Genomic DNA, 60948 nt, shown 5'->3' with positions numbered 1-60948 from the left:
ATCTCGTCTCTTGTCTTGATTGAGAGGTCCTATGAACTTTGTTTTGACCCTACACTCCGTTGATTGGCCACTGGCTTTGTGTGCATGTCAAGTTTAGTTCATAAGTTAAACAATCACCTGACTTATGTCACCACTCCCCAACCCAGAGTTCCTTGCGGCCGACTGGTAGTGCCACAGGTCTGCGCCATGTGACGATTCGTCACATCTTAGTCATTTCACTCGTCAATCGAGACTATTCGTTTCGCAAGAATATTTTTTTGCAAGTTGATTTTGTATATAATCAAATCCAAATGTATGATAAAGAATTTTCATGACCCTAACTACTTTTTGAGACTTTCCTTTGTACTTATTTTTTAATTTTGCAATCGCGGAACTACTTTTTAAGTCGCAATTACAAGGGGTGGTAAAATGTACCTGCATGTTAGGTAGGGGGAATGAACGTTTCAAGGTTTTACATTGTATTGTAATAGAAATTCCGGTAGAAAACTACACAGAAAGAATATATAAGTAACTATATATATATATATATATATATATATATATATATATATATATATATATATATATATATATATATATGATATTCCTTGTGTCGAGTGAAATATCATATTTCTCATTTCGTGACGGGGTAAAGGAGATATTTTCATGCTACGCCACTCGTGAAAATATTTACTTTCATGATATTTCACTCGACACATGAAATATCCTCTATACATTGTCATGCGCCTCGCTGTCGCAGTTGTAGTAGCATATCTATATTATTATTCAAAACGATATGTAAAGAGCACCGAAAGGTTTGCATTAGGTCAGTATGTTCTGATTTCAGAATAAGCGCGCTTGTTCACAAGCAAGAGAAATGTCCGGTCACGTGATATGCAAATTAGCCAGTGGCAGTGCTGTTATGCTGAGTCACCACTGCACCGAAGTGTGTCACGCTATGTATTCCTGCACCTGGACTGTTTTTGGTTAAAGTATTGAAGACGATACATGGTTTCGTTGTCGAAATCAATTAGCAGATTCTTACAAATGTTTGCACATCGGTTTTTCGATTCACACCTTAATGAACCGAACAAAATCCACAGTCAATCTTTAAATAGAAGAGACGCACTTGGGGCTGTGATTGATTATATCAGCTTAAGCGTTAGAAGTAGACAGTGCTAACGTTGCGAGTGATAATTTAAGATATTTGGTAATACAATAATGATCTATTTTGTGTCTGAGAGGTTATAATAAGGGTCTGCGCCGATCTGTATTAAGACTATTTAACTTTTTCCAATAGGTGTATTTATCAAATTAAAGTGATTCGATCTAACTCTCCATTTAAAAAAGGAAGGGTGTTTGTGGGCATTATTCTGCGTTAGGCACACATATAAACGACCGCACCAAATTCACATTTTTGAGGCAACAATTTTGTATAAAAAATGATTCACAGCATTTACAATATTGTAATCACACATGGATTAAAGCTTCGCCTATAAAAAAACATTTTCTATATGCCAGTGTGCTAAATATTGAGCAAATGGATTAAAACATGCGCAAATACGTAATTCCCTCCATTTCTAACGTGCAGGAATAATGACACCGATGACGTCACAAAACGTGGTTACATTACATTTACGTCATAACCCTGGATTCCGAGTATTCTTTCCGTCGCACATTTTTGTAAGTTCTGAAAGTCGCGCGGTACAGGGTCTACCCCTTACTACAACATTTCACTGAAAAGAAGAATATTAAATTTCCTATCTGAGGGTGTGAAATTAATTGTAAACATTATTGATTTGTTTGACAAATAGATACTGCAAAGTGTTGTTGGTTGGTTCGTTGGTTGCTTGTTTAACGCCGCACTCAGCAATATTCCAGCTATATGACGGCGGTCTGTAAAGAATCGAGTCTGGATCAAACGATCCAATGATTAATATCATGAGCATCAAGCCACGCAATTTGGATCGATGACATGCATCAACCAAGTTAGCGAATCTGACCACCTGATCCCGTTAGTCGCCTCTTACGACAAGCATAGTCGACTTTTACAGCAAGCATGGGTTGCTGAAGACATATTCTACCCCGGATCTGAATTTTGGTGTCATAGCCCATTTCTCCACTTTTAATTAACAGGTAAATGCTCTGTGTCACGAATTATTAATTTTGACCGCTTTCGGTAAACTGTAATATACTGCCTAATGTCTGGACCACACGATGATGCAGCAAATGAATTTGTAACCTCGTGTATATTCGATACTTAACATAACTTATCATTAATGACGGAAATCAACTTTTCACTTTGAGGTCAAAGACGACAGAGAGGTAGGTATATACGCGGGCAAAGAATAGAATACGGCTTCAGTAACCCATGCTTGCCGTAAGAGGCGACTATGCTTTTTGTAAGAGGCAACTAACGGGATCGGGTGGTTTCGATGCGTTGATCGATGCTCATGAAGTCAATCACTCGAATATTTACAGACCGCCGTCATATAAGCTGGAATATTGCTGGGTGCGGCGTTAAACAATAAATAAACAACATTAATTGCTCCAGCCTAGTTTTCACCAACGTTTGAGGTACATGTTCTTTCTGTGAAGATTTCAAAGCGTGTCATACGACTGTTGCTGTAAAGCTGATTGATCAGAGCTACAACTTTAAGGCCTTAGTACACCTTTTAAAATGTGAAGATTCCGGGGTAGAATAGATCTTCAGCAACCCATGCTTGCCGTAAAAGGTGACTATGCTTGTCGTAAAAGGCGACTAACGGGATCGGGTGGTCAGGCTCGCTGACTTGGTTGATACATGTACATGTCATCGATCCAAATTGCGTGGATCGATGCTTATGATATCAATCACTGGATTGTCTGGTCCAGACTCGTTTATTTACAGACCGCCGTCATATAGCTGGAATATTGCTGAGTGCGGCGTTAAACAACAAACCAAAACAAAACAAAATAATATGAAATAAAATGTTTCATGCCAATAGTTGACTGGACTTTGCTTGTGTTTGTACTGGTGGTGCAGGAGACACTCGCCTTTTCGCGAACACCTGGCATCATCACTGTTTGACACATGATTCAAAACACATGTATATGACATAGTCGGAACGGTACAATAGACTCTGCTTACAGCAGATATTTCTTATGATCTTGGACAAGGCATATCCTTTATCTTTAAACAGTATTGCAGTCATATATAACGGTGAGTACAATCGTCTCGGCGCTGAGACCACCATTGTGGAATGAGTTCAAAATGGCCAAATATTTTCTATATCGATCTGCTAAACAGAACTTTACACGTGGACAGCTTAAGTGGAATGAAGCCAAAGTAGGCAAATATTTTTTCAAATCGATCTGTTACACGCCATTAATCGTTTACAACTGTATTACGAAATGTATTCACCTGACGGAGTAACTATATTCTCCGAAACGTTCTTTTTCCTCATAATAAAGTTGACATCCATAAATTCTCCTACTTATATATTTAGGACTGTTTCTTTGTGAAGCCACGCAGATCAAATAAGTAAGAACAAAGCTGAGGGCAATGTAAACCCTTGATGTATTTAATCGAAGCCGCATTGACAGGGAAGTGTTGTTGAGTGTGCGAAGACAACTGATGGCAACTTGTACAAGGACAATCGAAACGGACACTTTTTCATTATGCAAACCGCTTAATCTAGAGTACGTTGATAATGGCCCTGTCACACTTCAACGTTTAAGAGCAACTTGCACCTAGCGTGTAAAAGACAGTTAGTACGCTGTCATACGTCGAGCTTTCATCGAAAAAAACATGATTTTGGCGTATCCATAGCGTATCCATAGCGTATCCATTAAGAGAGTTTACCGTATATGTAACGCATGTCTAACGTTTTCGTTTGTTGTTTAACGCCGCACTCCGCAATATTCCAGCTATATGGCGGCGGTTCTAACGTATTAGTATCACTGACTTATAAATAACTTATGACAGCGTATAAAAGCGTATTGCCAGCGTGTGTCTGGCGTGTTCAACGTATGGCCAGCGTATGCCCAGCGTACGAGTTACGTATGACTAGCGTGCTCAGCGTAGGGGAAAGGTGCCTGAAACGGGCGGTATGGGAACGTATATCTAGCGTGTGTAAACGTATGTATAGCGTACCTCTAACGTATGCCTAACGTATAATTCATACGTTCATACGTTCTCATACGCCGAAAATGTTTTGCATGCTCAAAAATGTTTTTAAGCCTCGGCGCACTACAACGTATACCAGCGTGTTCGTAACGTATACAATTTACACCTAACTTATCCATACTTTTTAGCGTGTTTCAGCGTTGCCGGCGTTTTGGCAAAAAGTGTCATAAGTCGCTATACGTTACTGCTATACGTTGTAGGGTGACATGGTCATAACAGGTTATTCCAGGAACATGTCAGTGCATTTCACATACTTGTATAACTGCACGGTAATTTTATACAACATGTATCTCTTTGAAATTTCCTTATTACACGATGGGTTCGAACCGCGATTATGTTTCCAGAATGGTCAGCACATTACCCTTGCTCGTGGGTTTCACCAATGTAGTAAACGTATGAGACCTGCATCACTTCGGGCTTTTCTCCCACATTAAACTGTCACGCCGTGATATAACAGGAATACTGTTAAAAGAGGCAAACCCAACTCATTCACTTATACCTCATAAAATTGACATAAAAGACGTCATAAATTAACTAAAACTTCGAGTGTTTTCGGGAGACAGCTATGCATCGATACCTCTAGATGATATACTCTTAAAAAAATAAGAAATGCATAGCTGAAAAAATCAACCATTAATGGGTTTATTTTAAAGCATGATAGAGAATGAACAGGTGTTCTGTAAAAGATGAAATTTCAATTGGAGCAACAAACTTTGTCTGTATGATGTTCGGGATTTCAGAACACATGGATGTCGAGCAGATGGTCGGTGGTGAGTGAGTGAGTGAGTGATTATGGTTTTACGCCGCTTTTAGCAATATTCCAGCAATATCACGGCGGGGTACAACAGAAATGGGCTTCACACATTGTACCCATGTCGGGAATCGAACCCGGGTCTTTGGCGTGACGAGTGAACGCTTTAACCACTAGGCTACCCGACCGCCCCTGGTCAGTGGTGACGTCAAGTTGAATGTGTGTTATGACCACGTGATAACCGCTCGACAACGTCGAGGCATTGACTGTATTAGTCTTTGAATACTGGCCTGGGGAATTCTCCATTCCTCCTGCAGTGTTCGACCCAGTTCATGTGGTTGACGCTGTCGTAGACGTCGGCCGAGTTCATCCCAATGATGCTCATTGGGATTCAAATCTTGCGATCTGGAGTCCATTGGAGTTATTGGCTACAACGGATACCGTGATGCCAGTCTTGTGATTCCGGTTCTGAACGTTAGTACACCAATGAACGTGCTGAAGGCGGTGTTGACGTCGTTAGACGTAGCCAAAGTGAGGTCTCCTGGCTCTCAATCCAATCTGGCGAATACTATTCCGTACAGTCTGGGCGGATGTCCTTCGTAGTCCTAGCGTATACCACACACATATTTTGAACCAGTGAATGAGTGAGTTGGGTTTAACGCCGCTTTTAACAGTATTCCAGTTATATCACGGCGTGTCAGCTTAATGTGGGAGGAAAGCCCGAAGTGATGCAGGTATTAGACGTTTACCACTTCGGTGAAACCCACGAGCACGGCTATGGTGCTGACAAACCTAGAAACCTAATCGGGGCGAACCGGGATTCGAACCCACAATCATAGGTTTCTGGCGTGCCTAAGGGACGCAACTCTGCACAGCGAATCGCGGCGCCTTAGACGACTGGGCCACCCTTGCCCCCTATTTTGAACCAAGTATACAACAGTATATATAGCTGTATACCGATACCTCTAGATATTACCGTCCATAAATTTTGAAACCAAGTACACTCTGAGAATCCGAGAATGTCTACTTTATGATCATGAAACACTGAGAGTTGAAAGTATGTGTGGTTTGATGGTTGCGCCTCGTCCAATAAAAGAAGTGTCGTAAAATACCTTTATGTGTTTTGTTTCATTATTGTCTCTACTGCAAAATTTTGCAATGTTTCATATTTCGAATCTGGTTGAGATACGTGAACGTTTCAAATATAAAAGGAGGAATAATCGTCAAGATATTATTCTCATACTGACAGTTTGATAATACTAGGATATCACAGTGAGATTAATGTTTGAAAATTATTAGTTTAAGTAAGTGGTACAGTTGTCAATACCAGGACTGAACTGTTTCGGAACAATGGGAATCTTAGTCGAGATGTGGAGATAGGGGATCGGTGGGTTTTCAAAGCCCAGAGTTTAAAGCCATACTCACCCGAAATGAGGAGGACATCGCGATCGACGAGGAATTTGTTTAACGAATAGAGATATGCAGTGTATTCCTTGTGGCTTCCTATGTGAGTACAATCATGTGTAAACAGGTGAGGTGAGGTGAAATGGGGTTTAACGTCGCGTCCAAGATTATTGCACTTATATAGCGACGTGCATGCACGTGTATGTGTGTGTGTGTGGCTGCTTGTACTAGTTCGGACTGATGCCGATTTATAGAGCTAGAACCCATGAGATACCATGCCGCAGTTTAACATGAATACTCCACTCAGACACAGTATACTGACCCCGAGTCGACCAGCCCTTGTTTTAGCCCCTTAATGCCGAGCGCCAGACAGGTAACAACAAGTACCATATTTTAACGTCTTTTGGTATGACGCGGCCGGGGATCGAACCCCGGACCTTGCGCTCTACGGGCGGACGCTCTACCATTAGATCACGGAGGCGGTCTGTGTAAACAGATAAACTCATTGGATTTTGTACATCGATGCAATGAGCAGTTTTGTACACACGCCAAAACAATTAATGACAGTCCTGGAATACTGATGTGCCTGGTACAAAGGGACTCGGTCGGGCCTCAGTGAAGTTTGATAAAATCTCCCAGATCACTTATGGATATTGGAATATTGAAAGTCTTTTCGACAAACTGAAGAACGATAATTTTATGGACTATCATATTGTACTGAATTCACAATCTACACACAGTGTGCTATACAAATTTCATCATGCGACTAAACGGGTCGTTATGCAGGTGGGATGACAGTACGTGTGAGGAAATGCATAAGTAAACAGGTAAGCTTATTACTATCTTCCCATGCAGGTATGTTTCTGATTTGTTATGTGCATGCGTGTATATACCCCCGCAATATACAAGAATAATGAAGGCAAAATCATTTACAAGCTAATAATCATTTAACCCGCTTAAAAACTTTTTGCCGGACTTTTGGGGAATTTTAATGCTAGAACCGGTAACTTACCCGATTTGACTGAATATGCACAGGAAGGATTTAATGACATCAGGGAAATTGAAATGAAGAAAGCAAAAGACAGTATTGTAAGCAAATCGCAAGATCACATGTTGAATTCTGCTCGACACTTGTAAATGGGCGTTCTGGAAAAGATGCAAAACAAGGTTCTATGACATTGTTTAGTAGTATAGGCGCTAGTTTGATAGATTTCTTCAAGCTGTCTCTAGTAACCAGAGAATACATGCATGATAACATTGAAATGGGATCGGAATCTTGCTAGTATCTACCCCTATCACTGGTTTATAACACAAGTATAGCTAAAGATGTAAATAATTATTTTTACGGGTTTGGGATGTTGACAAGAAAAATGATTACAGTAAAGTACGTTTATAACGAAAATGCTTACAACGAACTGATGGATATAACGAACTGATTTTTTTTGTCTATTTGGTGTAGTTATGCTTATAACGAACTTCGGTTATAACAAACTAAAGTAAGTGGTCCCTTTGAGTTCGTTATAACCGTAGTTTACTGTATATATCAAACCTTTCTTCAAACGACACTACCAGAACGTTTGACCATGCAGAAAATATGATTAATGAGAAAGTCCATTAATAAATAGATATATTTACGATTGCCATAAATGAAGCTGGATCTTGCTTTCCCATACTATTTTAATAGTAACAGAACTGGCAAAAGACTTAAGGGAAAATGGTTTGGCATTGATGGTAGACAGCGTAGACGGGAAGAAAGACAGGCATTGAGAAGACTTAGAAAAAATGGATCACATGACAACTATCAAAGCATATGCAATAGATATTAATGTCTGAGAAGAACAATACAAAGTGAATACAGAAACAAAACAGATTGGGGTTTACATGATTTATTAAAAAGAGATTTAACAAGCTACTGGCGCTGTTTTAGAAATTTTCACCAAAGCAACTATACAACATGCAAAATTAGTTGGGAACAGAGGTATGCTTTTTTCCCAACTTCATATCTTGAACACGAGAAGGCGAATTTTGACGTAGATTTCACAGTATAACACGAAGACCTTGGTGATACTACGGAATACTTGAATGTGTATACATACGGGCAGAAGTTAGGTGGTTGGTTGGTTTGTTGTTTAAAGCCGCACTCAGCAATATTCCAGCTATATGACGGCGGTCTGTAAATAATCGAGTCTGGACCAGACAATGCAGTGACTGACATCATGAATATCGATCCAAGCAGTTGCGATTGATGACCTACATTAAACAAGTCAGCGAGCCTGACCACCCGATCCCGATAACTCAAGAACAAGCAGGTTTTCGTGGATATTCTGGAAGGGTATTCTACAACAGAAAGTATTTGCGTTCTAAATGCATAAATACAGAAACAGTTATCAAAATGTTTAATGCTATTATTAAATAATGTTGTTCTTTCTGGACATATTTAAACGCATGTCTAGCAATATATGAAATTAAAAATGTAAAGTTATATGCTGACTCCTTCTCTGAAATATACGAGTCATCTACAGAACTACATGTGTACGTCAGGGCTGCATTCTTAGCCCACTGCTTTTCTCGCTGTACATAAATGAAATAGTGACTTCCCTTGAATGTAGTGGAAATAGAGGAAACCCGTTGTTCCCTGGTTTTATTATTTGCAGACATCATACTTTTTTTCCGATAACATAATTGAACCTTAAAATGAAAATTGCATGTGAACTTGAAATTGCAAGAAAAACAATTATTATTGTTTTCAGGAAAAAGGGTCCATGGAAAAAATGCGAATCATAGAAGTTTGGGAATGAGAACACTGAAATAGTCTCTCAATATAAATGTCTTGGGGTCATGTTTAACTTATCTAAACATGCAGAAACATTTCAGAATACGAACTATATGAACTTCTGCGTTCAAACAATTCTGTTGGCATCCTTACCTTCGACCTGTTCTTTAAGATACTTGACACGAAGATTAAACCGATTATTTTGTGTGGATCGAAACCATGGTGTGCACAGACCTTTGACATTATAGCACGAAATCAAACAACGCCATACAAAAGATTTTAGGAATACCGAATTATACACCAATTTACACCCATTGTTTATTGAATCCTATTTAAGATGCATCAAATACTGGCTGTCCCTAAAACATATGACAAATCATCGGCTCCCAAAGACATTGTACAATATGTTATACTGCCTAGATGCACAGAAAAGATGTATTTGTATATCAATCACTAGAAAGTTACTCTTTACATTTGGTCTTAGGTATGAAGGGGTCTGTCAAGAAGTCGGAAATACCGATTTGTTTTAAACGAAGTCATATAAAAAAATATATGATAAATATTCCAGTTATAAACATCATTTATATCCTGAAGCTTATGTAACAAAGAATAAAGTATTAAATATTGGACGCAGTCAAAATATCCCAAAAGAAAACCGAATCTGTCAGTTTTGTATTTTGAATATGGTTGGAGATGAGTTTCACACTATTTTTCACTTCACGTCCATTGTATGATATTGAAGAATTTTTTTGTAAAATAGCTATTTTGATCCGAAAAACCTTCTTGATAACGTCATATACACTGGTCACATACATCCACTACTCATCTTAACCTTAACATTATGTAACACACACACACACACACACACACACACACACACACACACACATATATATATATATATATATATGCGACTTTTGCATATCTACCATAAACCGGGGGCACGGGTGGCCCAGTCGTCTAAGGCGCCGCGATTCGCTGTGCAGAGTTGCGTCCCTTGGGCAAGCCACAAACCTATGATTGTGGGTTCGAATCCCGGTTCGCCCCGATTAGGTTTCTAGGTTTGTCAGCACCATTCCCATGCTCGTGGGTTTCACCGAAGTGGTAAACGTCTGAGACCTGCATCTCTTCGGGCTTTCCTCCCACATTAAGCTGACACGCCGCGATATAACTGGAATACTGTTAAAAGCGGCGTTAAACTAAACTCACTCACTCACTCTACCATAAACCATTGTGTCAGGTGTTTGTTATGGTTGCTGTCGATGGGACAGGACATGTTCACCTTTTCGCTAACATCTGTTTTCATGACTGTTTGATAGTGATTCATAAACACATGCTCATGATACAGTTGAAGTCGTACAATCAACTTTTAAAGAGATTTCTTGTGGCTATGGAAAGGGTTTTGTCGCTTGTATTTACGATTCTTACTGAAGTGACAATCGACGTGTCATATTTAGTAAATTTTCCTGAATGTCCACCCTGAAATTTGTTGAATGATTACCAAGCCTCAATTACAATTGAATGATATGCACATGCTATGAAACACCTGCAAGTAAACTACTGCAAAATGTAGACGTCACAACCTGGAAGTGATGGTATATTGCTCAAGAAAAAGGGGAAATTCACTATTGGAAAATAAAGTCATCCTTTTTACAGTTACAGTTTGGAACAGACGTTGCCAACATTTTGATTTTCTATGCACAGGACACTGGAATTTCTCAATCGTTTCTCAGATGAATATATAAAGTGAATATACTCATTTGTCTTGGCATTGTTGAAAAGAAAAAGGGCATCTATTCATCTGTAGCTGAGGATGGTCCATTCTTTGATTCAACTAAATTAGTACAAAAATCCAAATTTTTGTGCAAGGAGAAACATATCAGTTAGGAGAGGGGAACAATTAGAACCATGGCGAGACAACGAGCCCCGAACGGACGAGTAGATTTTTCTTAGAATCAAGCTTCGAGTGACTTCTCCGACTTAAACCACGTTATAGTTGATATATCTTCTCTATAAATTTACATACTGACCTATAGTTGCGTCAGTTTTTACTTGTTTAAATCTTGTTCGGATTCGCCTTTGAATTCCTGGCTCAGAATCAACTGCAAGAGTGGTATTAGGTCGTCATGTAGCTGTACTATTGATGAGTGCGACGTTAAACAACAAACAAAGCGAATTGGAACAGAATCGTCGAGAATAGCAATCCTTTTAGAGATGTTTTTAGAAACAGAACATGCTTCTAAAACATTTAGACCTTAAGATTTTCTTCCACAATGAAAGATGGTGGGTCATCACACATCACACATCACATTAACTATCTAGATGTTTGATGATTATTCCCTCATATTAAACATGAAAGTGCTGATAGATTCTATCAATCACAGCATTATCGATTTACACGCATGAGTTTCACGTGATTACTGGCTGAAGTCTGCATGCTGTCGATGGTGAATTCAATATTTCAGTGATTGTATCGTAGTTAAGGGGATGTTTGGTCGTTAACCAGATACCACATGAAGGGAAGCAATATAACACCCTTACTAACAAAGGTTGATTTGCCATCGACCATATCAAAGAGTTCTTCCAATATCATATTAAAAAAAGGCAATCTACATGATCCACATAATATGGTGCATTTAGGTCGATTCTGATTGATCTTTGGGAACATTAGTGAATTGATGAGAACCGACCGTACATTGGTTCAACTGGAGGTGTTTGCAAGTACTTGCAAAGACAGAAGCAGCCCCGTCTCCGACTTTTTCCAAAGCTTAAAATCGTAATGTGCGCCCCTGTACTTACAGTCCAAAATAATTACTTGCGACCTTGAAAATCAAGACAACTTCTTAAGATCCAACAATTGCCCAAGTCTCAGGATTGAACAGATAAAAGACTTTGTGCAACAGATACTGGTAATAAATGATACGCCAATGTTTCACAATAACCTTAGAGATAAGCTTAGAGATTCGTAAAGATATATGCAGATATGAGGATGTCTGCTTGTGTAGAAGTAGCCATGCCTCAGAAACTGAGGAGGAGCAGAGATGAAGGAGGGAATCCAGGATTGTAGAGACACGGTGTAGAGGATGGAATCATGGAGTAGACATGCATACCACTGAGGAGGGAATTTTTCCATGTTTTACAAAAATGATGTACCTCAAGCGGTGCCTTTGGTTGACGCAAAGTATATCAAAGCAGTGATACATGCCAGAGAAGGTGTACGCGGAGTTTAATGCATTAATACTTTTTGAGAAAGTGTAACCACGCACAAGCTTTTGAGCATTGAGCCCTTTGGGCCCCTGACCATTGACAATCTCAGTGCATTTGCCAAAAGTATTTCCCAGCTATGCGGGAAGAGACCATTTTAGGAAATCCTCAATAGTATTTGCGCCATATTCACCTGTTGTATATTTCCACCTTGTCCTTTGCCCTTTTCATGACATGTGCCAAGAGATTTCCCGAGGATCATTTGGAAGAAGTCCATTGAAGAATAATCCTCCTGTAATAGTCATTTAAAACATTACCGGTAGGGGCGGCGGTCATATTCCAACAAATACGTTTCAGGGCTAATAACGTGTAACATATGTGTACTTATAACGACACCTTTGGTTTAGGATTGACGTCAATGTGTCAAATGTACGAAGATTAAGAAATGTGTTCATTCCATTTTTATAAGAAATCTCAGAGACGATTGTACGATTCCGCCTACATCATGAGCATGTGTTTATCCATCACTCTCAAAAAGGTGAGCGTGTCCTGCCCCATCAGGTGGTACCCGTCACAAACAAATATGAATGCAAGTGAAGGTCATGTTAACCTGAAAAAGGGAAAATATGGTACAAGTCACAATAGAGAATTGCAAAAGACTGATTTTTGTGACTGATGCATCAAATGTGGAAATATCCTTCACAAGTCCACCATAAAAGTTTCTGAAAGCTGTACAGAAGCCTTGGATACTGCACTCTTGATCAAACAACGTTAGCGTATGAGTCTTAACATCTCATCGTGTCCCTTCATTTAGGAGGTGTAGATGTGTTCTCCATCGGTCGACGCTAACGAAAATGCGGGTACGTTGATGACAAAACACGATCATATTCAGAATAAATGTGGGATTCGAACCCGAACTATCGTATCATGGCAACTAAGGAGAGAATAACTGGACTCGTTAAGAAGCCACAATAATTTATTAACAGAAATGAAGCTTAGTATCTTTCTGTAGTTCTCATGATCAGATTCATATGTTCACGATTTCTAAAGTCAGCATATGGTGAAATCCATTGGGTAAGCAGAATTGTAACAGCCTAGGAACATTGTGTTGAGTATTTCTTTAAATCTACATCATTCAAGGAAGGTAATTGTTCGAAACATTCCATCTATACTAAACTCTGGGTCTCTTTGCCAATAGAACTAGATTTGACTATTTTTAAAGGTTGATCAGTTTAGTTCAGAGATTTGTGAGTGACTTGGGTTTTACGTCGCATTTAGCCATATTTCACCAACGTTACGGCGGGGAACACCAGAAATGGGTTCACACACGGTCCCTTTGTTGGGCCGTCAGTGTGACGAGCTAACGCTTCAATCCCAACAGCACGTTCTGCAACGTTGATATTGAAGTTGATATGGACGTACTTTGATAGGACAGAGATGATATACAACAGCGCACCCAACGTAAGGTAATAAATATCTAAGGGTTGTTTTCTATACAAAATTGATCATTATGAAATTGACTCAATCATATTCAGATGGACTATTTTTTAATATGACTATTCCAACTTCAACTATCTGTGACTACTCAAGCAGACACGTCTGTGAAGACCGTGATATCAGCATTCAGATGATTGATGGATAATCTTTACTTGCCAAACTGAGTGTCAGAATAAATGAAAGAAGATGTTTGTATAATTCATTTCATTGTTATGTTTATTTTTACGTGAATGAGAACACTGCAAAACTTAATAATCAATAATACAGTTCTTTATCACGTAAAACATGCTTTAATCGATAATGGGTCTACTTGATTACGATGTTTACAAATAAGGAAGTTAGCTTGTTGATATTAAAATAGTAAAAGCGGCGATTGTAAGTACATGAAGATAACATTTAGAAGAAGCTGCTACTGATCATGATTGTCCACATCTGTCACTATATTTCAATATTAGTCTTGAGTCCTTATTTTGTGCAGGACGCACATGCAACCTTTAGCTGTCCACTTGACCCACTAATTGCAGTTTCTTTCATTCAGGTGTGCAGCACAGAGCCTGAAATCTAAAAAGAACATATTAAGGCATATATGTGTAGCATAATCCGAAAACCTTAGTATAATGATGCAAAAAAAAGGTCGCTGAGCAGGAAATATCTTAACGCGATGCCTTCTTTCTCAAAACAACTGACAAACGTTTCCAATATAGATGGGTTTTCCCATGTGTCGCTAAAACATGGCGTCAAACATGGCTACAAGTCATTTGGGAGGTTCACGATACAGTTCTTAAATATCCATTATTTCAAGAATGACATTATGTGATAAAGAACTTATTACCCTTGTACCACCATTTTTTTAATTCCTAATATAAGATATTTACAATACGGAAACACACTCGGCTAATAATATATATATATATATATATACTTTACCTTAATAGGGTAAGGCATATCCGTACATTAACGTTATATATTGCTTAATAATTGTCTGAACTAGAAACAGAAGAGACCAGCCTCATCTGTTTTATGTTTAGATCCATGCATAAAGAGCGACAAAATACTATCCTCTAGACTGTATGACAAGAGGGTAATTTTCAATGGTCAACTTTCCCCTTATATTGAGCAATATTTCAGCAAGGTTTCCAATTTGACGCATCAGTGACGAAAATGATGCCCGATGCAATTCCCTATTTTGACATAAATAGTTACATAATATGTTCCCATCTATCTTTATGAACAATTGAGTTTCCTTTGAACGTGTTTGTGATGTATGCCACTGAGGGGACCGGATAGGCTCACCTTGGTATCAGGTGACGGCATTTATTGCGCATGGCCGTCATAGACGAAACATCAAAGACAAAAGCAATTAAAGCTTTCTATTTGTTTGAGTTCATATTTCCAAGTTCTCTAAAACATTTCTCACATCTGAAACCCAATTATTTTTACCATTATCATCAATTACCTTTAACACTTGTAACACTGATATGTGTATCTATTAGGAATCATTCCAAGGGACATAATCGAATACTTAATTACCCTGAATTGGCTTGCTACAAAATTGTTAATACCGCCTGTTTCACCAAGGATGGCCTTGTTTGAGGGCAAACTTACCAACACCTAGAAAACATTTCAAATATGAAGTGTGAACTTTTTCAATTACTGCACAATACTTTGAAACAAGACACACAACTTATTTTCCTGAATAAATGACAATCTAGAGGAAAACATAAGACTTAAATATTTATAGTAAGTTACTACAATCAAAGCAGACGAGTGAGAGTGAGTTGGGTTTAACGCCGCTTTTAACATTAATCCAGTTATATCGCGGCGTGTCAGCATAATGTCGAAGGAAAGCCCGAAGTGATGCAGGTCTCAGACGTTTACCACTTCGGTGAAACCCACGGATATGGTGCTGACAAACCTAGAAACATAATCGGGGCGAACCGGGATTCGAATCCACAATCATAGGTTTCTGACATGCCCAAGGGACCCAACTTTGCACAGCGAATAGCGGCGCCTTAGACGACTGGGCCACCCTTGCCCCCTCAAAGCAGACGAACCAAGAAACCATGTTTCATGTTTTGTAATAATGCCATCATTTCTGTTTATGATGTATTCGGGATCGTACAAAGGACACTGCTTTTAGCAGAGTTTTTTTGTGAATATGAACAGGGTTTTATCGCTTTTATTTACAGTGTTTTCAATTTCGAGGCGATTGGATGTTCTCAATGACCTAACTCGTGTATCCTAACAATTACATCAAACTGCTGATAACGTTCTTCAAATGATGTCTTCGTGTATCCTGTTTGTACCATGACAAAATGAATGTTCTCTCCTTGATGGTTGTGATGTCAATAAGAGATGCTCTGTATGGTTTTACGTTGAAGCATAGCATCTGACTGCCAAAACCCAGACCATGGCTTCCAGAATGCTTTACTTGCAAGGGTGAAAGTAATTCCCACACGCTTTGTTAGAGTCCGTGGAAATGTAAAAAGAAATAATTATTGTATTTCCGATCGAAAGATACTGTCTGTCTGTCGGGCGAGAAGGTACTCTAAAACTAAAAATACCTTTAATGATCTTCGTCAAACATGTTTTACGCATTATGTGTATCCTTCCAGGATAACTGTTTTCTTAGATGTAATTAACTTGAAGCGCCCGATTGAATTCATAAACACCGCAGTCAATATGAAATTCATTGTCATTAGAGCACAGACATTATTTCGTGAAGGATTTGATCAATATCAGATGTGTTTTGCTGTGTAGGTTGATAATGTGAAAAATATACATTCGTAAAAGTCATTCGAGTTGAACGCAAAGTCCAACCAGCGAACATTCACAAATGTACTTGTCTTGCAAGAGATTGCGTACATTCAAGAATTGCCTTTCATTTTGTGTGAGTTCATTGGAGTATGAACCATAATAGATTGAGGGCCAAACGGATGAACGTCGGAGCTTCCGACATCCTGTGTTGTTGGGATTGACGGAAATGCCTCGTAGATACTATTTCTGTCTTGATTGAGTGTTCACAGTTTAGTAGTACATGTTTGATAAAGTTTTGTAAATATTTGTCACATATGGCTCACTGTCTGTCAAAGATCGTCATGCTAGCTATTTTAACAACAGATGCTCGCTATACTTGGAATTGGTGATGAACATAGCCTATATTCCATAATATTTGAGAAGTTTATACTTGATGGATAAGAGAGCAGTCAAACAGTTCACTTATTGTAGTCAGAGCAGATCGGAACGTATCCACATTTATTTTGCTAAAGGATCTGCAAGAGTCAGTGGATCTTTTTCAGCACTGTTGCCATTTTGAAAAATCTGTGTCGAAGCTTGTATTTCATTGACAACGACAAAACAAAAGGAAGATCGCATCAGATCATTTAAAATAAAATAAGAGAATCGCATCGGACATAATTTTTGTCACTGTTGCGTCAAGTTTGGAAATGTCCTCAACATGTCTACCTTAAAACTTCTTATATGCTTTACTTGAATATTGTCCCCTTGAAGTATTTGTCACTGGATGTCAAGACATGAATACAACTACCCTCAGACATAAATACAGGCAAGGCTCTTATTCAAATACCAGACACTTTTGAAAATGATAAATGGTTAAACAACGTTCGAAAAGTACAGGTCAGAAATCTTTTCGCCACAGAAGTTCCCTATTTTAAATAAATTGATCGTTCCTAGAGTACTGGTCGGAAAACATCTTTTCGCCACACACGTTCCATACTTTAAATAAACTTATAAACATTGTTTACAATTATCATGGCCAGAGATACAAGCAGATTAAAGCGGTTAGAAATAACACCTCGATTTTGACAGCTCATACACTTAATCTCAAACTTTAATCACCATTCAGAAATATATAAATTAAAATTAAACAATACAAGTTGAATTAAGCAGCCTTAGACAGGACCAATAAGCTCACCTTATCGTACTTAATGTTAAATGTATCGGATCCACTTTGCCCACGACGACTGTCGAGCCGACACTGTGATAGCTGTGTTGAATAGGTGAGGTGTGTGCAGGAGTCAGACTTAGAACAGCGTCGACTGCATCTAAATAGAATTCGAAATCCCATCACTGAACGACCTGATGCTTGATCCGTCGAAGTGTCCTGACGAAATATTGTTACTCGAGGCGTTGAACATTTCAAAGTAAGGAAAAGGATGCACCAAAACAATGCATATCCGTGAAGTGAGACCGTTGATGACATTGCTATTGTTTCTATGGTACGAAGAACATGAGAGGACTTTCCGACCATGTGTTGAATCTTCAGACCATGTGAGGACTTTTCAGAACATCTAAGGACTCTTCAGATCATGTGAGGACCATTCAGAAAATGTGCTGACTCATCGGACCATGAGAGACTCTTCAGACTATGTGGTGACTCTTCAAATCATGTGAGGACTATTCAGAATATGTGCTGACTCTTCAGATCATGTGAGGACTATTCAGAATATGTGCGGACTCTTCGGACCGTGTGAGGACTATTCAGACCATGAGAGACTCTTCAGATCATGTGAGGACTCTGAAGAACATGTGAGGACTCTTCAGATCATATGAGGACAAGTCGGATCATGTGAGGACAAGTCAGATCATGAGGGACTCTTAAGAACATGTGAGGACTATTCAGCAAGGCATGACACTATATAGTGTTCAAGGCTTGATCGATTCCTTGCAACTCGCGTACAATGAAACTCGTTAGCGCAACTAAATACAAAGACTATTGTCCCCTCTAGTTTTATTAGTAAATATGTGAACCTATTTCACATAGGTGAAAGACAGATAGTATTAATTCAACATTAACAGTTGAAGAAAAATAAATGGATTTTCTTTGTAAATATAGTGATTATCGCAATAACTGCGATGTAAAATTGTCCATGAATCTCATATTATAGTATAGGCCTAATCAATACACACAATCTAACTGCATGTCATCTGCTGTGAGACAATCATTGGTGCAATGTCGCCTGTGATACCCGTATCAAATACATAACCATCAAATAACCATGTCATATCTGTTTTAATTGTAGCCATCGTCAGTCATACGGGTATAGACTATTTTGCCAGGCAGTTTACAATTCCGTCTGTCAACATGGCGGTATTTATTGTGCATGACCGCCATAGGCGAAACATCAATGACAACCCTTTCTATTTGTTTGATTTCATATTTTCAAGCTCTCTAGATTGTTTGATTACGAATCGAAAGCAAACTTAAACTTATGAGAGCACGTGCACATAATCGTTAACAATAATTCATTTCCATTTTTAACAATTATTCGTTTCCAAACAATGTTAACTTCGATTGTGATTGTGATTGTGATTGTCAAGTAATTTGGGTTTTAGAATTCCAATAACGGAAAAAACTGTGCTTCATATAAAATTTTATAGAAATATATTTAATATTCTGAAATGAAAAGGTGCATCTTTCAAAACATATTCCATGTATGTCATTATTGTTCCACTCAGGTAAAATGTTCGTTTAAGAAGCGAAAAGCACCATAGCCTTAGGGGTATTAATCGTGGTGGTCTTCATGTCCAAACCATACCTACAAGCACGAACCAATGTTATCATGTCCTGCCTTTGGCAATATTTTTGTTGTTTCATTGATTACAGATTTTTGCTAACCGCGTGATCGTTTAGAGTCGGTTTATGGGAAACATAACTTGAATGATAATACTCTTTAAAGTGGAGCATATGACGTAAGTCTACACTAACATATTAATATAAAACGTAAGAAAATAACCAGTCTCGATTATCCGCCGAAACTTTCCTTTGGCGTGAAAGGCAAAATTGTGGTGGAACTTCAAAGAAGGTTTTGTTCTCAGTTTCCAGAGACAACATTAGTTATCATTTAAACCGTTAAAGAAGTAATTCTGCGTGATAGTATAGCAGTTGCAATTTTATCTTGTTGTGTTACTTATCCATCAAAGAAAAAGCTATCCCGCAAATGAAAAAAATTCAAACCATTATTTTCTGATTGTGATAGATTCTGCAAACCCAAAACTACCTAAAGGCACTCTGTCACATGATTCATGCATATGCAAAGTAACACAGATATTCATCCCGAGTGTTTTATATGGGATACATAAATCGAAACTTTGGCGATGGAAATACAGAGTAACGGGACAAGGTTGATAGTTTCCTATATTAAAAAACACGAGTGATGAAATCTATTTATAATTTTCACCTTAAAATATTCCCTATTTAGAAACAAATACACAACATTGTTGAAATCTTACAGTACATTATTCGTAGAGATACATATTGTCCTTGCAATGTGAAGCAAATCAAATAACCCTATAACCTCTTTTGGGAAAATACATTCGCCGAGAAATTAATTCCTGCAACTACATTGCATTCATTTAACAAAATTATTAATGGATGTATTGAGCATATTTAAAACTGTATGACCTGAATAAGAACAATAATGATTCATCTCTTGTATTTGACAATATCTGAGGCGTAATGTAACAGCTTTACTCATTAAAGCCAAGCCACCCGATCACTTGTGGAACATCACACAGGCGGAAAGGTTACTTTCGATGCAAATCCGATGTTTTCACTAGAACTGGCCATGGAGTTATAACAAGATTAATCGTTATGTTTTAGGCACTTACATAAGCAGCAAAGAGAGTGCTGAGGCCACCCGAAAAATGGAGAAATTGATATTGTTGGATACTGTCTTCTGTCCACATGAACATTACGCATGTTAATTTGGATGTGTGTTTGTGCTGGTCAGGATTTATGTGGCAGTAATTAATTTGTAGAAATGTTGTTCTTGTTACCAGTTGTCTGCATGTTTTGATCTAGTTATTTAGCATTGTCGTCGTTCATTTTTTGTAACAAGGTGGCTTTTCATATAATTTGCCTTATTTCATCGCAGGTAATATTATTCAAATATTCGACAAGTTAAAGAAACTATATCACCGGTAAGCGAAGTGGATACGCCATCTTGCTTGACTGTAAGGACAGAACGATGACAACAAGGGTACGTTAGATCACGGGGAACAGCGGCATGACGTCAGCCCAGTATGACGTAACTCAAAAAGTTTACTTTATCGAAGGGTAAAGTACAATCGGTGCATTTGATTTTTTGAGCATCTTAGAAATAAGCATATGTTGTACTTTCATTCCACACATTAACATTTACTTCAACTGCATGTAGTTCTTTACCTGGATACAAGTCTAGCTACCTTCTTCAAATGATGATGACTGGACATTGGTGTACACAATCCCTAATTCACAAATGAACGGACTATTGCTACATTGGAATAACCTCATTTGAAGGTTTTGTCACCGAAAAATTGCATCAGGAAGTTAAACTGTTTCGATCTACCTCACCTTGTTGTCGGACTTGTTCACTTCAGAATTTCTTAATTCCAAAGACGCATTGTGTTAACTCTAACATCATGCCGTGGGCGTTTTTTAAAGGCACCCGTAACCAAAGGTGTATAGACGCTATTATTTGTCCTTATCCAAGTTAATGTGTTATATTAATTCCAATTCTCATTCTGATTACACATTATCGTGACTAGCTTTGTGTGTTTGCAATACCGATCATGAAATACGAGTTTGTAACCTTTAAGTCTTACAATTGGATTTCTTCCTTGATTAGAAATACATTATTAATTGATTTACACATTGACTGTGAATTTTTCTCTATACCATGCCAATCAGTTCATCAAAAATTATAATGGTTACCAATCGTTCATCCATAGAAATCGTCTTACTTTAGTTACCAATAAAGCCTCTCCATTAAGATTTCATGAACATCTTGAACATTAAAGACGTCCCTTAACAATTGACTATTGCTCTGATTGATATTCTTCGATTCCCAGGACGACGATGCACTATTTGTATGATTTGATGTCTTGGTGGATTGATGAGATTGATGAGTATCAGATGTAGACTGGAGTTGAGTGACTGTGCCAGCAATATGTCCCTCGCTACTGCGTTCACGTTAATTGTTGGTATCTTAATGTTAAACGCACATCTCTCGTTTGGGACAACTGCCAAAGTGTTTACCCCTTCTGTTAAATTATCTCCAGCGGGTCGAGATTTTATTCTTGACTGTTTGAAACAATGTGCTTCGTCTGATACTTGTGCGGCCACCATCTTGTCAGTGGAGAACGGTACTTGTAGCCTCATAAAGATGTCCGGGTTACAAGACATGGTCATCACAGATGTCTCCTTCAGAAAGGTTGGTCAGCTATATTTGATTATATAAGGTAGCTAAGCGAGAAATCGCAAAAGCGAAGTGTGGTTTATTTCACGTTAAAAAAATTGCTCTATCAAGGCGACATTTCTGGAGATTCGAACATGCGCTTGCAACTTGATGATGTCATATATTGGACAACGTTATTTGTGAGGGGGAGTGTCAAGTGAATTGTTCCCCATAGATGTAGTGGGGCGACGCAGATAAACGCGATAGACGAACGATCGCATTTAAAAGCGGGAGAGATATGACAATCGTCATTGGTAAAAAAAGGTACAGGTAATCGACGTGACTGTTCTGAAAATATGCGGAAAATACCCACCTGTGCATAAAATGGACATTGCCGAGGTTGGATTCTGTTGGGAGTCATCATTATTAAAATACGGGTAAATATTTCTAAAGTTTGTACATTCCTCATCATCATAAAGAGTCTTGACATCTCACATGAGAAATAAACGACTCGTGGTTTATCGCACAAAAAAACACTGCAGTGAAAAAAACGGTTTATTCTCCGTGCAGTGTTTATTGCACGATAAACTATTCCGTCTTTTATTAAATAAGGTATCGACTCTTAAATGAATATGTCATAGTTCTAAACTCACTATAACTAATCCATAATTATAGTGGTCATATTTCAATGATAGGTTCCCCCAGGCTGTAACATCTAGTTGATAGATTTTCATCTAGGTAGGAAAATATAGAATATAAAGTGGTCAGTGTACTACCTAACTAAGTAATAATCGCAATTAATACACCAGCCATTTGGCATATTTGGATTACAGTTTCAAGATTGGGTAACTAACAGTGGCTGATGCTTTACTCTGCCTAGAATAAGATTAGTTGGTTTGTTGTTTAACGACGCACTCAGCAATATTCCAGCTATATGACGGCGGTCTGTATATAATCGAGTCTGGACCAGACAATCCAGTGATTAATATCATGAGCATCAATCCATGCATTTGGGATCGATGACATGCATCAACCAAGTCAGCGAACCTGACCACCCGATCCCGTTAGTTGCCTCTTACGACAAGCACAGTCACCTTTTACGGCAAGCATGGGTTGCTGAAGACCTATTCTACCCCGGAATCTTCACGGGTAGCCTAGAATAAAAACACCAAGGGACTCAGCAGCCTTCTCTCTCTTTCAAGGTGATAGCCAAGATATCAGCTCTATCAAGTTAGGGGGACACGGGTGGCACAGTCGTCTAAGGCGCCGCGATTCGCTGTGCAGAGTTGCGTCTCTTGGGCACGCCAGAAACCTATGACTCTAGGTTCGAATCCCGGTTCGCCCCGATTACGTTTCTAGGTTTGTCAGCACCATACCCGTGCTTGTGGGTTTCACCGAAGTGGTAAACGTCTGAGACCTGCATCATTCGGGCTTTCCTCCCACATTAAGCTGACAGGCCGCGATATAACTGGAATACTATTAAAAGCGGCGTTAAACCCAACTCACTCACTCACTCACTCACTCACTCACTCACTCACTCAATCACTCACTCTATCAAATTAGTTCCCCAACTATCTTGGTCATTGTGGCGAAAGGAACAGGACCTCGCCCAAACAAGCCAAAACGGTCCCAAAGCAAGTTACGTCAACTACATTTATGGTATTAGAAACTGAGATGACCATTTGATATTGACCACAGATAATTCGTTGATAATTCATTTTCTTTGAAGTTGTCGTCTACGAAATGAAAAGTTAGACGGACGAAATAAGGTATGATGATATGACATTTTCATCAATAACAACATATAACATACCCCTGTTAAGTAGATTCTCTATAATTATATATCTTTCGGAGAAATATACTCAGCACACCTCATGTGTCTAACACCACACATACCCCTATTCCAACCATGTTAAACGGCCGTTTATCGTTGGTAACAATTTTCATCAATAACAGCATATAACGCTCACCTGTGTAGTAGATTCTCTGTATTTATAGAGGGAAAATATACTAAGAGGAAATATACTCAGCACTCCTCTTGTGTCTGACATTCCCTCTCCAGTCATGTGAAACGGACGTTCAGCGTTGGTATCTTTGTATGCATTTATCGGAGAAGGTATGGCATCTCGATGGTATCTTAGATGTTTATCAAAGAAGGCATTGCGTTTTTAGGCGCATATATTCAGAATAAAAACGTTTAAAGGGAAATTATCTTGCCATAGCACCTATGGTTTGATTTACCAAATGAGCGATTCCTTATCCAACATGATTGCATTTGACTCCAATCATTATGTAGTTCTGAGACAAGTTCCAATATTTCAGACATACCCTCCTCCACCATGTGAAAACGGCGGCTACTGGTCAGATTCAAGAAAGGTTTCTTGTATTTGTCCCGACAGCTTTGCTGGAAGATACTGCCAACGGTATTGGTATGGTAAGTATTAATATAAATGCAGATAAGCTCTTGATGTTTGCTTTCCAAAGACAAGATATAAACCCCCAAGGGATCGAGAAAAGAAATGCAAAACTAACAGGAGAGATTGAGTTAGGTTTACCACCCCTTTGGACATTACTTATGTTACTCAACGATGCACTAACTTGTTTTGAGTTTCAAAGTAAAGGATATCATTTTATATATAGTTGCAAACGGGGATTATCAGACAGTCAGTCAGTCAGTCAGTCAGTTCAGAGACAAATCAGTAATTACCAAGGTACCATCAAGCCACGCCAATAGACAGCATAAATTTCTGATTTTTTAACACGGCAGACTTTGCTGTTTTATTGACAGTAAAATATATTTTTACAATTAGTTAAATTGTATGTCATGATACTTTTAAGCTCCACGTTTGTGATTTCAAAACACACAAATGGGTTTTGAGCAAAGGAAACTCTACTGGCTTAATAACGGTAAACTTGATTGAATTGTTAAAAAATAATTTGCATTATGTGTCTTGATACTTGTAGTATTCCTTAGTATATACTTACGTACAAAGCATGTGGAACCTTTGACCAAGACCTGCCACAGTATGGATAGTTTTTGGACAAAAATGGGTTCACAGAATTAAGTGGACGGTTTTATTACATTTGATTGCAAACTGATAAGTTTGCTTATTTTATCAAGAAAGAGATTGGAAGGGATCAATGAATGAACAATGTTAAGTATAAAACATGAAAAAACGGATAAATGTTTTGTTCAATCCTGGCATAACCATATCTTCACATTTGAAGCTGTTGTGTCACATGTGATGCCAAGTGAAATATCTTGAAAATATCATGTTCAGCAATTGTATAACGTATTTTAGTATCAACATGACCTATATTTGTACATTGGATATCTCCGCATTCATCATAGCCCTTTACATAAGGTGTTAGACGTATCGCAAATAGAAGCGACCAAACTCTTGCGATAATCAGGAGCTATCTGCTCCATTGTACGATTCCGACTGCATGTGTATTGAAAGTTGAAGTCATGCCCCTTGTCATTCAATCTCCTATGGACATTTTCTGACAACCCTGCACAGATTTAATACGAAAACAGATAAGGTGGTTATTGGCGTCAGTATGTTGCTTCGGTAGTATTGTCAAGTGACCCTTGCATGGACAATATGTAGTGGCGTTCTGGCAGCCAGGGTGATCCCGGCCCATATCATTACAGCCCAAGCCCCAAACCTGTCATGTTGACTTACGTTGCCGTTCTCATGACGTTCGTTAGGGCGCCTCCAGACACGTCAATACCTATCTAGAAAGTCCAGAGGAAATTTGAACTCATCTGAAAACATTACACCAGGCCATCAGCGATTTCCACCGCACCTAACGGTGTCCAGCTTGAATGTGTCGAATTGTTAACGGTGGTACAACACGATTTCTTATCGTCTGGTCATTAACTTGCACTCCGGTGGCCTGGCGCAAGTGAACTGCGATTTGATTGGCTATTTGGGTTCGATTTCTTCGTACCTGATTACTCGGTTCTCGATTTACGTTGCTGGCCTAGAGCGACCTTTTCACAGCCGAACACATTTATATTTTGTGTCTAAAGAAACCTGTTCTGAGACACATTGAAAATATTGGCTACGTCTCGCTGCATTCTACCAGTTTGAAGCATGCCAATAGCCCTTAGACGTTCTTCACGTTGTAGACATTCCCAATCTGATCACAGATACTGCAATTCAAAAAAGTTGAAAAAGCACGTGTTATTTTGGATAATATAAAATCTACAATACAAATGGTTCATTGCGATACTGAAGTGTCAAAATCAATAATGCTCCACTGCTAATGTACTGTCCACGTGCAATGTTTCTTGTGTGTTTGGCCGTTAGATTGTGGTTCCGAAAACGATCTCGGGCAGTCCTTTTTTCAAAACTTATATTCTTCTGACGACCGATTAAAACAATTATAATTCATTATCCCCTACTTTGTTTCGAGAATATATGTCAATGTGTGAATGTCTGTATGTATAAGTGTAATGGTATGGTTCGATAACTTAATTTTACGACGAAAATAATGGAAAGACAAACGCTGAACGCTCCTTCCATATGTGTAATCACAACCCGACACTATATTAATCATGGTACACTGTGGATGCACTTATCTGGTATCTGACCGTCGGAGCAGTAACGTATGGCAGGCAAACACATATGCAGTTATTGTATTTGTAATATTCTTACAGTTTGTCAACTCACTTTGAATCTTTGTAAAGCTCAACATTATATTTTTTAAATAATGATTAATTGAGATTAAGTGACATGACCAATTAGTCGTTACTCTAGAATTCGTCAGGGTGTTTCACTGTATGCTTAAACTACTTGGTCATTGTGTTACTAATACTATTTCATTATCAGATTGTAGCGAGGGGTTCAGGAATGGAGCAACAGGCACGGGTGTCTTTACCATCGAACCTAATACCTCTTCCCCACCATTCGAAGTCTTCTGCCACATGACTTTTGGAGGAAGAACCTACTTTCAGAAGCAGCAGTATGGTATCAACTTCAACAGGACATGGCGAGACTACCGAGAAGGCTTTGGGGAGGTCACACGTGACCACTGGCTTGGCCTTGAAAAAATAAAAGCAATCAGTGACAGGGTAATATGTCAGTGGATAGTTCATCTCACCTATCCATGCTGTCCGAAATGGAGACAAATCAACTATAAAAACTTCAAACTAACTGATGAAAGTGATGGCTATAGAATGACATTTCGCGAGTATAATGCAAGCACGACATCCGTAAAAAACAAGCTGAATGACACAATGACAGAACTGAAGGGGTCTAAATTCAGCACTTATGACAGAGACAATGATGATAATCCAACAGGTAGCTGTTCTCAAATTCACGGCTCTGGATGGTGGTTCAAGGACTGCACACGTTGCAACCCAAATGGCCGACTGAAGCCAGTTCCAGACAATGTCAGTGGAGATCCCGAAGAGCTGTTCTGGCTGGGAGATGAAAGAGGGGTGACCGAGTCGTCCATGGCGTTACAGTGCATATGACACCGGATTGAAATAATCGACGTCCCACAGACTACCTGATGAATCCCACATATCTGTAAAGTCTTTAATTATGTTAATTTGACTGAATGACATATGTTTTACGCAGTCGCAGTGACGTGTCCTTATGTTTACCAGAACTGTGTTCAGTTATTGGACATAAATCAACTGGGTTTTGCTTTAAAGTAAGAGATTTCGAAAATGGATTTAATACTTTAATACTTCAAACACTCAGGACTGTTCAAGCTATTTGACTGCGGTCTGTAAATAATCGAGTTTGGATCAGACAATACAGTGATTGATATCATGAGCTTCGAAACCACGCGATTGGGATACGATCACATGCATGAAACAAGTCAGCGAGCCTGATCACCCGATCCCTTCGCCTTTTACGACAAGCATAGTCGCCTGTTACGGCAGGCATGGTTTGCTGAAGACCTATTCTACCCCGGATCGTCACGGGTCATCATCTTAAGCATGTCATCTTAAGCATGTCTTTTTGAACCAAGTGTTCACGAAGAGCGCCCCCTGTCCCACCGATGGAAAATAAAGTTTAATGTGTATGTTCTGAAATCAGATCAGTCATTTAATTATGTTAATTTTACAGAATGACATACGTCGTTGTCTGCATGTTTAAGTGTACAACTAATGAAAATAAATTCGCAAAAGAAAATATTCTTGAAAGTGTCGTGGTCTTTTCGCCGACAAGAAATCTTGGCAAGTATTCATATAAATGTGTGGAATTCTCAAATGACCCGAAATTATATACACGTTAAATAGCCGGATTAGTGCAAGAGGTGACATCATAACATCATAAGCATGGGTGACTGTTACCTATGTTTTCATCATTAGACTTCAGGACGAGATATACAAACTTTTGCTCTATAAAATATACAGTCAATCAATCTTTACTAATGGCACTGATGAGGCCAAAGACCTATAGTACATGCTCGGGGCCTTGTTACAAATTCATATATTTTCTTTGTTTAATAGCATGATAAATGAGCATTGATAAATTTATCATAGTTTCTGTACAATCACGTGTCATTAATTTACAAGACGTGTTACCAAGTGGCTTGTGGTAGAAATAGTTATTTAGATAGTTTGCTCTTAAATCATTATACACTGGACATACACATTAAAAGTGATGTTCATCTTCAGTGCTACAAATCCTACAAAGTCAATGTTCTCTTGCAATACTTACATATCTGCCTGTTTCAATAAAAAAAGATCATATGAGCCACAACGAAATCGAATAAGGGCTATTGCAAACGTACGTAACTTTACATTTAATAGATAAGGTTATAGTATAATAGTAGTCTTAAATGTGGTGTAGTAATTTGCTTTTCTAGACCTCGACAAGGAATCAATGTACAGTCAGGATGTGGACGTATCACCTTCCAGCCACCTCCCTTGAAGACAAAGAAATGGATAGATATCAGATTTAAGGCAGCACAATGATATTGCGCATCCTCTTTGTCTGCTCTTTGTGGTAAAGATGCATGAAAGGCCAATGTCACTTTAATATATAAAAAAAACATCCGGTAACGGTTCACTTTTTTTAGATACATGAACAAAAGCTTTAACTTAGTTGGATTGACATCTTTTGTAAATAATCGAGTCTGGACCAGACAATCCAGTGATTAATACCATGAGCATCGATCCCCGCAATTGGGACGATGACATGCATCAACAAAGCCATCGAGCCTGACCACCCGTTTCTATTAGTCGCCTTTTACGACAAGCAGGTGGCCAATTCTAAACCGGATTTTCACAGGTGTCTCCATTATCTACCGAAACAGATATCATTGGACGAAGAAGGCAAGATAGTGGTGAAAAGTTTAATAATAAATGTGTTATAATAACTTGAATATTGAGATAAACATCTTGAAAATATAGGGGTTGCGTTTCTTTTTTGAGAGAGTGTATATATAGGAAACGCAACCCCTATATTTTCAAGATGTTTATCTCAATATTCAAGTTATTATAACACATTTATTATTAAAGACAACAACATGAAATTTGGCATGGTGGCAGTACAGTTATGTAAGTTTAAGTCCAGGCTTCGACAGTTCTCTCACTAAGATTGACTTGACGCAAGGGGGCGTCTTTCTCAGTACCTCGTATGAGCGCCACGAGCTGCGATCACAGCATTGCACCTCCTTGGAACAGAACGGATTAGACGCCGGATTCTTTCCTGAGGGATTGCTCTCCACTCCTCCTGCAGTGCAACGGATAGTGTATCCAACGTCTCGGGCGGTGGTGTACGTGCACGTACTCGTCGATCCAGATAATCCAAAAGATGTTCGATTGTGTTGATGTCTGGTGATCGGGAGGGCCATGGTAACACGTTGACGTTAGAATTCTGGAGAAAATTCACTGTTGCATGAACAGTGTGCGGCTGGGCGTTGTCGTGTTGATAGAGCTCCCTCTGTTGGTCGATAATCGGCAGAAGATGAGGCTGTAAAACGTCATTGATATAGCGCTGGGCTGTCAAATTGCCACAAATGATCACCAAGTCTGATCTTTGGTTGTAAGACATGGCTCCCCACACCATGACGCTCCCTCCACCAAAACTGTCGACCTGCCGAACACATTTCGGGCCAAAACGTTAGTTTCCTCTTCTAAAGACACGCTGTCTTCCGTCACGGCGTTGTAAACGAAAACGTGATTCGTCACTAAACCAGACGCGCCTCCAGTTTCTGAGGGTCCATATCCGAACGTTGGTGCACCACCTGAGTCGTTGGCGTAGATGTTCGTGGCGTAAAACAGGTCCAATAAGTGGTCTTCTTGCACGTAGACCGGCCTCTCGTAGACGGTTCCTAATTGTTTGTGCGGACACTCTTCTCAAACCTGGCACCTATCTTGCAATGACGGTAGGTGTGGCTAGCCGATTACGTAGGTGGGTGACCCGGATGAATCGATCCTGAGGTGGTGTGGTAACACTTGGCCTACCACTTCTGGGGCGATCTTCAGTTGCATGACACTGAATGTATTGGCTCCAAAGTAGGGAATCGTTGTTTTGTGAATATTGAGGTGCCAGGCAACGTTTCCAAAGCTTTGTCCGGCCTCAATACGACAAATTGCGATATTTCGATCTGCAGCACTCAACCGTGGCATATTCGACCTTGTCTTTCGGTGAAAATGATAGAGTGAATTGCTAATCAACACGTGCTTTTATAAACCCATACTTCTACTGCTCTTTCCATGAATTGCACGTGCATGAGGCTTTTGGCATGGGCCACGTGAAAATTTTGCTCACTATGATAAAAGTAACAATAAAATGCCCTAGTGCACGAACATTAATGTGTTTGGGCGCTTACGTTAATAAACAGTGTACATGGTATCCGTGCATATCAGAAAAACTGTATTTACAATCAACATTTTTCTTTTTGGGGCTTTCTAACATTTTCAGACTTGGGTTGCGTTTCTTTTTTGAGAGAGTGTATATATATATCATGCTGCTGCTATTTCCACCACTGTGGCAAGTATCCATGGCAATGGCAGCTAGGATGGAGGCCGTGACCGAATATTAATACTCTCACTAGCGTTTCGGATACAGAGTCAACAAATTTCATAAAGGAATGGACGTTTCTAACTTGGAATGTGAGGGGTTTATACACCAAGCTGGGTGACAATGACTTTATGTCTGTCTTCGGTGATTTAGACTTTTTTTTGTTTAACAGAGACCTGGGCAAAAAATGTAAATGACTTTGTTGACATTTTTCTTGGTTATCAGTGTTTTCATTCTGTGAGAGAAAAGCGGAAGTGTTTAGGGCGTTCTAGTGGAGGAGTGGCAATATATTTATCCCAGCTACTTGCAGTATTATTCCATAGTATACATTCTGAGTGGGCTGACAGCGTCTGTCTCATTTCAGAGAAGCCGTTTTTTGATGGACATAAATATCTTGTATTATTAGGTGTGTACATACCCCCTGTGCAGTCGTCTAGTAATGATCAGGGCATTGAACTTTTGGATAGTATGATATTTACATTAAAGTATGAATATACCAATATGGAAATAATACTGTGTGGTGACATGAATGCCAGGACTGGAATAGATACAGATATTATTGAAGATGACAGCATAGATTTCCTTCCACTGGATGAGAGTGTTTATACGCAGAACTGGCTTCGTCCTGCTAGAAGGTTGAATAAAGACACTATAATGAATAACTATGGAAAACAGCTATTAGATTTATGTAAAACCCAAGATATTATTATAGTTAATGGAAGATTTTCAGAAAGTTCGGGAGATTTTACATTTGTTGGCCCAACTGGATGTAGTACCCCAGACTATTTCTGTGTTAGTCATGGGCTTTTTCCATTTATTAGAAATTTGAGGTATTGACTCGGACTGAGTCAGATCATATACCATTGTTATTTTCTATCAGTGTTGAGTTTCCCCCAGCAGACATGTCGATTGTATCCTTTACCTCCCATGACAGGGACAATAAGGTCTGTACTGATCGTGTCAGGTATAGATGGAAACCAGAGCTGGCTTCTAGTTATATACAGAATTTGACATCTGAACAGGTTTATATTAAACTAAATGATTTTTCTCAAAATATTTATGTTGATATTAATGCAGCAGTCAGTGATTTGGTAGCGGTATTGAGTTGTTGTGGTTCAGAAATGAAGAGTAAGGCATTTATTTGTAAATTATATAAGCAGCCAGAGTGGTTTGATTTAGATTGTGTAAATGTTAAAAAGGTTAAGTATAGATTGTTAAATGATTTAAGAAGAACATCTACCAAGAAGGACTTTCTTCAGTATAAGCAAGCTCAGAGAAGTTTTAAAGCTTTATGTAATAAGAAACAAAAGTTGTTCAAACAAAAGGTCAGTGATAATCTGACCGAAGCAGCTGGTAATAAAGATATTAAGACATTTTGGAAAAAATTATTAAGAAATACACCAATAAACAAGCAACTTTTAATAAGATAGAGCCAGATATGTGGGTAAGCTGTTGAACCAGGAAGTTTATGCTGATAAGGAATTTTCTGAGACAGTTGTTGATGTTGTGTCAGTCCATGATGCTACAGATTGCCTTATGTGTACTAATAGTGATGATATATTGTCGGCAGATTTTACAGCATCTGAAGTAACTAGAGCTATAACAAATCTAAATTCAAACAAATCTCCAGGGGATGATGGTATCCCAAATGAGTTTTTTAAATGTGGTGTCAATACCTTAACCCCTTTTTTAACTTTATTGTTTAATCAGATATTGAGAAACGGACAGTTTCCAGAAGCCTGGACATCTAGTATTATCATACGTTTGTTTAAAAAGGGCAGTGTAAGTGATCCCAATAATTTTCGTGGCATCTTTCTTTTGAATTCCATGAGTAACATTTTTGTATCAATACTTAATTCTAGGTTGGAGTATTTTGTTGAATCTCATCAAATTATCGGTGAATACCAGGGTGGTTTCAGACGTGAACATTCCACCTGTGATAACATTTTTATTTTACAGTCTATGGCTCAGAAATTCATAACGCGCAAAAAGGGAAAATTTTATTGCGCCTTCATAGATTTTCAGAAAGCCTTTGATAGAGTTAGTCATGATAAGTTATTATTTTTATTGTTACAAAATGGTATACATGGACAATTTTATAATGTTATCAAGAGTATGTATGATAATGTGAAATCTGCTGTTGTAGTCAATGGTGGTAGAAAATTATCAGAATATTTTTCTTGTACTGTTGGTGTTCGCCAGGGATGTACATTAAGTCCCCTGCTGTTCTCCATATTCATTAAAGAGCTTGTTGATTATATTAGCAAGTCTTTTGATGATGGTATATTTATATCCGAAGAAATGTATAATATTCTTGCTCTCCTTTTTGCTGATGATCTCATTCTTGTAGCAGACACCCCTCTTAGATTGCAAAAGCGATTAGATCAGCTTGCTGTTTATTGTTTTAAGTGGGGAATGGAGTTAAATATGGATAAGTCAAAAATAATAGTTTTTAAGAATGGAGGTAAACTTTCTAGATATGAGAATTGGACATATAATGGTGTTAAAATGGAAACTGTAAGTTTTTATAAATATTTGGGGTTGATGGTAACACCAAAGCTTGTTTGGACTAAAGCATGTAAAGTATTATCAGAGCAAGCTAGTAAAGCATTAATCCCAGTAAGGTCTTTGATAAGGAAATTTGATATTCCAGTGGAAAATTCATTTCAAATTTTTGACAAGAAAATTATGCCAATTCCTACATATGGTAGTGAAATATGGGGTTTTATGGAGAGGGAGAGTATAGAAATTGTTCATAGAAAGTTTTGTAAATTTATTTTGAATATTTCTTATAAGTTACCAAATGCAGTAGCCTATGGAGAATGTGGCAGACGTCCACTTAAAGTTGTATATTATGTCAAATGTATTAAATATTGGTTACGGCTTATCGCCATGTCCAGAAGTAGGTACCCATATCAGTGTTATCAAATGCTAAGAAGTTGTTGTGATAGGAAACAACCTAATTGGGCCACTCATGTTAGAAATTTATTATGTTTTTATGGTTTTGGAGTAGTATGGGTATCGCATGAAGTGGGAGATGAGCAGTTATTTCTAAACATATTTAAGCAAAGAGTGTTGGATTGTGCAACACAGGATTGGCATTCAGATGTGGAACAAATGAAATTGCTTGTTTTTTATTCCTCATTTAAATCTTTGTTAGAATGTGAAAAATATGTGGTTTGTATAAATGTAACTAAATTTAGAAGAGCGTTGTTTAAATTCAGAAGTGGTTTTAATTCATTTGGAATCCAGAATGTTAGAAAAGGTAAATGTGTTAAAGAGGATAAAGAAGCAATTTGTTTTGTTTTTTAATGTTCTTGAGAATGAAAATCATATTATATTTCAATGTCCTAGGTATGAAGATAGCCGAAAGGTTTTTCTAGAGGAGTTGAGAAAAAAGAATAAATCATTTGTTACTATAAATATGTTGTGTACATCAGATCAAAGTGAGATTTTATATTATTTCTCCAGATTTCTATATATCATTTTTAGTATCAGAGGGGATGTCTAGTATTTTTACAGTTATCACTATTTGAAATGTTTCAGGGTTCACTGTACTAAGAAAAGAAAACAACTAACTGAAGTGTCTGGAAAATCTTAGTTTGTCAGATTTATATAACATTTTATATAATCCCACCACTGTCAGTATGCTGACTGTTTCTATATTTATATTGAGGTTTATTAGCTAATAGAGCGCATCAAAAATATATTGTAACTATGGGTCATGTGGCCTTCTTTACTGAATAAAATTCTGTCTGTCTATATATAAATAAAGCACAGTAAAGTTCTAACTCTCAGGCACAATACAGTAATAATTAAATAAGTGGAGTAAGATTGAACACAGTTTTCAATCTTACTCCACTTATTTAATTATTACTATATATATATTGGGTTCATAGTGGGCTACGAGTATTGTCTTATTTTGGTTTGCCTGAGTTTTGGAGAGAGTATATAAATTTGTTCATAGTGGGCTTCGAGAATTGTCTTATTTTGGTTTGCCTGAGTTTTTGAGAGAGTAGACTAGACTGTTCCTGAATACCTACTTTTAGAAATATATCTGCTCTAGATCAGATTTTATTTTGTTTTTGTGTCTGATTTAAATCAATTTTAAATAGCTTAAGACATATCTTTAATGACATGAGACTGTTAGCCCAAACGCAACCACAAACAGTTCAATACCTGCCAGTCGAGATAATGTAGCTGACCTCTTCACCGACAGACTATCTGGCGATATCAAGGTAAGCTGTCCACCCGACTGACAATACCGAACTGCAAGTACTAGTGTTATGGCGAAAGGTGAAAGACGTCACGTTATTGTTGATAAAATATTGCTGTCATGATGAGAGCAAATGTTACGAGCTTGTTTCCTGACGAGCTGAAGATCGCTTGTCATGAACAGAGATCGAACGGAAACCTTATTTAAAATACGGACACGAAGATGGAGATATTAGGCTATATGAACATTGACAGACGTCCAAAGCTAAACGCAACGCAAGTCGACCAGGACAAATCTCAGCGAGCTCTCATGGTCGCCTCTCAGCCAGTATGAACGCTGACTCTCTCTCGCTGGGTATATTTATAAGATCTCTAAGGTCTAGAGCAGTTGAGAGACTGTAGTCCAATACAACAGGGGCATCTAGTATAATTTGGAGATAAATATTTATGAACGGTATTCTTTTTAACATAAGATGCGTCGTTAATAAACAATGTTAGGATCATTGAAAGAATGTTTACTTTTTATAAGTTGGTGGAATTAATTTCAGTTTTCATGAACATATTTAAATATTTTTAAACCTAGTGGGAATAAATTGTTCCTCATATTCAACATGGCCTTAGTCCCTCCTAGCGGACTTATGGAGATTGTGTTTTCCTTTGACACGGCCGGGACAATGAACGGCTGTCTGACCGAAGTCAGAGGTCGGCTCCAGGACATTATATAGCGGCTCCAGGCTGACATCCCCGCCGTCAGAATCGCCGTCTTCGCACGCGGTGGCTACTGTACCAAATCCACATATGTCACAAAATGGATCGAATTCTCCACTGACGTCTAAAAGCTCTGCGACTTCGTCATGAACGTGAAAGGTACAGGGGCACTGATGACGGGGTCGAGTGTTACGAGCTTGTTTTCAGACTTGTTTGGGAGGAGTTGTCTTGGACACAGGGATCCAACCGAGCGCTTGTCCCCACGAACGAAACTTCAGATCCAATAAACGAAATGTAGACTGGAGTGAGGAGTTAAAATCGCTCCAAAAAATGGTAAGTTGAAATTTTACCCTGTAATTTCGATCACCTTAGAAGGCTGCACCATTTTATAATCCTCTTCATAAATCATATGAAGAAAAATAGGTACTCGTGATATTCAGTGATTTTATTTCCAGGGAAGAACAATTTATGGAGTTGAGCGTGACGACTGGGCTACGACGTTCTACCAGACAATTTGCATCGAGACAGGAGGACGACATCTTAAATTGGAAAACTTTACAAATATCTTTGACTTCATCATGGCCATCTGCTACAGGGAACACGGGGCATATACCCGTCGTGTAAGTTGACATAACTGGTCTCCCCTGTCGTATTTGAGTTATCGATTACCCACTATATTGTTATCTCAATACATGTGTCCAGGGTTAATTGATCCATGGATTGTCATTTCCAATGTTTGATTTCAAAAATAATATTTTGTTTATCTTGTCTGTAAGATTTTTTTTATTTATCAGGATTACGAAAAAGCGGTTCGAGTCATGTTTACGTCTCTACTGGATGGAGTAGCCTCCCCTTCCTCGCCAAAGAAGAAGACGCCAGCAAGTGCGACTGAGAAAGGTGATAAGCTACTTATCTTTAAGAAGACGACATCCATTCCAGGAGTCGGGAAGAATGTTGCTGTTGCTACGCTCGCCAAGATGAAGGTGAAGGTTCCCACCTTAAAGAAGACAGCATCCAACCGAGGAGTCCAACAGACTAAACGTAGATCAAACAGGATGCCCAGAACCAAATCATTGAAGGGAAGTTTCATAAATCATAAATTAAATAGCTATCTTTTCGCAATGTCACGTGTGGTGTTGATTGGGAGATCTGTAGTCTCGTTATATGTTTGTAATTCCTGAAACCAGAAAGGTTTGTGGCACCTCCTCTGAGAAGAGCGGAAGTCTTTGAGTGAGTGAGTTAAAGTTTTCGTCGCATCGGCATTATTTCAGCCATATAGCGACGAGACCAAGTTAATATAAGTATTCACAATTGAGTTATGAATGCAAATGTATGTTTAAAAACACATTTGATCAAACTAACATAACAAAAACATTAATACAGTTTAAAACACGGGTTGTAGGCCACAAGTAACCAAAGCTAGGCCACCTGCTGGGGATCATGGGGACCTACAGTACCTCGTCTTCCTGCATGATACTCTAGCAAGTCTTTCAGAACAACGTTTGCTAAAGAAACACGGATGTTAAGTTCTAAGAACAATAAACCAGCTCTCTATGAAATAGCTGTTCAAGCCTGCTGGGGATCATGGGGCCTACAGTACCTCGTCTTCCTGCATGATACTCTAGCAAGTCTTTCAGAACAACGTTTGCTAAAGAAACACGGATGTTAAGTTCTAAGAACAATAAACCAGCTCTCTATGAAATAGCTGTTCAAGCCTGCTGGGGATCATGGGGCCTACAGTACCTCGTCTTCCTGCATGATACTCCAGCAAGTCTTTAAGAACAACGTTTGCTAAAGAAAACACGGATGTTAATTTCTAAGAACAATAAACCAGCTCTCTATGAAATAGCTGTTCAAGCCTGCTGGGGATCATGGGGACCTATGGTGCTTCGTCTTCCTGCATGATACTCCAGCAAGTCTTTAAGAACATCTTTTGCTAAAGAAACACAGATGTCATTTCTGAGAACAATAAACTAGCTCTCTATGAACTAGCTGTTCAAGCCTGCTGGGGATCATGGAGACCTCTGGTTCCCCGTCTTCCCGCATGGTACTCCAGCAAGTCTTTGAGAACAACGTTTGCTAAAGAAACACGGATGTTTATTTCTGAGAACAATAAACTAGCTCTCTATGAAATAGCTGTTCAAGCCTGCTGGGGATCATGGAGACCTCTGGTACCTCGTCTTCCTGCATGGTACTCCAGCAAGTCTTTGAGAACAACTTTTGCTAAAGAAACACGGATGTTCAGTTTTGAGGACAATAGTGAGTGAGTGAGTGAGTAAGGTTTTACGCCACTTTTAGCAATATTCCAACAATATCAAGGCGGGGGACACCAGAAATGGGCTTCACACATTGTACCCATGTCGGGAATCGAACCTGGGTCTTCGGCGGGACGGGCGAACGCTTTAACCACTAGGCTACCCGACCGCCCCTTTGAGGACAATAAACCAGCTCTCTAAGAAATAGCTGTTCAAGCCAAACGATACGGACGAAGGGTCGTAGTATTCAACACGTTCTGACACCATATCCACGGGAATGTTAGTTGCGAAAGTGTCTTTTTGCGGAGGGTGGTGTACAGAAGAGCTTCAAGTCACAATAAGTCTCTTTCTATGATGAAGTCCTTTGACTATGCTTGGGAGCGTCTGAGATCACGCCCTCGCGCTCGATATGTGTACAGACAAGGCAGCATAATGTCGTCAGAGGAAATATAAGAACTGAACAGATCGTGTGAGAATTATTAAAAAGAAAATTTAAAAAAAACAATAAAGTGTCTAATGGAAAGTATTTACCTTATTATAATGTAGAATTGATATTGTTACGTGGCGATTCCCAAATTGAGACAATATGTTAATTCAGAAATCTGGTATACAATCAACAAAATCACAAAATTTACTAGGTTTACAAATAACTGCAAATTACTGCACAGCAATTAAATTGGCAGTACACAAGAGAGTAGTAATACAATATTCAAAGTCAGTATAATATGCGAGAGCAGTTGAAATGACAATGACAAGAATAATAATCACCTCGCTGCAACAGTGGTCAAGCTCCCGAGATAGACCAGACTAGAATTCCAGGCTGAAATATGAATCTTCACACAAAAGCTGGTCTTGATGTAATGTGAGATGAGACAGGGCCGCGCCCGATCCACTTATATAGTCCAACCAGCTTCCCACACTTTCCCAACAGTGCCTTTACCAGTCCAGTGTCACTAGAACATCACAGAATATTCCACACGTTTCTATTACGCTTGACATCCATCCACGCTATTCCGGAAGTTTATAGATAATTCGAGCATCTAAATATAATAACTTACTCACCACTAAATACATTAATAGAATGTCCAAATACAATACAAGGAACGTCTACTGAATCTCAACAGAATCAGTATAAAAATAAAAATACAGTTACAATCATTGTATAACAATACATAGCGATACATGATTTGAATATTGACCAGGATCATGTCACGGCTCAACATCAAGATGTTTGTGATCTCATGGCGTGAAGCATCGGGTGACTAGGCCTTATAATTTCGCTGCGTTGCAGTGTACATCGTTTTCTGTTCATGCTTTCACTCTCTATTTAGCCTGGTCGCTAGGTTTACGAGTGAACACTTGACTTGCCTTTGCATGTGTTTGTGATGCGTGTCACCGTTGGGGCAGGATAAGTTCACCTTTCCATGAACACCTGGTATCATCACTATTTGATGGTGATTCATGAATAGACCCGTGAAGATCCGGGCAGAATAGGTCTTCAGCAACCCATACTTGCCTTACAAGGCGACTATGCTTGTCGTAAGAGGTGACTAACAGGATTGGATGTCAGACATGTTGACTTGGTTGTTGCGTGTCATCGTATCACAATTGTGTAGATCGATGTTCATGATATCAATTCCTGACTAACAGACCGGTGATGACTTGAATCAAACTTGGGTCAAGTGAAATGTTGTAAATAAATGTCCAAGAAACCTATCACCAGTTGTGTATTAGGCGCAAAAAAAAAGTAATCTTTTAAAGCTTTAAACTATGTAGAAGTATTCTTTGAGCGCTGACTAAGCGCTTTAACCGTTCATGTTTTGGCTATAATATCGCTCATTTAAGATACATACCTAGAAACATAATAGGGGCGAACCGGGATTCGAACCCACAGTCATAGGTTTCTGGTGTGCCTAAGGGACGGAACTCTGCACAGCGAATCGTGAAATACAGAATATAGAAATGAATCGTAAAAGCCCTTTTTGATGTAAACAGTAAATCTTCTTCAAAAACTTTGCTGTGTGTGTCCAGACATCTAAATCTTCATTGTCATCTATCTTCACGAATGTGATATTTGTTGTGTGTGTCCAGATCATCTAAATCTTCACTGCCACCTACCTTCACGTGCATGATATTTGAAGTGTGTGTCCAGACATCTAAGTCTTCATTGTCATCTATCTTTACGTGTATGATAGTTGCTGTGTGTGTCTACACATCTAAATCTTCATTGTCATCTGTCTTTACGTGTATGATATTTGCTGTGTGTGTCCAGACTTCTAAATCTTCATTGTCATCTATCTTCACGTGTATGATATTTGAAGTGTGTGTCCAGACTTCTAAATCTTCATTGTCATCTATCTTCACGTGTATGCTATTTGCTGTGTGTGTCCAGACATCTAAATCTTCATTGTCATCTATCTTGACGTGTATGATATTTGCTCTGTGCGTGTCCAGGCATCTAAATCTTCATTGTCATCTATCTTCACGTGTATGATATTTGAAGTGTGTGTCCAGACTTCTAAATCTTCATTGTCACCTATCTTCACGTGTATGATATTTGCTGTGTGTGTCCAGACATCTAAATCTTCATTGTCATCTATCTTCACGTGTATGCTATTTGCTGTGTGTGTCCAGACATCTAAATCTTCATTGTCATCTATCTTCACGTGTATGCTATTTGCTCTGTGCGTGTCCAGACTTCTAAATCTTCATTGTCATCTATCTTTACGTGTATGATATTTGAAGTGTGTGTCCAGACATCTAAATCTTCATTGTCATCTATCTTTACGTGTATGATATTTGCTCTGTGCGTGTCTACACATCTAAATCTTCATTGTCATCTATCTTCACGTGTATGCTATTTGAAGTGTGTGTCCAGACATCTAAATCTTCATTGTCATCTATCTTCACGTGTATGATATTTGCTGTGTGTGTCCACACATCTAAATCTTCATTGTCACCTATCTTCACGTGTACGATATTTGCTGTGTTTCCAGACATCTAAATCTTCATTGTCACATATCTTCACGTGTATGATATTTGCTGTGTGTGTCCAGACATCTAAATCTTCATTGTCACCTATCTTCACGCGTGTTGTATTTGCTCTGTGCGTGTCCAGACATCTAAATCTTCATTCATTTTGTCATCTATCTTCACGTTTGTGATATTTGCTGTGTGTGTCCACACATCTATTTCTTCATTGTCACATACATTTACGTATATACTTTGTGTGTGATTAATTACATTGAGAGAGAAAAATTGACCTCGAATTGACACATGTGTGCATACAGTTGTAGATATGCATGTATATCAATTCGTGTATATAGACCGGAGAACTTGTAAACAATAAACCCTCTTAGCCATCGTGTGTTACCACACGGAGATGGCATCTTCATGTAAAAGCAGCCCCGCTTGTTGCCCGGGCGCAAGTGTCAAACTTCTATATCACAGTACATTTACTACTTGAAAATGAACATACTGAATAAATAATATCGAGGAAGCTTTCTTATTCACAATATTCACATCCACGTTGGCAATATTATCCATGTGTATTTGTGAAAATGAACACGTTTATTAAAATAAACACGTTCATCAAGCATATTACGCCGAATAATGTCCAGGGCCCCGTTCCTCAAGCGATCTTAGCGCTACGATGATCGTAACCCTATGTTAGAGTATGGGACTTACGATCACCTTAGCGCTAAAATCGCTTTGAGGAACGGGCCCCAGGATGTATCTTTAAAACCATGATTGACTTCATTGAGTGTTTGTTGTTTAACGCCGCATTCAGCAATATTCCAGCTATATGACGGCGGGTTGTAAATAATCGAGTCTGGACCAGAAAATCAGTGATTGACATCATGAGCATCGTTCCTCGCAATTGGGATACCATGACATGCATCAACCAAGTCAGCGAGTCTTACCACCCGATCCCGTTAGTCGCCTGTTACGACAAGCATAGTCGCCTTTTACGGCAAGCATGGGTTGCTGAAGACCTAGTCTAGCCGGGATCTTCACATGACTGTAGGGAGTGGTGTGCATTGAAGGATATTCTCAGGTTAATTATATGAATTTCATGCTAAATGCTACAATACTAATCCTACATATTCTTATGTAAGTATTTTGTATTATGCACAAATGGTGATGAAATGTATTTTGGGGTATTATCTGATGATTGGTATTTAAATTTCAACACTACTGATTTAAACATAAAATTATTTGTATGTGAAAAAAATAATCTCATTTATCTATTCAGGTCAATATTTGCTGTAAGATCTGTTATTTCTATTGATATAAGAATTGCTTTGGAAGTAAGCCAGAGACGATATCGGTATGTAGTAAGTAGACTTTCACCCGTTATCTGTGGACATGTGACCAACCGGGCACAACTGATTACTGGATCACATTCCGCGAAGTAATTACGTCACACATTCTTGCCAAACTTGTCACACTGCACTGCGATACCGAGTCCTATACACACGCGTGGGGAACTTAATGTAAACAAAGAGTGTTTGAGAGATACGTCTCAGAAGCCAAGGACGCTTATCCTAACTGAACAGTCTCATTCACATGTATATAAATCACGGTACAGTATACACGGTATCATTGATCCTGCTTTATTTCTTATGCTCTGCGTGTTTCTGCAAAATGTATACACCTAATGCAAAATACCTTTTTATGACCTGTCTTCCTCTTATAGCTTAGACCCGTATGCGTAAGATAAACAGAAATATATTGGTTATACATGGTATGACCACTGGTCAGATAATGTTACAGAGACACTCTCGGGGGGAAAATAAACTGAGTATTCACCCATGTTTGGTGGTGGCTACAAATGGAAGAAATAGAAATTTCGATGGTGATGTGTTTGATGCGGGCTTCAAATTATTTCAAAATGATCAATGTGGAATAATAACTTTTTAACAAATATATCACATGGAACTGGTCAGTGCAATAGTGTTGATATATCATATTGAGATGGCATATGATCTGGACATGTGACCTAAAATGTTATTTATCTTACAACTGTACTATATGGCCTGAATTACGAAATAAACTTGATTGATTGATTGATGACAATGTATTTGAAAGCATGTTTGAACCATCATCTCTGAAACAGCTGAGGCCAAAGTTGAAGTATGTTCATGGAACACGGACTCATGCCACACAGGAGTGAGTGAAAGAGTGAGTGAGTGAGTTTGGTTTAACGACGCTTTTAACAGTATTCCAGTTATATCACGGCGTGTCAGCTTAATGTGGGAGGAAAGCCCGAAGTGATGCAGGTCTCAGACGTTTACCACTTCGGTGAAACCCACAAGCACGGGTTTGGTGCTGACAAACCTAGAAACATAATCGGGGCGAACCGGGATTCGAACCCACAATCATAGGTTTCTGGCGTGCCCAAAGGACGCAATTCTGCACAGCGAATCGCGGCGCCTTAGGCGACTGGGCCACCTGCCACACAGGAACTTCAAACAGGGGCCTGAGGTGAAACACCGACAGATAGACGGACTTGAAATAATCATAACGCGAATGCTGTATTTGATGATAACAATATAATTGTAACGTATGATGAAATCCCCTCAACTCAGACGAAATATGAATGAAGAAACATACAAATGTAACAGAGGCTTCAAAATATATTTTTTATTTTCATTTGGGGTCACATTAATATTTTGCTTGATAAGATATTCCGCGAAGAAATGACGTCATGCCCAGTTATACAAACTCCTCACATTGCAGACTCAAACTGTATACGGCTTAAAGATCTACAAAAGTACAGTGAAAGGAGCATTGCTATCAACAACGTATTGAGGTGTATGCTCAAATGTTTCTGAATGTGTTTTATACATCAGCTCTGAACAAGCACGAATCAAAAAGACCACTTTTCCTGAAATAAAATAGGTGCAGTAACTCCCCGACTACGTTATACGTAAACTGATTAATCACTTTGAGCTCCTTTGTTTTTAACAGAAGCCTCCATTGAAACACGGGCAAAACCACGGGACGTGAACATGTCGTCAAATATCCAAAAGTCCACCGCAGAGCGAGTCTGAACCTGCAGACCGAAACAAGCCAATGCAGGCTCGTCGTTATCGCCTCTCAGTCAGTATAAAAGCTAACGGACTCGCTGAGTAAGATCAGTCAGCTGATATAAACTACCCTGTGTGTACAACATATCAATATAAAAGGTAACTCGTTATTATACAAATCATGTGCGAAATACGCATCAGTCGGAAAGCGCACGTTAAATCTCCAAAGGAAGTAAGTATACAAATCATAGGATCAATTAAACGGGATAATTTATAACATAACTGTACAATGCATTCCGAAAACAACGTTGCCTAAGATAAATGTACTCGAAATACTTGATTATTGAAATAATAATATGCAAGCTTTCGGCCTGTTAAGCAGATTCAACATGGCTTTGCTTCCCCCTGGTGGACTTCCGGAGATTGTCTTCTCCTTTGACACAACCGGCTCCATGAGCAGCTGTCTGGCTGAAGTCAGAGGACGACTCCAGGACATGATACAGCGGCTCCAGGCTGACATCCCCGCCGTCAGAATTGCCGTCTTCGCACACGGGGACTACTGCACCAAATCCACATATGTCACAAAATGGATCGACTTTTCCACTGACGTCAAAAAACTCTGCGACTTCGTCATGAACGTTAAAGATACAGGAGGCTGTGGCGACAACGGCGAGTGTTACGAGCTTGTTCTCCGACAAGTTGGGGAGGAATTGTCATGGACGCCAGGATCTAACCGTGTTCTCGTCGTCGTCGGGGACGACAGGCCTCACGAACCAAACTTCGAAGCCAATAAACTAAAAATAGACTGAGAAAGGAGACACAAACTCTGAATGAAATGGTATGTTGGATTTCTATTAATTTCTGTGTTGTGGTCCTTTCCCATTACAGTCAAACTCTGTTGTGTCGACGTTGAGGAGACCAACGTAAATGCTTCGAGTTATCCGAGGTTCGACACAACCGAATATGATGAATAAAGAAGGAGTGTACAGGGACCGAGAATTTTACTTCGGACAACAGCTGTAAATTCGACACAACGGTGTTTATTCACTTATTCTATTTATTTACTTTAATTTCAGGGAATAAAAATCTACGGAGTTCAGTGCGGTACGGATTCTACGACGTTCTACGAAACCATTTCCAACGAGACAGGAGGTCGGCATCTTAAATTGGACAACTTTACAAACATCTTTGACTTCCTTATGGCCATCTGCTACAGGGAACATGGAGCAGATATCCTTCATGTAGGTTGAAATAAATTAACCTCATAATAACTTCTGTAGAGCGGCTGTCATTTTAGTTGCGTGAATTTCGTCGTTATAAGACTCGTTTCATCAATGAATTTTGCCCTTATCAGGTGTACGAGAAAGAGGTTCGAGCCCGTTGCAGTAATGGTGCCATCAGCAAAGACATGGAAGGAATGTTTACATCCCTACGTGATGGAATTGTTTCCCCTTCTCAACCAAACACAACGATTACAATCGGTGCCGCCAAAAAACATGTGAAGGGTCCCATGTTAAAGAAACCTGCATCCACCCAAAGAGTCAGAAAGGCCACACCTAAATCCACCAGGAAGCCAAGAAAGAAATCAGTAAAGGTAAAATATTCTCTTATATATTTTTAAATCGCGATGACACTGTTTAGTTCTTGTTTACATTGTGTTAGGCTGTGACCAGTACAAAGAGTCTCATAATACGCTATATTATTCCAGAAACCAACAAAGTTTGTGACACCACTTCTGAGAAGAGAGGAAGTCTTTGAGAACAACTTCAGCTTACGAAACATGGACTGGTCACCGTGGGTCAAGGTTATCACCTCTGACGTTCCACTCAAACAGGATGCACAATGGGAGAAGCGACGGAGTGCCAACCCTGGATTCAGAAAGAAGACAATCTTCAAGTCTGAGAACAATAAGCCAGCTCTCTATGAGATCGGTGTTCAAACCACCCGATACGGACGAAAGTTTGTAGTATTCAGCAAGTTCTGTCGCCATATTCCTCATAATGTCAACTGGGAAACGCGGCTTCTCGAAAACAAAATTGTCAGAGCTCAGGTGAACAATGTTGTGTCGCAGGACTGCAGTGTCCATGTCCGGAGGGTGGCGTACAGAAGAGCCTCAAGTCACGTTAAAACAGCCGCTTTAATAAAGTCCTATGACTTCGCTTGGATGCGTCTGAGGAGATCACGCTCGGGTGCTCGACATGTTAACAAACAAACTTGCACGATTTCATCTGACAAGATGTAATAGTCACTGATCCCTCACATTGACTATTTCACTGTTTAAGAAGTGACAGATAATATGCGAGCTTTAAGTTTGACTTCATATGGCTTAATCGACATATGTATCATATGACCTCGTCTCATGTCATACTGCTCCTTAGTGTGAAGGAGAGAACATTATATGTCTTACAGTGCTATCGCTCGGTCAGATACCATAGAAAGTCCACTCTTTTCGTAAAAATGGTATCTAACGAGAATGAGTGTAGTATTCTCTATTTATATGTCCTACAGTGCGTGAGTGATAAACTGCGCGTCCGATTGACTGTTAGCATCTTAAATATTAGTGAACGATTGTATTTCTTTTATTGTTTACAGTTAATGGTTAAGTGAGATTCACTATGAAAATATGAATAAACGTTTTTACTTAAATGTGCTAGTTAATGGGTTTTTTTTCAGACACTTTGAGGTGTACGAAATGGGAACTCTGAAATTATTAGCTTGCATTAAAGCTTTATGATGCAGCGGGAAAGAATATGTTTAGCGATAAATATATATATAATGTCACAACTTAAATCCTTATAGGCCCTGAACTCGATCGAAACTTTTGTACAATAACAGTGACCTGAGACGGGTGAACGACGGACAGAGAGCATAGTTGTAGTTGAAAAAAAAAGATATATACTGATATACAAACACTTTGTGTTACTGTCCATGCCGGTAGCAGTTTGGTTCACATTGCCACTCAGGATAGTCGTTTACGAGTTATCTCCCTTTACATGCGCTGCGAACAGTGTGAACTGTACATTTATATCCGGCAAGTAGTTCACTGTTATTTTCACTATGTAAGGTAAACGGTTATAATGTGGTATACAGACTTCCCGATGATTAAAACAAATATGCGAATCCATCATAATTTGTCAACGGCAGTGCCTATGCGTTGTCTTACTCGAAAATGCCACACAAGGGCCGAGATTGTTTAAAACTGATTATCTGATTTAGAATTATCAGTTTGTTTGCAAAGAGACTAAGGGAGTGCTTGCTTCTCATATTCAGTGATTACCTCATGTTCTTAATATAGTTCGAACCCTATTTAACTAAAACATCACATGATGATAGTCTTATATAGTATATACTACTTTTATACGATGTAGCATTTCTTTTACAAATATCAATGTAACACAAGTTATTATTTTGACACGTGAGCTAGAGTTGGAACACCTGACAGGGAACGATAATATGGGTAGCTGAAGATACTTCTGAAATCAACAAGAATCGGGTTAAAATCGATAACGTCCAACAACATAAACCAAGACCAATCACATAGTCTAACATTCGACTGATCATTCTTCGCGTATTAGATATGTCTCAACACAATAACATAACGATTATTTTTAGGTTCCTACATGTATTCGGACCGCCTCCGTGATCTCGTGTCGATGTAAGTTTCTCTTCAAAGCAGCTCTCACTCACTATCCTCTCTGAAACAGCCATACGTCTCGGATATAGTTCTGAAGTAATCACCAGACAAGACTAGGCAGGTCAATAAGCATACTCAAAAGTGTATATAACAAGGTGAAACCAACGATAAGAATCTGACATATTTACACTTATCGTAAAACTAAAGTACGAAAGTACACCTTTGGACAATACCATCTCATGTTTCATGCCTAACTGAGGCTTCCAAAATGCTGGTAGGTATGTTGAGGACATTTTCAAATTTGTCGCACCACTGACCAAAATTATGTCCGATGCACTTTCATATTTTGACTTGTATCATACGTTTCCGTGTTTGTTCAGGTAAACACTTGACTTGCTTGTGCATGTGTTTTTGACAGGTGCCATCGGTGGGACAGGATGCGCTCACCTTTTCACGAGCACCTGGTATCGTAACTGATTGATAATAGTTCATAAACACATGCTTATGACATAGCTGCACACACACACACACACACACACACACACACACACACACACACACACACACACACACACACACACATGTAACTATAAATACGTGACACAATTTGACAGACAAACAGACTTACAGACATGTAGTCTGTTTGAACGATTTGAATAACAATCATCGGCTGAGAATTTATTAATGCTTCGTAATTAGAAGCATCACCTGCATTCGCACTTCTTGTATGTTATGTATCTTCCTCTTATTTATGCACGATCATTTTATCACCATATTTCTCTTATCCAGTCAATATCTGCTTTAATGTATGTGTTATTACTAGTTTAAACACCTAAGTTAATCACTTTGGATACCTTTAATGTGCACGATCATTTTATCACCATATTTCTCTTATTCAGTCCATATCTGCTTTAATGTATGTGTTATTACTATTTTTAACACCTAAGTTAATCACTTTGAATACCTTTAATGTGCACGATCATTTCATAACCACATTTCTCTTATCCAGTCAATATCTGCTTTAATGTATGTGGTATTACTATTTTAAACACCTAAGTTAATCACTTTGAATACCTTTAATGTGCACGATCATTTCATAACCACATTTCTCTTATCCAGTCAATATCTGCTTTAATGTATGTGGTATTACTAGTTTTGACTTCACCGATGATTGTCGTCACTAACCCTGTGTGTACATAACAGGCTTCTCCACTCCCGTATAACAATATCTACTCTACTGTATAAACATTGCCTCCTAAAATTTTACTTGTATATATACTTGCTAACCACACTCTGTATATCATTTGCTTGATAACGGTGTTCGAACCTACACCGAAACGTCGCTCTTAATTGTAATAAAGAAGTTGTTCATCCATAAATTCGTATGCTTACTTGGTAAAGGTACTCCAACTTCTAAATGCCTATCAAAGAACTTTAAAGTGCACAATACAATTCTATCATGAAGAGCCCCACGTTAATCAAACTTCGAATATTATTATTACACAGGGGAACTGTCCATTGTCTTTTACAAATATATCTTGTGGAAAGTGGATATATATTTTTCAGGTATTGTCTCGTATATGTAACAAGATGGTTTATTCACTAAACTAACCACAGCAATAACCTATAGGTACAATAGAGATGAACGAAATATAGACGTACCTTGTTATTTTGTTAATGTTTTAGATAACCAAATGATAAACTACATGTAGCTAGGTCAGTCATGTATAATGTAATGTTCCATTTATTCTAGTCCAACACATGTATTAATGAACAACTAACTGAATACAAATGTATCAGAAATATATGAATTATGCCCTGATACTAACATTGAGTCAAGACACATATTTCGCTGAGCAAGTAAAACATTCCGCGAAGCAATGACGTCATGCACACTATACAAACTTTGTTCACTGCAGAAATCTACCGCTCATGGCGAAAATATCTACCGACGGACAGTTTAAGGAGCACTGGTATAAACAACGTATTTGAGAGAGTACGTTCAACTGTTTCTAAACATATGTTTCATATATCAGTTCTGTATGACCCGCTTTTCCCCAAATCAAATATGTTCGATACAGCCCCGACAACATTTTTTTCAGCCACGAATTTTAGTTCATTTTGTTTTCCTAAGCAAAGCCTAAGTTGAAACACTGTCGACAAACACAGAGGCATGAACATTTTCACAACCGCAGAGCATGTCTAAACTTGTCTAAATGAGTCTGAGCGAGGCGGCATCGATCGATGTTTCTTTCTTTGTTGTTTAACGCCGCACTCAGCAATATTCCAGCTATATGACGGCGGTCTGTAAATAATCGAGTCATGACCAGACAACACAGCGATTCATCAACCAAGTCACCGAGCCTGACCACCCGATCCCGTGAGTCGCCTCTTACGACAAGCAAACGTGCCTTTTACGCCCCGGATCTTCACGGGTCGTATGTCTATATAAAAATTAAAATGGGCTTTGCAAAGAAAACAACTTTCAAATTTGTGAAGGAAATGTATTAAAGATAAAGAAGTTACTTTACGAAAAATAACATAAAGAAACATTTTAATTAAAATGAACAATTTTAAAACAGATTCAACATGGCTTTGATTCCTTCTTAGTGGACTTCCGGAGATTGTCTTCTCCTTTGACACTACTGCCTCCATGTGCGACTGTCTCACCGAAGTCAGAGGTCGACTCCAGGACATGATACAGCGGCTCCAGGCTGACATTCCCGCCGTCAGAATCGCCGTCTTCGCACACGGTGACTACTGCACCAAATCCACATATGTCACAAAGTGGATCGACTTCTCCACTGACGTCAAAGGGCTCTGCGACTTCGTCATACGACCACGGCGAGTGTTACGAGCTTGTTCTCCGACAAGTTGGGGAGGAGTTGTGATGGACCCCAGGATCTAACCGTGTTCTCGTCGTCGTCGATGACGACAAGTCCCACGAACCATACTTCAAAGCCAATGAACTAAAAATAGACTGGAGGAAGGAGACACAAACTCTGAAGGAAATGGTATGTTCGATTTCTATTAATTTCCAGGTTGTGGTCATTTTCAGCCATAAATCAAATAATAAAAACACAACACTCACCATGATGAAACACCTTCGTGTCGACGTTGAAGGGGCTTACGTTAATTTATCCGAGTAAAGTTATCTGGGGTTCGACACAACCGAAAATTATGAAAAAAGAAGACATGTGCAGGGATTTTGCTTTTACTTCGCGACAACAACCGTAACTTCGACACAACGATATTTATTCCCTTATTCTATATATTAATATTAATTTCAGGGAGTAAAAATCTATGGAGTTCAGTGCGATACGGAAAATACGACGTTCTACGAAACCATTTCCTACAAGACAGGAGGTCGGCATCTTAAATTGGAAAACTTTACAAACATCTTTGACTTCCTTATGGTCATCTGCTACAGGGAACAGGGGGCAGAGATTCTTCGTGTAAGTTGAAATAGCTGCACCACTTTAAAATCCGTAGAGAGGCTGTCATATTAATTGTGTGATATTCGTTGTTACAAAACTCCTTTCATCAATGCTTATTTGCCCTCATCAGGTGTACGAGAGAGAGGTTCGAGCCCGTTGCGCTGACGGTGCCCTCAGCAAAGACATGGAAAGAATGTTTACATCCCTACGTGATGGAATTGTCTCCCCTTCTCAACCAAAGACAACGATTACAATCAGTGCCGCTAAGAAAAATGTGAAGGTTCCCACCTTGAAGAAAATGACATACATCCAAAGTGTCAGAGAGCCCAAGCCTAAATCTATCAGAAAGCCAAGAAAGAAATCGTTCAAGGTAAAATATTCTCTCAATTGTTTTTAAATGCGCGATGACACTGTTTAATTCTTGTTTACATTGTGTTAGGCTATGACCAGTACAAGGACTCTCATAATACACTTTAATTATTCCAGAAATCAACAAAGTTTGTGACACCTCTTCTGAGAAGAGAGGAAGTCTTTGAGAACAACTTCAGCTTGAGAAACATGGACTGGTCACCGTGGGTCAAAGTTATCTCCCCTGACGTTCCACTCAAACAGGATGCACAATGGGAGAAAAGACGGGGTGCCAACCCTGGATTCAGAAAGAAGACAATCTTCAAGTCTGAGAACAATAAGCCAGCTCTCTATGAGATCGGAGTTCAGACCATCCGGTACGGACGTAGGTGTGTGGTATTCAGCAAGTTCTGCCACTATATTCCGCATAATGTTAATTGGGAAACACGGCTTCTTGGAAACAACCTTGTCAGAACTCAGGTGAACAACGTTGTGTCTCAGGACTGCAGTGTCTATGTGCGGAGGGTGGTGTACAGAAGAGCATCATACCACGTCAAAACAGCCTCCATGATAAAGTCCTATGACTACGCTTGGATGCGTCTGAGGAGATCACGATCTACTGCTAGACATGTAGTCAAACAAGGCACTACAATTTCATCAGACAAAGTATAGAATGTTTCTGAACATATCAAAAGCGAAACGGAAATTATGGACGTTTTCTAAAGATGCCATATATTAAAGGACATTCCGGAATTTGCTGAGATAAAGTGTTCTATGTTCGTAATTATTAATAATAGTTTTGTACATTTGACTTTGAAAGATATCGAAGTCGAATCTCATATTGTACGAACTTGCCAGAACCTTTATGTGAATGAGAGGGCATAATGTGTCATTACATGTACGGTGCGTGACTGAAGAAGTGTGTTCTCCCGAATGAATGTAATAGAGACTGATAAACGTCAGTGAGCGGTTATGTGTGAAATATTGTACACGTTCACCTGTACATAAAACACTTTCCTCTGTGTAAGAACAGGAATAAATAAAACAAACTACCGAAACTTGCATATGCTTTGTTTTCTTAAAGTGTATACTTACATTTCCTTTCACAAAGAATAAACAATGATATGATACAAAGGCGTGTATATGAGAAACGTCTTCAGATCCTGCCATACTCAAGTCAGCCACGTTAAAACACATGACTAGAAAACACGCATATGTCTTATCTCATACCGCATCGCATGGTATTTGTTTTGTTTTATTTGTTGTTTAACGCCGCACTCGGCAATATTCCAGCTATATGACGGCGGTCTGTAAACAATCGAATCTGGACCAGACAATCCAGTGATTGATATCATGAGCATCGATCTACGCAGTTGGGATCTATGACATGCATCAACCAAGTCAGCGAGCCTGATCACCCGATCCGTAAAATGAGCCTACCAGTGGTCATGCACCTGTACTCTGCCCATTTATGCATGAACAATATCTAATGACAGGTATTATTTTTGATGTTTCACTAGAATCTCGGAATAGCAATAAACATGATCGTGGTAAATGCAACCAAAGCTATGTTTGCATTATTAAAACATATAAATTGTCAATGCAAGAGAATAACCAGCCTATATGTTCTGCCAAAATAGGGGGCACGGGTGGCCCAGTCGTCTAAGGCGCCGCGATTCGCTGTGCAGAGTTGCGCCCCTTGGGCACGCCAGAAACCTATGGTTGTGGGTTCGAATCCCGGTTCACCCCGATTAAGTTTCTAGGTTTGTCAGCACCACACCCGTGCTCGTGGGTTTCACCGAAGTGGTAAACGTCTGAGACCTGCATCACTTCGGGCTTTCCTCCCACATTAAGCTGACACGCCGTGATATGACTGGAATACTGTTAAAAGCGGCGTTAAACCCAACTCACTCACTCTGCCAAAATAAATTCCACTTGGCATCAAGGGCAAATAGCTGTGGAATAATTATATGAATGGACAACTGAAAATCATTGATGACACGAAACATTAACCTACCTCTTGGTTATACATGTATGTGATAAGCATTTTGGCACAATGATTGTCCCAATTGTAATATATGGTTCGGAAATATTTGATAATTCAAACCTTTTTGAAAGAAACCATTTAAAATTTCATAAAACTGAACCTGGTCTTCCTTACACAACACCTATTCCATGATCTATGTGACGTTTAAGCATATAGTGTGAGCTACTCTCAATATTTTTCAAGTGCAGTGTGAGGCGCACAACATGACCTTCACTTGCTTAATGACATTGAATGACATTGAATGATACTTGTTACTTGACACGGATGACTTGTACATGGACAGAACAAGGAATTCGTTTTCGTCTTTTTCCCATTTTGACTACTGCAACTCCGTTTCCAACTTCACCTTGAAAATAAATATAGGAACGTTAGGTAGTAATTAGCAGTCACTGAACCATATTCATTAAGTATGTTTATTCAAACAGTATATACGTCATAATGGGAAGACACCGTCAGCACCATACCCGTGCTCCACTGATCCACCATAGCGATATATGTATATTCCCAATTCATGGCGAATAAATTCAAACAGTTTATATAATGAGTTTCTCATCCAGTCAATGTATACAGCATCTAAATTTCCGACTTTGAAGCTAAAACCAATGTGTGTTATTATTTCATAGCTAATTCATGAAATGTTCACCAAAGAACCTTCAACGTGGAGATGTCGCCATCAGGCAGAAATGTTTGGTAATCCTAGCCATCCGCGAAGTAACACATTCCTTTTCAACTTGCTACATTGCCCTACGCTTATCAATGAAACCGAGTCCCAGATGAACGTGTGAGGAGAAAGAAACGTAAACAATGTGTTTGAGAGACACTGCTGCAGAAGCCATGAACGTGGTTCCTTACTATTTGCACGTGTATGTGTGTGTGTGGCTGCTTGTACTTGTCCGGACTGATGCCGATTTATAGTGCATCGAACGATTCACATAAACCTACTGATCAAACGTTCAAATGATCTTTAAACCAGAAAATATTATATTTGTAACAACAAATTGAATCTTTTCCATTTAAGAACCATAATTTTCTCCACCCCATGTGTAGTGTACTTAAGTTTTGCTCTGAACCATTATCTAACATCTGGTTTCTGAAATGAACATATTTTGCAGAAGAAACAGTTGTTAAATTAATAACATATATTATAAAAAAGAGCCCACAGACTTTCTTCATTTTCAGATATTGATATTTCAGTAATCTAAACTTACCAAACATTAAAGACTTGCATTGGCTGTATTGGATATATTTGTTTGAGGGTCTGCATGACAGACTGAAATCATAGTTATAGCACGAGGACGCTTTCGTTATAATAGTTCAGGGCAAAACTATTCATTATTACAATACTCATGGGGATAGAGCAAACCTTATTACTTTTCTAAAATGCCAAATTAAGGACTTACCTTGTGTATTTTATTAGGGACGGGTTTCAAAAGAAACCTGTAATCAGAGGTGCCGAAAATTGGAAATCCTCGAACAGGGCTAATTGACGGGCTGTTCTCCTAATTACATTTACCCTGACGTTAAGCACGTTTTGAACGTAATACAACACAGCTAAAATGGGTAGTTTATGGTTCAACCGAGTCACATTTTACTATACCTTCACTGAGTGTGTGATTATGTATTTATTTTCATGATTTTAATCTGTAATGATTGTCTTTGAGGAAGTAGTTCCAGAATAAAGCGTTATATGTCACTCGACTGAAATATCAATTTGTATATGGGAATAAACAGTTTTTCATCACTCACTACATAATAATAACTGATATTTCATATGGAAGCATGTAGCTAAAGTACTTCTCATAACATTAATTTCATGAAAACTAGACCACGTTTCGCCCTTACTTTGAGTCACTGGGTTTAGGGATTTTTTTCAAAACGTAGGGTCAGTGGTTGAAATAATATTAAAATATTAAATCATACTTTTAAGTGTTTTCAGGAAGATATTGTCCCCATGATGAAATAAAGAAAAAAACAAAGAAAAGGTGATTGTTAGTTCTTCCTAAAGTCACCGTCTTTAAGGTTTATTTATTACTAAAATAAGGTACGCAGAAGAAAATGTTTGGTTGTCGAATAAGTACACAAAGTAATAATAAAAGCCTTAAAGCATTACTTTTTCTCTTTTGTGGTATTGTTAAATTACGTCGAAGAAGCTCGTCAAAACAGGATCTGTTCTTGATGAGCCGCCATATAGTCTCGAAAATGTAACACACGAACTTTTCAACGCATCGCATATGTATGTATACACAGCAACGCTTAAAAACATACACAGTTTGTTGGATCAAACATGCGTTCCTTCCAATTGGCAAGTTAATGCTTTATAAAGTCTAAAGATGACCAAATAAGAAGGCATTATGTATTCCTTCCCGTGCATACTAAACATTCATCAACAACAATATATATCTCACAGCAACATAAAACCTTTTCCTATTCGTTATCACTGAGCAAAAACGGTTATTCCGCGAAGCAGTGACGTCATCCACTCATTTTACAAACTCCACGCATTGTGCACGGCGAAATAGCAACTGCAGTCACTGTAAGGAGCTTGGCATAAACACTGTATTTGAGCGAGACAGTTCAACTGTTTCTGAACGCATGTGTCATGTATTAGTTCGGAATATCGCCTAATCAATTAGACCAATTTGCCATCAATCAAAGATGGTCAATAACTCCGATAACACTTTTATGTTTAACTCATTAATAATTTGAGTTAGTTCGCGTTTTCAAACAACAGTTTAGCTTGAAATACGAACAAGAAACACTGAGGCATGAACATCGTCTGATGTCCAAAACACAACCACGGAGCAAGTCTGAACATGCCAACCGACAAGTCTCGGCGAGGTACCATTGATCGCCCCTCGGCCACTATAAAAGCTGACCGGCTCGCTGAGTAAGATCAGTCTACACACAAGTCACTCGCTAGCAGTTGGAAGGCGTTGGTATATCTCAAACGGCATTTAATAGCACCGGAGAATAAAAAACAACTAAATATCTACTGTCATCATTTAAAAAAGGTAACATGTGGAACACATTCCACAATAACTTTTTTTAAAGAAAAAGATCAATTATTTGATAAATTTACGTAACGTAACGTAAACACATGTTTACTGCATATAATACAAATAGTTATAGTATGCTAATGGAAATTACCTTGAATTAGAAAAGACAACAAGATTGTGATTTCTCAATAAACCTTGACAGGAAAACTTTCAATGTCTTCTTTTAGGATAACATTAAAATGAACAAGACAATTAATTAAATTACTTCAGCATTTCCGCTGCAATGGTTAATAATGAAACTGAACCGATATTACAAATATACTTTCATGTATGTATGTATTCATGTAGTTGTGTTTTCATTTTCCACAGGTTAAAATGGCTTTGCTTCCTCCTGGTGGACTTCCGGAGATTGTCTTCTCCTTTGACACAACCGGCTCCATGAGCAGCTGTCTGGCTGAAGTCAGAGGACGACTCCAGGACATGATACAGCGGCTCCAGGCTGACATCCCCGCCGTCAGAATCGCCGTCTTCGCACACGGTGACTACTGCACCAAATCCACATATGTCACAAAGTGGATCGACTTCTCCACTGACGTCAAAGAACTCTGCGACTTCGTCATGAACGTTGAAGATACAGGAGGCTGTGGCGACAACGGCGAGTGTTACGAGCTTGTTCTCCGACAAGTTAGGGAGGAGTTGTCATGGACACCAGGATCTAACCGTGTTCTCGTCGTCGTCGGGGACGACAAGCCCCACGAACCAGACTTCAAAGCCAATAAACTAAAAATAGACTGGAGGAAGGAGACACAAACTCTGAATGAAATGGTATGTTGGATTTCTATTAATTTCTGTGTTGTGGTCATTTTCCTACATTAATCAAATGATAAGAATACAACACTCACCAGTCAACCACCTTTGAGTCGACATTGAAGGGACTCACGTAAATGTATCCAAGTAACGTTATCTGGGGTTCGACACAACCGAAATTGATGAATAAAGAAGGAATGCTCAAGGACCTTGCTTTTGCTTCGCCATAACAACCTTAAATTCGACACAACGATGTTCATTCACTTATTCTATTTATTAATTTTAATTTCAGGGAGTAAAAATCTATGGAGTTCAGTGCGGCACGGGCAATACGACGTTCTACGAAACCATTTCCAACAAGACAGGAGGTCGGCATCTTAAATTGGAAAACTTTACAAACATCTTTGACTTCCTTATGGCCATCTGCTACAGGGAACAGGGGGCAGAGATTCTTCATGTAAGTTGAAATAGCTGCACCACTTTAAAATCCGTAGAGCGGCTGTCATTTTAATTCTGTGATATTTGTCATAATAAAACTCCTTTCATCAATGCTTATTTGCCCTCATCAGGTGTACGAGAAAGAGGTTCGAGCCCGTTGCGCTGACGGTGCCCTCAGCAAAGACATGGAAGGAATGTTTACATCCCTACGTGATGGAATTTTCTCCCCTCCTCAACCAAAGACAGCGATTACGATCAGTGCCGCTAAGAAAGATGTGAAGGTTCCCAACTTAAAGAAAATAACATCCATCCTAAGAGTCAGAAAGCCCAAGCCTAAATCCATCAGAAAGCAAAGAAAGAAATCGTTCAAGGTAAAATATTCTCTCAATTGTTTTTAAAAGCGCGATCACGGCTGTTTTCATTGTGATAGGCTATGACCATGTCAAGGAGTCTCATAATACACTATATTATTCCAGAAATCAACAAAGTTTGTGACACCACTTCTGAGAAGAGAGGAAGTCTTTGAGAACAACTTCAGCTTGAGAAACATGGACTGGTCACCGTGGGTCAAAGTTATCTCCCCTGACGTCCCACTCAAACAGGATGCACAATGGGAGAAAAGACGGGGTGCCAACCCTGGATTCAGAAAGAAGACAATCTTCAAGTCTGAGAACAATAAGCCAGCTCTCTATGAGATCGGAGTTCAGTCCATCCGGTACGGACGTAGGTGTGTGGTATTCAGCAAGTTCTCCCACTATATTCCCGATAATGTTAATTGGGAAACACGGCTTCTTGGAAACAAAATTGTCAGAGCTCAGGTGAACAACGTTGTGTCTCAGGACTGCAGTGTCTATGTGCGGAGGGTGGTGTACAGAAGAGCATCATACCACGCCAAAACAGCCTCCATGATAAAGTCCTATGACTACGCATGGAGACGTCTGAGGAGATCACGATCTACTTCTCGACATGTGTTCAAACAAGGCACTACAATTTCATCAGACAAAATATAGAATGTTTCTGAACATTGATGCACATTCTGTGAAATATGCTAACAGATACGGAGATATGGACGTTTTTCTTAACATGCCATATATCAAAGGTCATTCTGGAAAACACTGGCACAAAAGAGGCCAAATTCATAAGTATATAACTTTGGAAAACATCGAGATCGAATCTCATATTATACAACTTGCTAGATATTTTGTGTGAATGAGAGGGCATGATGTGTCATTAAAGTGCGTGACTGAGAATGGGTGTTTTCTACCGTTATTTTCCTGTTATGTAAAACGCTGTATATATTGTGTATATTAGAATGTATATAAAACTAATTCATTGGCCTGCATTTCATAGCTCATTTTAACATGTGCAAAATCAGACTGAATAAGAATGAATAAAACAAACTAATAAGACTTACATGTATCTTATTTTCTTTGAAAATGTGTACTTACAAGACTGCGTCCTCCTAACCCCTACACGTGGCGTTTGTTTTACGCTTAAGACTTCAACTTTCCCTTGTCTCGATTCAGTTACATTTCATGCGCCCTGACATGGACATACAGCAAAATTCACTCATATCACACAAACCCCTTATCCAGCCCAAACTTCCATATCTCTTTGAGTAAAGACATCGTAAGGAACAAAACGAAAAGCCGTTCTTGTTGTTACGCTTTCCAGCATGATATTTCACTTACAACTTAATAGGGACTTGGGAGCCTCTGTCAATAAGTTACTGCATTTCTAGCTCAAAGGTGCAGTGATATTCGGCTACAGGATATTAATCCGTGAAATCAATGATCAAGTACTATTCAGCAGTTTTCATATGAATTTTGAAAGAGGTTGGGTTTTTTCGTTTTTATTTAAGGTCCGTGTCAGGATCCTCTGGTCTTGAATTAGAATCTGTCAGTGCCATAACCATGCTCGTGTGTTTCACCAAATACTAACCGTCAACGAACTTCCACATTAAGCTGACGTGCTGGAATGTAAAGTAACCAGAAACAAACAGAAATTCATATATATAATATGATCCAGCTACATGTATGAGCACTCACGTGCATTTATTCATATTCACACGCCATATGAGTTTAAACTCCTATATTGTAACCTCGTATATCTGAAATGCATTGGGCTGTCCTCCCACCTTGAGATGATGCGCAGTTTTATAATCTTACAAAAGTAAATACATGAATACACGCATTAGGTGAAAAAATAACGCGATGACATAATAAATAGGACCAAAATACATCTTATGTATGTTCGTAATTCACATACTGTTAACTTACATAGTCAAAAGAATATAGAATGTATTCATGTTTCATCTCAATTGTGTACAATGTATGTACTGCACATTTTGCATGCATTATTTAGTCAAAATTTGCAGTGATTTGCTTTTCTTGTTCTCTGCATCTAATGTATTGAGTTTGAAAATTAAATCGGCGTGTAATGTTGTTGCATTGACAGCGGAACTGCTGACTGAGCATAACAATCCGCGAAGTAAATACGTCACACATTCTTCTTCAACTCGCTTCACTACACTGCGCTTCTCAATGAAACCGAATCCTAGACTCGCGTGTGAGGAGAAACGAAGGTAAACAACGTGTTTGAGAGACACTTTCCTCAAGTCGTGAACGCATTTCCTGAATGTACAATCACCGCCTTTCCATGTCGGAAGATGTAGATCAACATGTTATAAACCATACGTTTTATAACTTTTAAAAGACCAGAAAGTGTTCATGTTTAGATTAATGTTATGAAACGGAGCAATGTTTATTTTGTTTCCGACATATATCATGGAAACACTGCTTGTTTCAAAATCGCATCCGGTATTAATGTTCTTACGAAACCCCTTTATTTTTTACAAAGCGATAATCCCAAACTGAAATACAGAAACTGAAATCGATAATCTAGTAACATGTTTTGTAACTGTTCTGTGGAAATAATTATATGACAACCCTTCCATTTGCTTCATCAACTTCTTTGCATCTTACGATATGGCATTCTCTTGAATTAACTTCATAGCAGTCATCGGCGTTTTCTTTCATCAAAATGAAATCAATGTCATGTGTAAATATCTCCAAACGATGAA

The 60948-nt window shown here is 38.8% G+C and overlaps 2 protein-coding genes and 3 pseudogenes across 2 annotated transcripts; all 5 read left to right on the top strand.

Moving 5' to 3' along the window:
- Nucleotides 1-21671: 21671 nt before the first annotated feature.
- LOC139480487 (fibrinogen-like protein 1) lies at nt 21672-27438 on the top strand. The gene is made up of 3 exons (XM_071263574.1): nt 21672-21989; nt 24276-24387; nt 26792-27438. The coding sequence occupies exons 1-3, from the start codon at nt 21672-21674 to the stop codon at nt 27436-27438; spliced, it is 1077 nt and encodes a 358-aa protein (XP_071119675.1).
- Nucleotides 27439-35775: 8337 nt separating this feature from the next.
- On the top strand, nt 35776-44183 carry LOC139479379 (uncharacterized; annotated as a pseudogene).
- A 123-nt stretch (nt 44184-44306) lies between these two features.
- LOC139479692 (uncharacterized) lies at nt 44307-46719 on the top strand (annotated as a pseudogene).
- A 3006-nt stretch (nt 46720-49725) lies between these two features.
- LOC139479378 (uncharacterized) lies at nt 49726-52250 on the top strand (annotated as a pseudogene).
- A 4310-nt stretch (nt 52251-56560) lies between these two features.
- Nucleotides 56561-59198, top strand: LOC139479726 (uncharacterized). Its single transcript, XM_071262579.1, has 5 exons — nt 56561-56636; nt 56991-57446; nt 57721-57885; nt 57998-58237; nt 58343-59198. Exons 2-5 carry the CDS (start codon nt 56997-56999, stop codon nt 58874-58876), a joined length of 1389 nt encoding a protein of 462 aa, XP_071118680.1. The 5' UTR covers nt 56561-56636; nt 56991-56996; the 3' UTR covers nt 58877-59198.
- Nucleotides 59199-60948: the final 1750 nt, after the last annotated feature.

The sequence above is a fragment of the Haliotis cracherodii genome, unplaced genomic scaffold (genome assembly GCF_022045235.1).
Source record: "Haliotis cracherodii isolate W230 unplaced genomic scaffold, xgHalCrac1.p SCAF_4, whole genome shotgun sequence".
In the NCBI taxonomy this organism is placed as follows: domain Eukaryota; kingdom Metazoa; phylum Mollusca; class Gastropoda; order Lepetellida; family Haliotidae; genus Haliotis; species Haliotis cracherodii.
The sequence above is the reverse complement of the archived record's forward strand: the minus strand, read 5'-3'. Positions and strand labels throughout refer to the sequence as shown.

Excerpts from the sequence above, each read along its gene's own strand:
- LOC139479726 (XM_071262579.1), top strand. The coding sequence starts at position 56,997 with ATGGCTTTGCTTCCTCCTGGTGGACTTCCGGAGATTGTCTTCTCCTTT. Across the intron at positions 57,447-57,720 it reads CACAAACTCTGAATGAAATG|GGAGTAAAAATCTATGGAGT; the intron begins GTATGTTGGATT and ends TTTTAATTTCAG. Across the intron at positions 58,238-58,342 it reads AAAGAAAGAAATCGTTCAAG|AAATCAACAAAGTTTGTGAC; the intron begins GTAAAATATTCT and ends ATATTATTCCAG.
- LOC139480487 (XM_071263574.1), top strand. The coding sequence starts at position 21,672 with ATGAGATTGATGAGTATCAGATGTAGACTGGAGTTGAGTGACTGTGCC. Across the intron at positions 21,990-24,275 it reads CAGATGTCTCCTTCAGAAAG|ACATACCCTCCTCCACCATG; the intron begins GTTGGTCAGCTA and ends CCAATATTTCAG. Across the intron at positions 24,388-26,791 it reads CTGCCAACGGTATTGGTATG|ATTGTAGCGAGGGGTTCAGG; the intron begins GTAAGTATTAAT and ends TTTCATTATCAG.